The sequence below is a fragment of the Saccostrea echinata genome, unplaced genomic scaffold, assembly GCF_033153115.1.
Source record: "Saccostrea echinata isolate AGI-Se365-2 ecotype Australia unplaced genomic scaffold, CSIRO_AGI_Sech_v1 ptg000029l, whole genome shotgun sequence".
NCBI classification, from domain to species: domain Eukaryota; kingdom Metazoa; phylum Mollusca; class Bivalvia; order Ostreida; family Ostreidae; genus Saccostrea; species Saccostrea echinata.
This window is the reverse complement of record NW_026889778.1, coordinates 20,585,494-20,657,582: the sequence shown is the minus strand read 5'-3', so window position 1 is coordinate 20,657,582 and position 72,089 is coordinate 20,585,494. Positions and strand designations below refer to the sequence as shown.

General features: G+C 32.1%; 5 protein-coding genes and 1 long non-coding RNA gene across 6 annotated transcripts; 4 read left to right on the top strand and 2 right to left on the bottom strand.

Annotated features, from left to right (window-relative positions):
• Positions 1-3,720: 3,720 nt before the first annotated feature.
• LOC133195083 (complement C1q-like protein 2) lies at positions 3,721-5,354 on the bottom strand. The gene is made up of 2 exons (XM_061330960.1): positions 5,201-5,354; positions 3,721-4,112 (listed from the first exon to the last, which is right to left on the bottom strand). The coding sequence occupies exons 1-2, from the start codon at positions 5,352-5,354 to the stop codon at positions 3,721-3,723; spliced, it is 546 nt and encodes a 181-aa protein (XP_061186944.1).
• An 8,791-nt stretch (positions 5,355-14,145) lies between these two features.
• On the top strand, positions 14,146-17,437 carry LOC133194618 (uncharacterized). Its single transcript, XR_009722136.1, has 3 exons — positions 14,146-14,226; positions 17,033-17,062; positions 17,203-17,437. It is a non-coding gene; the product is annotated as an uncharacterized LOC133194618 (long non-coding RNA).
• Positions 17,438-21,570: 4,133 nt separating this feature from the next.
• LOC133195082 (IgGFc-binding protein-like) lies at positions 21,571-23,261 on the top strand. The gene is made up of 3 exons (XM_061330959.1): positions 21,571-21,589; positions 21,677-21,775; positions 21,859-23,261. The coding sequence occupies exons 1-3, from the start codon at positions 21,571-21,573 to the stop codon at positions 23,133-23,135; spliced, it is 1,395 nt and encodes a 464-aa protein (XP_061186943.1). The 3' UTR covers positions 23,136-23,261.
• A 17,352-nt stretch (positions 23,262-40,613) lies between these two features.
• Positions 40,614-41,588, bottom strand: LOC133195081 (adrenocorticotropic hormone receptor-like). Its single transcript, XM_061330958.1, has one exon. It carries the CDS (start codon positions 41,586-41,588, stop codon positions 40,614-40,616), a length of 975 nt encoding a protein of 324 aa, XP_061186942.1.
• A 13,322-nt stretch (positions 41,589-54,910) lies between these two features.
• Positions 54,911-56,458, top strand: LOC133194617 (uncharacterized). The gene is made up of 3 exons (XM_061330543.1): positions 54,911-55,106; positions 55,756-55,846; positions 55,987-56,458. Exons 1-3 carry the CDS (start codon positions 54,911-54,913, stop codon positions 56,456-56,458), a joined length of 759 nt encoding a protein of 252 aa, XP_061186527.1.
• Positions 56,459-59,683: 3,225 nt separating this feature from the next.
• Positions 59,684-60,839, top strand: LOC133194616 (uncharacterized). The gene is made up of 3 exons (XM_061330542.1): positions 59,684-59,867; positions 60,054-60,144; positions 60,357-60,839. Exons 1-3 carry the CDS (start codon positions 59,684-59,686, stop codon positions 60,799-60,801), a joined length of 720 nt encoding a protein of 239 aa, XP_061186526.1. The 3' UTR covers positions 60,802-60,839.
• The last annotated feature ends 11,250 nt before the right edge of the window (positions 60,840-72,089 follow it).

Sequence of the window (72,089 nt, the reverse complement as noted above, 5' to 3'; positions counted from 1 at the left end):
GACATATTGGAATTGGTTTACAGATGAACCTAATGATGCTAATGGAAATCAAGATTGCGCAACTTTGTGCCAGAATGGATTTTGGATGGATCGTACGTGCACATTTGTTGCTTCCTTGTCTGTGAAAGGGATTAAGATGAAATTTTTTTTTTATTTCTTGAACGCGCTGTAAACATTTTGCTTTCCTTAAAACAATTTGTTATATTCTCAGGTAGATTGACGAAAGCTGAACAAAGATAAAAACGAATTGTACACGTATACTTGTATTTCAATAAAACTGCTTTCTGAAATAAGCCTTTATGCGATTTTATTCTTATATTACGAAATGCAACGCAACGTTAAACTCTTACATTCATGCAGTTACGTTAGCTCAGTCGCTTAAGCGCTTGCTCCATGATCGGAAGGTTGTGGGTTCCAACCCCCGGCAAATAATAACCTTAGTCGATACAAAATAGACAGCAATTGTTTATTCGACAAGCGCTGGACACCATGAAGTGAAAGTTTCAGGTCTTTTGGATGAGACCTTAAAATCCCAAAGCCCCGTATTAATAGGCGTTGGCGCGATAAAGAACAGTCACTGCTCAATTGCCCTGATTGCCTAGTCAAGATCTAAATTTGAAGCTCTTCAGGGGTATATGGTGACGTCTCTGAAACATTCTCAAACAGAACATAAAACAAGATACAATCAATTAATAAATCTTGAATTTATTCAGGAGTAGAAGGCCGTAAACAGATATGCTACACATTCATATCTATGCGAAAATTATGGGCACGATTTCACAAAATTTCAAAAATTGAGAAAGAAGGGTCATTCATCTTTCGATAATTTTGTTGACAATATATTGCTAAGCCTTGATAACCTGGACGACAATTATCAGTATTTTTAGACCGCTAGACGAAATTTGTTGATGAACAGACTTAACATTAATATCTACCAATTGATATATTGGTCTAGTTCAGTAATCCGGATTCATTAATCTGTACAAGTTGCTGTTAACACTAGCTTCCTGATTAACGAGGTTCAACTCTACAGGCAATATGGGAAGCTATTTGATATTCTTAAAGTTTGCCTTTGAATTATCAGAAATTGTCAATATGTGTAGTTGATTATTTTTGCCAAAGTATTTTCAAAAATAAACTACTGACGGACTTTCGAACAATAATCGTTCTAAAAATACATATATATAGTTTATTGTGCAAGTAATTATTTACGCCCTTGATATTTGCAGTTAATATTCAGACCATTTTCCAATATTTGGGGCTACAAGGGGGTTTGATCTTCACGTACTGAGAGGTTATTCATCAAAGGCAAACTTGTTTATTTCCAATCAATGTACGGAATCAAAATGCCTTAAATCAGAGCAAACCTCTATATTTTGATAAAATATTTTCACCAGACACTTTATATTACAAAGGAAGAAGAAAAACGATATTGGAAAGTACTCGGAATATTGTACTGTTGATATTTATAAGAAGTGAGTTAGTCATTTGATTCGGTTCGCATGTATCGAAAACCGACCCGAGAATGCCGCCTCCGGTTCGCGATTTTCCACTTTTCATGATGGCACCGGTTTTCCTTGCATGTAAAATATCAAAATCGTGAACAAAACGCCTGGAAAACGTCAGATATTTCGGACTATAGTCTACTGTGACAGATGAGTGGACGAAGGTGCGTGGTGAATGAAATTTTATATATATATATATATATATATATATATATATATATATATATATATATATATATATATATATATATATATATATATATATATATATATATATATATATATATTAATAGCAGCAGTGACATTACTTTTAGTTCAACCCTCGTATCATAAAGGTTACATTTATAAAACTCGCAATATGTATACTTTCAAGACAAATTGATTTATTCATAAATGAAGAGTATTTCAGTTGATATATTGGTAGGGGTAGGTTTTCGAAAATAACATAAACACGTGAAGGTAAAATCCTTCCATAATGAGAAAACTAGTATGCTAGTGACAACAGCTACTTGATTTGTCTTCCCAACTGTTCATTCTATCTTTAAATTGATTGAAACTACTAAATATTTGAGGAAGGTAATGAATTGAATTCAGGAACACTTTTACATAAGAATTATAGACAGTACACAGGTGCATCGGAGAAACTCACAGGTAATCAGTCCACTTTCTACGAACTTGGAAAAATTAAGAAAAGGATGAAGTGAATACCTTATAAAGTGTAGTATCATAAGGTTATTAAATACATTTAAACCTCGTTATCTCGAAATCGATGATACAAAGAAAAAACTTCCAGCTATCTACGGATTCGAGTTAATGAGGGTAAAATATTAAAGAAATAAGTGGTTGGAACATCCAAATCACTTCGACTATTCCATGATATTAGAGTTATTGATATTCGAGATACCTATCTTTAAATGTACCTTTTATCTAAGTCATGAAAATGTTTTATTTTCTTTCTATAGAAAAAACAGAGTAATTTGAATCCTAAATAAAAATATATCATGAGTCAATGCATGGAGAAGCTTTCCTCTAATTTCATCATCCATTAATTAATTCATTGTGTTTATAAATAAATGAACTATAATATAAGGGTATGGTATGGAACAGGGATGGGGTAATTGAAAAAAAGTAATTGTATAAAACTATAATATAAGGGTATAGTATGGATGGAATCCCATTCAGGACCTATCAAAAATATTTTTGAATTCGATAAAACGAATTGTCAAATTTGTTATAACGAATTCAATTCTTTAAAACAATATCTTTGAATTCGTTATAACGAATTCAATCTGTTATACCAGATTTGTTGAATTCTTTATAATGAAATCAAGAATTTGACATAACGAATTTAATTTGTTATAACGAATTCTAAAACTTGTTATAACGAATTTCAAAACTTGTTATAACGAATTAATTTCGTTATAACGAATTTTTCAATTTGTTATAACATATTAAATTCGTTAAAACGAATTCGACAAATCGTTATATCGAATTCAAATATAATTTTCTATAGAACCCGATTGTTGAATTTGATAAAACAAATTCAATTCATTAAAACAAATTTTAGAATTTGTTAAAAAGAATTTAATTTGTTATAACGAATTTTGACTCGATAAACGAATTTAATTCGTTATAACAAATTTTTGAATTCATTATGACGAATTCAACAAATTTGTTATAACAGATTGAATTCGTTATAAAGAATTCAAAGAAATTGTTATAACGAATTAAATTCGTTATAACAAATTCGACAATTCGTTATATCGAATTCAAAAATATTTATTGATAGTTCCTAAATAGGCTTCCGTATTATAGTGTTCAAAAGTGGGCAGAAAATTAATTTGTGTGAAATGCTTTTAACTTTTAAAGGCTTTTCATTGAGTCCGAACTTTTCATTTTTGAAACCCAGTTGGGAATATGGTATTTAAACCCGGGTAATGATTAAAGCTTGCAAAATAACTTTAAAAAATTCTTAATGTTGCGTGAAGTGACTATATATTTGTGCGATTTATTCGATATATTTATATTCATTCCTTGCCTGTTGATTTCTCGCTATAATTGAAATCTATATTAAATTTATTCAATTCAAATAACTGTTGAACAGTCTTATTTTTCCAGTTGGTTTTAAAGAATTTAAACAAAATTGAAACATCTTTACGAAGTCAAAAATTTATTTCAGTGTCAGAGATATTCATGAATAGCTGAGGATATTCATTTACAGTTTATGCCCTGTAAAATATGTATAACCGCCATGTAGATAGACATTTTTCCCGTTATTTTTCGTCGAAACCTTGCTTCCAGTCTTCAATGTAACTATCATATGCCCACATGTACTCATCCAGGTGCTGGCCTGATGTTCAATTATTGCATAAGAATAAATCTTGCCATCGACATCTCCACCTAAATAGACAGTTCCACCCTTCTTCGTCAAAAAACACCAACTAAAGGAATAGACACCGGCCTCTTTAGCAGTGAACACACCATTGTCTGGGTCATAACATCCCCCGATATTTGCTGTCACTGTTTTGTATTGTACTATGGTATTGTGTGCAAGACTGTTAATGCTCTTTGACAGTACAGCATGGAAAGCTGTCGTATGATTTTTATCTGCAAATATACGAAAAAAAGAACTAAAACAGTTATTGCATCAACCAATTCTAAATGACAAATATTTATTAATTGATGATTCAATTACTTTCAATCACTTTTCAATTTAATTTGAATGAGGAAATCTCTTCCTACATTTCAATGAAATGAAAATGAAATAAAATGCTAACCTTAGACGCTATATCAATTATATTTCCTACTTAAACTACTCCGACATACAATAAAGTCATGATTAGTCATTGATATAGAAGCATTCTTATGTAGTGTCTGATTTTATTTATTTATTTATCTTTTTTCTTGAAATCGCTTCATTCAATTTTCAGAGTACTATACTATCAAATCATCATTTTCCCATGAGACTTCTGTCTATGGAATAAACCAGAAATGATTGACAAAACATCCTACGTATTAGCATTTGGCTGAGTTGTTTTTTATCAATTATAAGGGGAAAGACTTAAGTCTTCTTTTCTGATCTTTATAATGGAGTTCCTTGAATCTTTGTCGATGGCTTCATTTTGAATTCACCTGAGCAAACGGCTCGTGCGAGCTTTTTTTCTGATCAAAGGGTGTCCAGTGTCGTTTATTGTGTATCGTCATTTTACACTTCTATAGGCCCATATAGCAAATTTGAACCAACTTCCAACAAAGCATTAATGAATAAAAGGGATTCAACTTTGTTAAAAATAAGAGTCATTCCCTCTTTCAAGAGGAGATGATAATGAATTAGTTAAATCATATAAATATTATATTTTAACTTAGTAAAGAAGGTGACATCTTTTAAAAATCATCTTCTTAAGAGCCATTGGGCAAGAAAAAAATCAAAGAAATTTATGTGAAAGCTTCCTCAAACAGAGTTGAAATTTAGCTTGTCTAAATCAAGACCATGGGGTGGGTTTCAACCACAATAGAAAAAAAAAATTCGCATTGCAATTTGTAGGAAAAATATCTTTTAAAATTTTCTTTTCAAGAACAGAAACATTATAAGTCATTTTCATTAGCACGTATCTTCAGGTAGAGAAGATTCAATTTTGTTCAAATCATGTCCGCTGGAGTTGAGTGGGGCCTCAATGAAGGATCTTTTTTTTTACCTTTCACAGTTTTCTTCTTACAACATGGTTCCCAACCCATTTCACGACAAGTTGCTTTGCAGTTCATGACATTGTTTAGAAATCCTTTTGAAGTAAGCGTGGAGGTGGCAATGCTGGCAAGGCATAGTAAAGTTCCGAGGAAAACAATCTTCATCTTTGATGTTTAAATTACCTTTTCAAAAAAAGAAAGTTTTAGAAATAAAGCTTATATTTTCCTCCGCAAAGCTTAATTGCAGAGAAAGTCAAGAAACTTTAATATGAACTTTGTTATGTTTTTTGAAAAAACTATGTTCATTAGAAATTATCGATAATGATTTCTAGTCAGACCACAACTCTCTCCTGAGTCAATTTGGTCCTGCTGTTCTTCATCAGTAGATTTTGTTTTAAATTGACATTTTTAATTTCATAAAATTTTGATTCCACATAAGCGACCGAAATCTTCCTGAACAGAACTATTATTCAATTAAAGTTGAATCCATACAACACTGGGATGCTTCAATATCAATACGATCAACTTATCCTTGCTGTTCTGGAGGGTTTTTTTTATGCACACATGTATTTTGTAAAATTTTTATCTTTTATTTCCACCAAACCCTGTTCCCAGGGATCATAATTCAAAAAAGCCATTCCACATAATTTAGGTATGTTTTGCTTTTAAATAGATTTAGAGTGATCTTGCCAACCCATTTCCGAGGACCCTGATCTAAACAGAATTTGAATTTATATTACCTGAAGATGCTTGCGTATATATATTACTAATACTGATTTTGTGGTTCAATAGAGGAAGCCTTTTAAGGTTTTTTTTCCTATATGTTTCTATATAAACTGCTTCTATTGAAGTCCCGCATTAACCAAGGGTCCATGATTTGAACAAAGTTGAGTCTACAGTACCCGAGGATGTTTCAGTATGTTCTTGAAAAAAAATATATTTTTGAAGTTTTTCCCTATATATTCATATGTTTTGAATTCTTACTGTGGCCCCACCTTATCCCAGAGGGGACATGATTACAACATTTTTTTAAAATCTATTCTACATAAGGGTGCTTCCATATCAAAATAAATAATCATTGCTTTGCTTAACTAGAAGATTTTTTTTAAAATATGTTTCCTATGGATTAATTCCCTTGTAAACCTTTCATATCCTATTGTGCCCTTTACCCAGGGATGCTTTATGGTGTTTCTTGAGAAGTCAAAAATGTGGAAATTTTACAGAGGGCTCAGACAGGTAGACGGACAGATGTACGCCGGACAAAATGTGATCAGAAAAGCTCACTTGAACTTTCAGCTTACATTGTATGTGAGATAATAAAAATGTAACTGTACTTATATGTACTCCAGATTAAAAGTTTTGTATTTGAATTATTTTTTCATGTCTATACACATATATACGTGTAACCAATATAATTAAAACAATATTTGATATATCTGATATCTGAAACCAGTTATTAAACCCAAAGTGAAGACACGGAAGATATACACACAAATTATTTGCAAAAACACTTGTGCATCAGTCATCCATAAATTGAAGTAAAGAGTTAGTGTGACGATATTTTTTTTTCCGATGCATTCTTGTAAAGTGCAGTATGAAATAACAAAACCTTTTCAGATAAAAATAATATTCAAACTTTTCAAAAATATAAAGTGTAAATGTAAAAAGTATGAATATATCTAAATAATGTTTTGAAAGCATTACTATGTTTTTTAATAAGATTTCTTGATTATTAAAATTAAAATTCTTTGATTAAATTTCTTAATAAGTTCTTATTTTATCCACTCTTTAAAAACTCAGATAATAGTACTAAGAACTAGAATCTAGACAGTCAGTTTGAATATGGATGTAGCGTTTGTCCCATCGTTTGAATTAAAGAAAAATGTTTTAAAAAAATTTTTGGTTAATATACTGAAAAGTAAACGTGCATAAGGTCTCTACCAGACTTACAAATAAAAAAGAGTTCACTCCTTCAGCTGATTTTTATCCTATCCCCACCCCTTTAAAAATATCAACCAGCCTCTTTAACATTGGAAAATCAATAATATTTCGTTTCTAATTTTTTTTTACTGTTATCAAAAAAGTTTGTAACGGTAAAAGTAATTCTCATGAACAGCTGACTTTGACTTTTTTTTTTTACATTATATCTTGATGATTATAATTATTAATATGTAACGTAACCAATAATAACGGGAAAAAATTGATAGAGAGGAATCGATACTGTACAAAATCTCATAGAAAACTGTTTGTATGCAGTTTCCGGCGCGGAAAAAAAAATATATATCCAGTTTATTTCTTGAAAATATTTCTATTTAGAACAGTTCCGAATGCCATAAGTTTGATATTCAATACATGTTCAAAAGTCATAGTACGGTACTTAAGTTTATCAACACTGAAATCATCCGGTATACTGCTAAGCATATTAGTACGATGGCCGACAGCGGCCGCCACTTTCTGATTAAGAATATTGTCATTTTGTACAGTGTTTTTGTCAATTTTCGTAATGCTATATGTACATGTACACTTTTTACACTGACAATTTACACCAGCGAAAAGCATTAAAATTCTTTCGTGAGATATGAAATTAAGATACATAAAACAGGTGGCTTGAAAGAGATAAGGAGCATTTTAATGATTTTCACCCTCAATTAGTCTGAGATATCGTAACCCAGTTAATCCTAGATTAGACGTTAATCGTCATTCTGTTACCTTGGTGTATCATTAAAAAGATATTCTTGGGATTGTAATTAAAAAGGCGAATAAAAGTAATACGTTTGTTGTAATGGATATACATGAATATAATGGATATATCTCGATCCTCAAATTGTATGAGACAACTCGTTTCTACCCATTATGCAGAGGTAGAAAAACAGGATTTAGTAGCTCTACATGTGAGCATCCAATCAAAAGTTTATGGAATGTATCAAAAACAAAACTTTAGATACGGAAATATACCCGTTTTTAAGCAAGAATTAAATGACAACTTTAAATGTGGGAGTCTGTATTGCTTTCTAAAGACATAAAATTAATAACTTAATGCTTGAAACACTTTTAAAGGCCAACGCAACCTCTCAAGACTTCCACCTGATCGGCCATTTTTTTTTTTTCATGTGGCACGGGAATGAAAATATAGGTACATGTAACTAATTTGATCATTTCCTCTTGTGCATTGTTTAAAAAACAAAATTCATTTATCAAAGACACGTCCGATTATGAACAAAATCAAATTTCTGATAGACCTGGAAAATTTCATCCTGGTTACCTATGATGTGACCAGCAGGTACACCAACATGGAATTTAATGAATTAAATGAATTACTACAATCTGTCGAGAAAGCATATCTAGAAGACAATACTAATTTGTAATCACCCCGACCTTGCTGTTCTGCTAGAACCTTAAGCTTATCACCTTCAAATAACCTGTTTTATGTATCTTCATTTCATATCACAAGAAAGAATTTTAATAATTTTCTCCAGTGTAAATTGTCAGTGTAAAAACTGTATATGGACATACAGCATTACCAGTTTAGTTGTAATTTGTCAACGAAAATTGACAAAAAAGCTGTACAAAATGACAATATTCAGAATCAAAAGTGGCGGCCGCTGTCGTCCATCGTATATATGCTACTGCCAATATCGCCCTTGACCAATAGACCCACACCAATATGAAGTCTATAAGGAACTCAACCAGTCTTGGTGTCAATTTGCAATCTGCATCTTATTCCGGGCTGGTCGTCTTGTTCCTCGATCATCACCGCTTTTTTTTTTATTCAAGTATCAATACCAACTAGTACTTTTCAATTCATTGTCGTCAAATTTCCTGTCTTATGGCTTCAAAATTAACACTTTATTTTATTACTTTTCACGCTGAATAAAAAGTACAATCAAGATACATGTATGTATTTGTGTAAATGAAAAGACATTACGAAGCGTCTAATAGTGATACTTAATTACGTAAAATTCCATAACAATTTTTACAGTGGCAGTAATGTTATTGTTGACAACTTAATTACACGAACGATCACGTTACACGAACGATTCCGCACGATTAACGCACGATTAAACCTGTTACTCGAAGGAACCTACGAAAGACCTGATATTGACCTGATGAAAAAACTCATATAAAATTATCAATTTAAACATTATATTTCATATTTTTTGGGAAAAGTATTTATGAGGATAGCTGATTCTATTCTAAAATACAATTTTAGGGGACAATTCTGAGAATGTTTGCTTTATATCAAGGTAAATTTACAAAATTTAATGACCTAATAATTTTGAATGACCTGATATTTTTACTTAAGACCTCTGATATTTTCAAAAGACCTGGTGGTTTTAAATGACCTGGTATATTCTTAGAACATAATTTTTGACAATTAAAATAGATTTCAATGTTTATGAGATGAATATTTGTAACAACATGTGCAAAAAAAAACAAAAAAACAAAAAAAAAATAAAAAAAAACAAAACAAAACAAAACAAACAAACAAACAAAAAAAAAAAAAAAACGACTTTGAAGTGACCTGATAATTTTTCTACTAAAGACCTGATTTTTAACATGACCTGATATTTTGGAATGACCTGATTTATTCTGATAGCATAGTTTAAGATAATTAAAATAGATTTCAATGTTTATGAGAAGAATATTTGCAGCATTTCACGAAAAAGTGACTTTGAAATGACCTGATAATTTTCTACTAAAGGCTTGATTGTTTTGCTTGATATTTTGGAATCACTTAATATATTCTTATGTCTGCAGTTTTAGAGAATTAAAATAGATTTTATATTGAGATATATATATATATATATATATATATATATATATATATATATATATATATATATATATATATATATATATATATATATATATATATATATATATATATATATATATATATATATATATATATATAATATATAAATTATATGATATGATATAATATAATATGAATTATAATATGAATATTTGCAGCAATTCATGAATTACACGAACGATCCTTCACGCACACGATTCTACACGTTACACGATCTTACACGATTGCTAAGGCACAATTCTTTACCCAAAATAAATAAAAATATTTAGGAGTGGATATTTTCAGAACGAAATAAGGCTTAATAGTTACAAATAATATTATAATTGATGCAATTTATCGACTTTAGAACACTGAAAAATTACTTAGTAATGGATATTTTTGAAACCAATTAAGACTTAATAGTTATTTTAGATTACAAATAATTATTTATGAAACTCTCCGACTTCGTTATGATGTAATTTTTGATTGATTGCTACATGTTCTATGAGAATTGAAATAATATAGGTGCATGACCGTGAGTTTTGATTCCGTTGGACTTTATGATATGCAGTTAGGGGAATAAGATTAAAAAAATAATTTCATACAAAAATATTTCCATTGGTGAATCTCTAAAATCAGTAATTAATTTACAATTCATTTATTTGCAGAAATTATAAAAATAAAGTAAGTATCAGAGATAAACACTGATGAAAGTAACCTCGACAATCATGTCGGTAACATTTGCCGACTTAATATTTATTTCAGCATTAAGAATTATTCATTTTTTTGTTAAGATATACATTTCTGATGTATCGATAAAAAAAATCTTGACCAAACTTTGCAGTAAATATAATGAGCATCAATGTTCAGAAAAAAAATAGCTGAATATCTAAAATACATTTATCATTTAAAAATGTTACAATATTTTAAGAAAATCTAATATATTGAACGACTTACTATATTGCTTATTTATTAGCGATAATTAGTTCGTTCAATTATGTTAATCGCGCTTCATTTCTTTAAAACAGACAAGCGAATTGCCTGTTTAGCAAATTACATTCCGATAAAAACCTACAAAACGAAATTTGCACGTTTCTTACCGCACGATCACGAACGATTAAAACCGCAAACGATTGAGCCTGATCAATACACGAACGATTCCTCACGTTACATGAACGATTACGAACGTTTCACGAATTCTATACGACTGGTTTGTCAACAATAACGCTGCAGCTTCAGTAACATATAACTACAGTAGGCAGGTGGAAAAAATACCGTTTTACTGGTTATGAACATCTCAAAGTGTCCTACATGTGCATAGTTGCGTAGCTGAATATTTTGACAGCATTTCATGTACAACAAGATACATATTTATGTATTATAGTAAAAGACAGGTTTTTACGTAACTCAAGAAATAATAACAAGAGATAGAAGCAATGGCAGTTTTGAGAATATATTTGATATTATGGGATCAGTACGTTTGGCCATTAATTTTCCTGCAGGCACGACATAATCAGAAATTGTCAACGTAAATAGGCATTTTTTAGTGTTTGGTTATAAAGGCTGAAAAAAGTTATTATGGTTAAAACTTAATAAAGCTTGTAAAATGATATTGGAAAGAAATTCTTAGTACAAGCATGGATCTTTGAATAAGTTTCTGGATCGTTTACCTTTATTTATTTATTATTTATTATTTGCTAATGCATTTTTGTCAGACTTGTAACCTCAAGGGGAAAAAAAGATAAGAAAGAAAAAAAGAAGGAAAAAAATATTAGGACATTTTACTTATAGTGTGACGTCTTTGCTGTTGATAAACAAGACTATGGCGTTAGGTTCTCTCAATACAAGTATCCCTCTATGCATGAAGTAAAAAGAATTAAAATATACATGTATCCCACTTCCAGTGTTCAAGTGTTCTGGTGCAACATGTACAGTATGTATGAATTCCTGCAGATAGGACATACGTGACAATCCCTAATGAATATCCTGCTTATCAGGAAATTAAACAAATTTCATACCCTCCCCTCCCCAGTCACTATGCAATATTGTGACTTGCTAAAGATTATTTTAAAAAACAGATATCTACTACGGTCACAGTCTCGTCAACATCATTATTTTAACCAGGTCAACCACAATTTACCTTGATCTGATTGCAGTGAGTGGCGGAATATGCCTCAGGAAATCATGTATCTATAAGGTAAATATTTTGTGTAAAAGAATTTACTCTGTGATTATTCAGATAAATGATTTGAAAATTTTGCGACGTAAAGATACTATTTTAAAGTTTTTTTTAGTCGATTTAGTATCGATTAAAGTCGATTTAGTATTTCTTTTTAAATTATTTTTTATTACCAACAGGTGTTGAATAAAAGTAATTTTTAATCTCATATTTCGTATCTCAAATTTTACTGGACATGTATATTTCTTTCACTTGAGGCTTTTTTTTTAATTTTAGAACTAAACGAAGGTTAGAAGTGTTGAGTAAATAAGAATACGAAAAACATAATGAAAATCGGTATCTTAAATTTCAACCATCGTGAGATCCGACTACACCTAGTTTGATATAAAATCCTTCCACTATGAGAACAGCTGGTTAATATGTATCTGATGAGCACTTGAATATCGTGTTTCTTTTGAAATGACCAACTTAACCCTACCTGAACTGAAACTCTGAACTCATAGTGAAGTGCAAATAGGTAGCAACCGCCTTGCACAACGTTTGCCCATTAATTCCATGAATAAATACGATTTTCAAATATTCATGACTGTATAAGAAACGAGTTATGTTTGAAAAACTACACATCGCCTTAATTCAAGATCGATTATTACAATATTTTGGATTTCCAACGTCTCAGCATGAGCATCACTGAAGAGACAATTTGTTGAAATGCGCATCTGAAGCATTAAAATTTGTACCGTATGTGATTTATATTTTGACCTCTGGGTCGAGGCCTCTGCTGGTGGACTGATAGTCCCCGAGTGTTTCTACAGCCCAGTAGCTAAGTACTTCGGTACTAGCTTGAAGATACGGACATACATTTAATTGCCCTAGTAAAATTTAGAAATTTATTTCAAAATTAAGGATTATTTCTCTTGTGCATATCTCTGATTCTTCGACGTATGTGGCTCCAGATTTTGGCACTTATTTCAGCTCTTAGGTCTTTTTTATTTAAATATTTTGGATTTCCACTGCTTCTGTAGAAGCATTACTGAGGAGACATAATTTGTCGAAATGCGCACCTGGTACATCAAAATTGGTACCGTATATGGTTTTCATTACATATTAACAATTCGTAAACGGCCATTTTGCCAATGTAGATAAGACTCATGTGTAAGACTTTTAGTTTCCTATTAGCATTTTTTTTTCTTTTGGACTTTTTTTGCATGTTTCTTATTGTGTTATCAATATATTATAACATAATCATCGCTGATTCACAAAAATATTATAGCTAGGCGAAGGAATCAGTACTATTAATAAATTTAAGAACAAGGTCACATAGGGCCTATTTTGGCCCTGTGAATTTAGGAAAAAAAACAAAACTGCTCAGTTTTAGTTGAAAATACCCTAAATTTTACATGGACCCTTGGTGACTCCATATCTATTAAAAATGACGTAATTTCCTCTCAATTCTTTCTAGTCCATGTATTACCACGTCATGAATTGCATCATTATCCTGGAAACCTGAAAATTAATTCAAACATGGCCAAATTTAATACTGGTATTTTACATAGACCAAAACATCTATATTGTAATCCATATTGTAATCCATTTTGTATTTTTTTTTGGACCGAGGGCTGGGCGTATGTTAATTCTATGCTGAAAGTACTCAATTAAACCAATTTTATTCAAAATTCAAGAACATTGCAATTGAACAAAGCCTGACTTTCAATACCTGGAATCGCAGAGGAAACTTTTCATAATACAACACCAATTTCCAACTTTATATTGATGTTTGAAATTGGTCATTGAGTCCTGATCAGTTAATTGGGGTATGGGCAAGGCCATTTTATACTCTTGCTTGTTATTTGCTAAAAACAGGATACATATTTCAGAAATAAAGCCAAACATGTATTTTATAAAAAAAAAAAAAAAAGGATCAGCAGTAGCCATGCACTTTAGAAGGGTATATGGTTGAAAGAAATGTTATATTTTGTAGCAGATCAACGAACAAAAGAATGAATCTTCGGGATACTGGTGAACGTAACAGAAGAGAAGAAGATCTTTACATCTACGTGGACCATGTAAGAAAATGTTTATATGTAACCTTGTTTCTTCCGATAAAAATATCATTCAAAATATCAGTACAATATAAAAATGTTTATGTTTTTGTTTGTTATAAGAATAATTCATTATTTATTTTAACTACACTCTAAGCAACAGTTTTATTTTAACATGTACTATATGTATGTATTTATTGAGCTATTGTATTTTAACATTATTTTATAAAGTTTATAATTATTTACAATTTTAAACATACATGATTTTTGATTTTGTTGATGCAGAAACCTGTTCAAAACAATTCAATAAATATAGATAAGTATGTGTCGAAAAATTCGAAACCATGCAGTGTTCCTATTGGTGTTTTATTTATTACTTCAGTCATTTCGCGTATTTGATTGCAGAGTTAATACATACAAGGTGGCAATCTACATGTATCTAAAATTTTCTTTCAATCTTTAAAAAAATATTAGCTGTAATTTTTTATTTTCCTGTTAAAAAGTGCAAATATTATATAACTGCCTGTAATATATAACTTAGTGATCAATAAAACTATTAAGAACCCAACCAAAAATACTTTCATTAGTAAGTTTAAGTTAACTATAGATAACTATAATTTACTATAATTCACTAAAGTAAATCAAACTGTCAAAGTTATTACTAGTGATCCTTTTTTAAAGTGGTAATTACATGTAGTATATCAAAGTTTCAAAGTTATAATAATAATATTTCCATTTCTGTTTGTTTTCTCTGTGATATCTCTTTGAAAGTTAGGAGAGTTGATTTCTTGATCATTCTAACGGAATGCAAATTTCGCCAAGCGAAAGGTCAGGAGCTAAGAAGGCCTAATATGCATGTAATTCTCGTGCTGCTGTCTTTGTGTCTGACTCTAAGGAGGCCTAATATGCATCTAATTCTCGTGCGCCTGTCTTTGTGTTTGACGTCAGTGGGCGGGGACTATTGAAATTGACATGTGAGGCCTCGTGTAATTTAAATCTATTAGTCTACATTTTTAAAATCTAAATTTACAATTTTATTTCACAATGAAATGGAAATATAAAGAATCACTGTCTAGTTAGTAGAGTATGCCACGGACATCAACGATAGTTGGAAACATGGGATAATTTATGCATAACGGGCTTCGCCCGTTATGCAAATTATCCCACGTTTCCAACTATCGTTGATGCCCTGGCATACTCTACTAACTAGACAGTGATTCCTTAAGTAAATCATTTTCTTTGATGAACTTCTCATCTTATTCTAAAACTTAAATATTTTCAAGTTTTGCAGAATTCTCTTATTTAACCAATTATTCTTATTTAAAATTTTCTATTGTAAGTACTTTTGAAATCTAAAAATGTTCAATTTCTGCTTATGAAAAGATACTTATGAAAAAAAAATCACCTCAATCTGTGTGGGTGTTTAGCTCACCTGAGCTGAAAGCTCAAGTGAGCTTTTCTGATCACCTGTTGTCCGTCGTCCGTCCGTCTGTCTGTCCGTCTGTAAATTTTTCATATTTTGAATTTCTTCTCAAGAACCACTGGGCCAATTTTGACCAAAGTTAATACAAACCATCCTTGGGTAAAGGAGAGTTTAGATTGTAAAAATGAAGGGAAAAACCCCCTTACAAGGCGAAATATTCAAGAAAAAAACAAAAATAGGATGGGGTCATTAAAAAATCATCTTCTCAAGAACCACTGGGCCAGAAAAGCTGAAACTTACATGGAAGCATCCTTGGGTAGTGTAAATTCTACATTGTTCAAATCGTAACCCCTGGGGTAGGATGGAGGCACAATGGGGAGTCAAAGTTTTACATTGAAATATATAGGAGAAATCTTTAAAAATCTTCTTCTCAAGAACCACTGGGCCTGAAAAGCTGAAACTTACATGGAAGCATCCTGGGGTAGTATAGATTCTAAATTGTTCAAATCATGACCCCCGGAAGTAGGGTGGGGCCACAATATGTATTACAAGAGGAGAATCTGGTGAAGAGCAACAGGGCAAAAGTTACTCAGGTGAGCGTTGTGGCCCATGGGCCTCTTGTTTGTATTATTAAGATGGATCTAGTAAAAGAAAGATCCACTGACTTTTTATATTTGTATGACACATTAGTTAGTCAAAGTCTGCGAATTCCATTAAGTACTTCAAAACAGGCATAAAGAGTCATCAACATATTCACAACGATATAAAGAACAAAAAGTGATGATATAGAAATAAAAGTTTTCAAAGTTAACAGTATAGTTTCACAGTGATTTCTATAGTAAATCAAATTATCAAAGTTATAACTGTAGTTAACTATAATGTACATGTACATTGTTATAATTAAAAAAGAAGATTCTCTATATTTTCTTTAAAGAAAAACAGTCAACATAATTGATATTAGCTCGTCTTGAAAATATTGACTATCATTAAATTTTTACTATTGACCGGCAAAGAGAGTTCTCCCGCAATACTGTTGATGTTAGTTCTGATTAGTAGATTTGATTTATTGTAACGTAATTTAAAATCAATTCCTTAATTAGGTCAACTGTTCTTGAAATATTAACAAACTAATCGAACTACTTGAAATGTATACATCAAGATAAACCTCATCTACGATGCCTTCTCTTATTTTTGTACGCAAAAAGTTTATAGATAAAAGTAAAAATATTTTATAGAAGATATTTATCATTTGTTAATTATGAACATTCTTCTTCACATATATGCTATATGGACCTTTTATTTTCAATTAAGAAGAGTACAGAAGAAATGTTGTTCAAAAACTTATATTTCCATACCCCGACCATTAAATGTATTTATAGATTTCTTTTTATTTATTTTTTCGTTAAGGAATTTAGTGATGGTGGAGGATATCTTGAGGTAAAACCTTTCAAACATTTTTTTTTCAGTAATTAAAAAACGGAACCACATATGCTATAATTCGTTTTCTAAACTTAGTTATTTTAATTCAACAATGTGCGACAATTCTATTAATATTGTACTTATCATTTTCTCTGCAGCCCATTGGAGCAAGACCTATCGAAAAATTAAGCGTCAGCACCAATGTAAATCAGTCAAATACATCGACAAAATCTTGGAAACCTGTGTTGGTTATTCTCCTTATAAGCTTTCTCATCTGTGGACTTGTCACAACGAGCGCATTATTTGCTCTGGAGAAAAGTAAAACATACGTTATTCACACTGGCGTAAAAGTTACTTTTCACATGAAAAATTTCATTCATGTTTCCATTATTATGGTGGTCATGCTGATTTCGAGATTAAATGTATTGAAATATAATATTTTTTTCAATACATTTTATTAAATACATTAATTCTTTATAATTATTGTGATTGTTGGAAATATTTAAAATATTGAAAACTGGCATGTAGTTTTTAAGAATTTCCTCCTTATCCATTTTTCCAAAATGTGACCCTCTACTGCCCAGAACTATAATTCGAAAAAAATATTATTTTTTTTTTAAATCTACACTACCAGTGAATGCTTGCATATTAAAATAGCTAAACATGGCCGTATTGATATTTTTTCTACGAAGTTCTTTTCAAGAAAAAAAAAATCTATCCTCCTTTGCATTCCACGCTACACCCCAGGGATGGGAATGGTTTGTACATATGTAAATCTTCCTTACTCCTCCATGGACCTGATCTCGCCTTGTATGCCTTTGGAGGTCCGTGTTTGCCCTACTCCTAATTTGTTTTCAATAGACTTTTGAGTTTAATAACTGTTGGTTATCTTCATATTTAATCTTCCCACGTTTAACCTTTCATTACGAATCTTACCCCTATATGTCATGATTTGAACAAACGTCAATTGATATTAATTAAGAAAGTGTTTGGATAAGTTTTATTTTGTTCTGTTTTGGGTAAAGTGGCTCTAAAAAATAATATCTTTTTATTTTTGAATTATTTCCTCTTTTTAAAAATCGAATGAGGCTCCTCATTTAAACAAACTGATAAAAACACAGATCTTGTGGCAAATTAAACTTGAATTGGATCGATGGATATCGAATAAAAAAACAGTGAAAATAGGCAGATGTCTTAAGAACATTGATATTGAAAAGACGAAACTTTAAGATCATCTGTCCAATATAGTGTAGATTCAAAATTTTGCAAATCATGGTGTAAAGGGGATCAATTATTTAAATAGAATATTTTGAAAAATATGTTTATTTTTTTTAATAACACAAGACAGTGATAATTTATATATAATAATATACTGCGTCTCAAAAAATCATATTAAAGTGCTAGCATACCTTTGGAGTGTAAGTATATATTTGTTAAAATCAAGGCCCCTAGTGCTGAGATTGGGCTCAATTAAGAAGGTTTTTCAAATTTTCCATAGGAATGTTTTAGAGTAACAAGAAAACACTCAAAATATTAACAAGTATAATTATGCAACCATAACCAGGCCAACAAAGTCAACAATGTTCAAATTCTCCATACCGTAAACAGGGTGGGACTTAAATAAGGGATCAAATTAAGCATAAGGCATATACAAAGGAAACTGTTTTTCACACAGTTGCAACAGGGTCACATCAATCTTATAAATATTCAAAATTCCCATTATTTTAGGATCACATCTATTGAATTCATGACCCTTTGGTGCTTGAGTGGGAACAACATATGAGGCTTATTTTTTTTTTTTTAGCGAATAAGCTATAAACCCTCTATGATACGTATGAGCGAGATATCTAAGCATCTCACAAGCAACTCATTTTACTTTAATTGATCGTGTGACAGTTTTCTATGATCGATTCGCGAATAAAACATTTGCATACACAAGACGCTGTAACTGGTCACGGTAGCCTAGTGGTAAGGGGCTTGCTTCGTGATTGGGAGGCCGGCGTTCGATTCTCGTTCGCCGTGTCGCGTCAAACCTAATACGTAAATATAGCTAGCGACTGTTCCTTCGCCAAGCGCCTGGCACTAGAAGTGAAAGTCACGGGTCTTTCGGATGAGACCTTAAAAACCGAGGCCCCGTGTCACAGTAGCCGTTGGTACGATAAAGAACCCTCACTGCTCAATGGCCCTGAGTGCCAAATATAGGTCTAAATTTGGAAGCTCTTCACTGGGATACGGTGACTTCTTTATGTGAGTGAAAAATTCTCGAATGGGACGTAAAACAAATTACAATCAATCAATCAACTACAAGACGCTTTTCAAAAAATGAAAAGTTCTTTTAACAAAATCTTCTAAAAGAACTTCTGATGTGGTCCTCATCTCTCTTGTCGAGATACCATGTTAATTACCACACCACATTGATATCACAACTTAAATTGATGCAAAGCAAAACAAAAACATTGATTTTAGCGTTCTAATGTATTTTCACAAGAAAGAGTCCAAGGAAAAGAAATCAAAGCAGAAAAGGTATATGATGCATTTTTATTGCAAACTGAACACTTGCCTTATTTTTCTGCGCATTTTAAATACTTTAATTTTCAATGATCTATCAAAATTACATCGTCGCAAACCACTGCCAAAATGTACGATCCTCCCCCATTCTGGCCGAGGTTGAATGAGACGAAAATATTTCGTTGCTCATTAAAATATTAACCAATGCTTAGTAGAATAAAACTTTTGATATGACCTTTCATGATCCAATCGCAGTTTATGTAACATTTATTGTTTGTTGTTAAATTTAATTGCATTAGACTTTATGTGGTCAAGCAGCCAGAAACGGAAAACAGAAAACTATGAGCGGTCTTCGAACAGTGCCTTGAGACGATGTCAAAATAAATACATTCATGGAAATGAAAATAGGGCACACATTTACTGTGACTTGAATATTTTTGTTGCTTTCCGAAACACCAATGAACGAATAAACTTCACTCTTAAGGGAAGTGTACTTCCGAATGAAATTCTTGCGCTTGTTAGAAAAAATTGTTCACCAAGTAGCTGACTGAACGTTTTCATCTCAAGGTAAATGCATCAAAATAATGCTTGTAAGCACTTAACATGTTTTGAAAGATTTACATGAAGCTCTCAGTGCATAGTCAAAGTAGTGCAGGGCGTAATGTGTGCGCAGTTAGTGAAATCTGTCGGATGCCTAATATGGAATCATCTGTGATTGGTCGAAGCCGATCACAATAACAAATCCTTTAGATTTATTATTAAGGGAATTTTTTAAACTTTTATTCAAACCTTCCATGTATGTTATCAATAAGGAAATATTCAATCGAAGCAATGAAAAAATAACGTCTCATTTCTACCGCGGCCGATAATTAGATTCGAAATATTAGCAGCACTGTCAAGTTAATTTGAAGGAGGCGAGCCTGATTTATAAGGAAAATGTTTACTTTGATATATCACGCAAAAATCACAATTTTTCATAATACCAAAATACTAGATTTTTTAAGAAACATTATAGGAGTATTAACTACATCAAAACGTTCCTGTGCATTCATTTTTATCGCAAGTTAAATCCCACAAAGCGAGGTATTAACAAGTAGTTGATCGCAAAACACTTGAGGATGGTAACATTTTTGAGGCTTTTTATCAGCAGTGAGATGCTAATCAAGTATTTCTTCACAGAAAAAAGCTTTTTATTATCAAACAGAATATTATTTACAGATTTCAACCATATGTTTCAATGTATAACCTTTGTTTAATGCCATTCTTTAATTTTATTGCGTGAGTAAGTAGAAGCAATTTATCAATTTACAAGTTAAAATAAGCGTATGCCCTTGCAATATTGAATTTTGTTTTGACCAACATGCAGGTGCAGTGCAAATTGTATGTGTTTATCACTAGACAATCAATTAGGACCAATCTAATATACCTTTCAATGTAAAACCGTCACAATAGCTCAGCCAGTAGAGCGCTCTCTCCGTGATCAGAAGGTCGTGTGTTCGAATCACGGCCGCGACTTACCTAAGTCGATAAAAAAAAAAATAGGTAGCATATGTTCCTTCGCCAAGCGCTCGGCACTTTGAGGTGAAAGTTGCGGGTCTTTCTGATGAGACATTAAATCCGAGGCCCCGTGTCACGGTAGCCGTTGGCACGATAAAAAACCCTTACTGCTCAATAGTCCTGAGTGCCTAGTAAAGGTCTAAATTGGAAGCCCTTCACCGGTACATGGTGACGTCTCTATATGAGTGAAAAAATTCTCGAACGGGACGTAAAACAACATACAATCAAACAATCAACATATTTCAATGTAAAATATGTAGATAACGAGCCCTGATCAATTTCATCATTTTACATAACAAAACATCTATGTTTAATATGATGAATTATCAGATACAAATTTTCCTTGTTTAACGTGTTTTCAGCCAAACCACAGAATGATGAATTACGTAATTAACGAATTGAAACTTCATTAATAATATAATTGGACGAGGTTTACAAATTAACATAGCAACAAAACTTCAATGTTGGCAAAATCACAAAGTAAGCCTAAGAAACTGATGAAACCACAGTATTATTTCTTAGAACTATTCTAAATTGATATCAAATATTTATTGCTTCCTTAAGCAGATAAGATACCACGGCAATTGATAACTAATGATGAATTCATCATCAACCCGTGTAGAAATCGAAACCTAAAAACAACGGCACAGGGAAAGAAGGACTCAGGTAAGGAATGTTTGAACTTGAATATATTTTATATTATTTACATGTATGTTGAACATATTAATTAGAATTAACAAATATTACAGGAAGCACAGGGCGAAGTTTTCTTGTAAGCTTTATCCAAAACCACAAGGATGGAAACGAAACAAACCAAACAATCGTTGTGTCATCAGAAACCGATTTCAATTTAACGGTTTCACTGTCAGAGAATCAAAGATCAAACTTGGTGTCGATATCTAGTCATAAAAGTGGAAATGCCACATTGAAGAAGTTAAACGTACACTATTCTCTTGTTCCTTCTTACTTTACTACCGAATATAAAGCTATTCTTATTAACACCACCGCGGCGTCATCAATATTGTCCTTGTCCGAATATCTGTATTCTTCAGATTCCACGACAGTCTTCCCCGTTGACAAACTTTCAACACACTATATCATATCAACATCGACACCAACAAAGGGTGTTTTAGAGAGTGGAAGTCATTTCACTGTCGCTTCGATGAAAGACAATACGCTTGTAAGCATAGTGTTAACAGCGGATTATGATATAACGATATTGATACAGGGAAGAAATTATGGAAGAGGGGATACATTCAACATTATTTTAAATAGATATCAAACATTTCAAATTGGACATAATGCAGATTTGACAGGGACAACTATTCATTCTTCCAATCCTATTGCAGTCTTTGCAGGAAATAGGTGTAATGATGTTGGGTACCATGGATTCTGCAGCATGCTTATGGAAATGGTTCCACCAACTGAAGAACTAGATAATACTTTTATTGTGCCACCAAACATTCATAGATACCAATCACACGTACGCATTTTATCGGCTGTAAAAACTTATATTACATATACTACGAAACAAATCAAAACATCAACAGTGATTTTAAAAAATAAATTTGTTGAATTTGTCCTCCACTCACCCGAAATAGGTGTTATTCATTCCACTGAGGCTGTATTAGTGAGCAGCATTGCATTGTCTTCAACTAAGGCTAAAGTATATGGCGATCCGTTCATGATCACAGTCCCTGGAATAAATCAGTATGCCAGCAAATACACCAATTTCGTACCTGATGGATATAACTTTAGCTTCGCTACTTTTATAATACGAAACGAATCTTTCAGAAATCTTCAGATTAACGGAACAAACATCAGTGAACATAGTTGCCTTTTTCATTCATCTGTTCTTGTTGGAATTGCCCTATACAGTGTTTGTACAGTAAGTGTTCAAAGCGGTTTAATTAATGTAAAAACCTCAGATGGGTCTCGATTTGGTTTTCTCGTTAATGGTCAACGCAAACATGACGGCCATGGGTACGCGGGAAATACCATGTTAACCACAAGCTGTGGAACGTAAGGATTGAGAAAAAGAAAAATTGTTTCGATAAATATTTAAAAGGATCATCTTTCAAAAGTTTAGTATACATTGTAGTTCACGTTCAGAAAAATAACAATTTTTAAAGAATATGTGTATTTAAATATTACATGCCTCTACCTCAAAGTAATTTGAACATTTTTTTACCTATTTTTATTTAGTGTTTAGAATTTGAAGTAACATTTCCTCTGTTTTTAATTTAGTGTTTAGAGGTAACATTTCCTCTGTTCATCCAAACTATTTCTTACAAAAAATGCAGACCTATATATAAGGTACGTAACTCATTATTTTCTTTAAAACATATCACTTACAGACAATAATGATACTTAAAGTGACAAAAAGTTGTATAGGTAAATAACGATGGTTACAGAAAGGCAAAATTTTTGAATATCACAAAAAGTTTACACTATTATCTTCATATTTTAGAAATTTATTATTCACATCATTTACAACTAAATTAGATCCAAAATATATATACCAATCCCGGAACCCATTTTTTGTTTGTATCATCTGTCCTTAAGATACATAGTTATCACTACACAATTTTGAAAACAGATTATTTGTTATCTCTCAAATCAAGGGTTACATAATGATGTGTGCATACATACTTATTGATGCATTACTACATACATGTATATTTATTTATCCTTGCACCACTATCATTTTATTGTCACCAACCTTTACACAAAAATCAACATCAATGGAATAATCCATCATGTTTATAAATAATGAAAGACAAAGTGATTAAACGTTAAATAATTAAATGTACCCATAGGACTTTTTATATTTTTTTTTTATTACAAAATCGGATTTTAGGACTTTTAAACGGATTGTATTCGCCATTGTAATCAAGTCTGAACTTTCCTATGGATCCCAAACAGAAGTAAGGTGTTTGAATTTTAGGACTACTATAGTCATTCAATTAAGATTTAAAAGCCTTTTGTTTTGCATGCTGTGAAATATACATTGTTAACTTTTCACTATCAATTGAAATAAAATTGCTTTATTTGATTTCCTCAAATATGAAACGGTCTTTATGTTTCCATGTGATTCAAGGATTGCAAATAAAAAAGAAATATCAATTCAAAAATTTATTTCAGGGTCAAACGTAATCCGCAGTTGGAGCAGATACTCATTTACAATTCATAACTTGAAAAATATGAATACGCCCGATGCAGATAAATATTCCTCCCGGAATAATTTCTTGTTGAAACTTTGCTTCCCTTCTTCAGTGTATCTATCATGTTTCCACAAGTAGTCATCCAGGTGCTAGCGTGCTTGTAAATTGTTGCACGAGAATATAATTTTGCATCGACATATCCACAAACAACGGCAGTATATCCCTTCTTTGTCAAAAGCACTGGCTAAAGGAATAGACACCGGCCATTTTAGCAGTGAAAACACTAATGTCTTTGCCATAGCATTTCCAAACTTTCAATTTAAACTATCACATTTACTATAGCCCCATTGGTAAGAGCACTTATATTGCTTGTCAACACTGCGTAGAAAGCAGTCGTTTGTGTTTGATCTGTAAATGTACAAAAAGGAAAGTATAATATTTATTGTATTGCATAATTGTATATAAAGCGCTAAAGCCACGAACCATCAAATTTGGCCCTGTGTTTTTCACAAAAATAAAGTTTCGATTCAACAAGAGTGCTATACATTAAATGTTAGAGGACAACATACTTGTTTTCCATACGTAACTTATTTTGTTAAATAATGCGCCATTAGGCAAGTGCGACGGTTGGAACATGCGACGGTGTGATAAAAACGTTAAAAAATGTCGATTTTTCGACAGATTTTCCCAAAGTTAGATGTGGCCACAGTCAAGAACAACTTTTATACTTACCATAGATATAGATATTGCCGATACAAATTTTTATGCTTATTATCGTTGTTGTTCGTGGGTATGGCCAATATGAAATTTGATTTTATATTTAAATTTTGATGCATTAAATAATCACTAATTTGTGAATCAATCGTTAACATTTAATTCATACAACAATAAAAAATTATAAATTTCACAAAATATGCGAAAAAAGCAATTTATTATTCGTTTAAAACGCTTATTGTGGGAAAAATACCCTCAAGAATAAACATTTTCTAAAATAAATATCTGGCAAAACATGGTTTTTATTGTGAATAGGTCCATTATTACATATGACGTTACTAATAATACGTCAGTTGTGACGTCATAAAGGCTGGAAACTATTTCGAATGTTGCTGAAAAGTTTTTATGCTCTCAAATGCTGTCATTATTTGTATGATTTAAGCCCAACTGGATGATACCATCAAATTATTAATTATCAGAAATTAACGCCAAATTGTTTTCTTTACTGCCCTTAACACCCCTTCCCCACCCCAACCCCACAATGCCTGTTTTTTTAAAGCTGTTATTAGACCTACAATTTTATATTTAAGCATTTTTTAAATTTATATATAATTTCATTTTATTTATTTTTGATATTCGTGTGACAATTTTAATAATGCTGTGCGTCTTAACAGACATGACTCAAATTGTAAACAAATTAAAAGAGAATGTAGCAAAGATATCACGCTAGACCTTTGTAAAACAAGCAAAATAATAAAAACATAGCTTGCTGTGCAAAGTGAATATTAAAAAAGGGGAAAAAACGCATTTGGATAATCATTTACTTTTCCGCTAAACAGAATCTAGGTCGAGGGCGCGGGTTCATCAAGTGCAAGTGTTTTGACGAAACCCGATATCGATACACACATACACATATACTATAACTATATACTTTTGTACCAGCATGTATAAACTATCGATATAATAATTGTATTTTAAAAAATCCTCTGAGATGATTCTTATGCATGAACACAAAAGGGTAAATTTCCATCCTGCTTCAAAAGCATATATATTTTTCAATATGTCTGCATTTAATAAATTCCAAGTGAAGATATTGATGATGCATGTGTACATATAACACAACTGATTTTCTCATCATTTGTGAAACATAATTCAGTTACACCCCAGTGAGTAAAAATGAATACAAAATATCAGAGTATGTCTTATAAATCCAGTATATAAAATATTTATGCATCTTTTACTGTGCCCCAAATACTTTATTGTTACTATCACAATATAAGTATAATTTATGCTTCTGATCGTCAGATAGTTGGGGGTAGTGGTTTTAAATCTATTTAGACAAAATAACGAATAAAATTAAACAAAATAAAGTACACTACATATAAATTACTCTTAAGTTTTTTTTATCTGCCACCATTTCTTCATTGCGACTGTAAGTATGCAGTTTTGTTTTATCTAAGAATTCAGCACCATGAAATCTCATAGAGAGAGAGCGAGAGAGAGAGAGAGAGTCCTTAAAATGTTTTTAAAACTCAAAACAATAAACCAGGAATATATTCTTTGAAACGTATGGGCATAAGTTGTTTATAGCTGGTTATTTTATACCCAACGAAGCAAAATTTTTTTATATAATACATGTAATAATAATATTTTTTAAATCTATTGTCAGCTTATTCTGGTATAGTACACTTGAACCTCCTTCCTCAGTATTAATTAATTATTAGTATTATGATATGCAGAAAGGACTTTTCAGGGGAGGTAGATCCAAGACTTCCAGTGAGGTTAAAAAAAGGGGGGGGGTCACAAACTAATGACAGCAAAACTTGCAATTAATGTAATTATTTAAAGTTTAATCCCATAAGTTGTTTTGAATTTAAATTTCTTTATTGTTTATTAATAGAAATCAATATAGAAATTGAAAATTGCTTTAGACTTTCCTACTCCTCACATTTTTTTCCTCAGTAAGAAGGGGGGGGGGGGGGGAGGGGAGGCTGGTGCGGCACCACCACTCTGTACAAAAAAATATTTAAAAAAGAAAACTGAAAAGAAAATATAGGAACAGCTCTTATTGTTTCTGCGGGTAAGACTTTTTTAAACAATATTTTGTTGTATAAAATCAATCTTGCGCTGATTGTAGGACAATAAGACAAGGATAAATGACCACCCATACATGTCTTTTACTTATGACTGTAACCCACATCATGGCCGTAGGAACGGGGGGGGGGACACGGGGGACCTTACCCCCCCCCCCTAATAATTTTTCCGATATATCGATTACTATAGTAAACATAGATACTATATGCTTGTGCCCCCTCAATAAAAACGTCTGATGACCTTTTTTTTTCTTTTTTGCTTGTCAGGAAATTTTTGGTAGTGCCTCCTCAACTGTCAACTGAAAATGTATGGCTGAGCCCCCCAAACTGATTTTGCTTCCTACGGGCCTGCACATATAAACAATATTAATGCAGCTCTACTCTTTTTATAAACCATAAAAACCATTATGTGCAATGAAATCGAAAGTGGGAATTTTACACTATAGTTACATATGCTAAAAACGAATATATCGATAAATATATAATAATGAACAGGGCTGATTTATTTTCTGCTTTAGCCTTAAATTAGTGATTTTTAACAAATTTATCTTTTTTAAGAATATTTTTATGCCCCCGTATCAAAGATTCGGGGGTATATAGTTTTTGCCCTGTCTATCCGTCTGGCTGTCTAGCTGTCTGTCTGTCTGTTTGTCTGTTTGTCCGCAAAAACTTTAACATTGCACATAACTTTTGATTAGTTGAAGCTATAGCTTTCATATTCCACATGTATATTCCTTGTGACAAGACCTTTCTTTGGGTACCATCACATTTGACCTTTTGACCTTGACCAAAGTTTTACAAAATTTTTAACTTTAACCTTGGCCATAACTTTTGAACGGTTGGTGCTAGGGCTTTCGTACTTCACATGTGTAATCCTTGTGACAAGTCCTTCCTTTGGATACCAACAACTTTGACCCTTTGACCTTGAACTTGGAGTTTGACCTACTTTTGAAAAACATTAACAATGGCTATAACTTTTGAACGGTTAATGCTAGTGTTTTCAAACTTCACATGTGTAATTCTTGTGACAAGACCTTCCTTTGGATACCTGCAACTTTGACCCTTTGACCTTGACCTTGGAGTTTGACCTACTTCTGAAAATCTTCAACCTTTCCATATCTTTTCAATGGTTGCAGCTAGGGCTTTCATATTTCACAGGTATATTCCTTGGTACAAGTACACTTTTGGTATGGTACCATCATATTTGATTTGCATTTGAGGAAGTTTAACCTTCGCTATAAGTTGCCATAGGCGGGCCTCAGTGTTTCAAAAAAACACATCTTGTTTTTGAAATATATTCCATATTACTTCAAAGAAACTCACATTTAGGGCGACAATGTTTTGATGAGTTCTGTTTACTTAATAAACCATTCTGATAAGCTGCCCTTTTCAATTAATCTATAATTTTCTATGCTTCTTTTTTGGAAACGACGTTCAAATTATTGTTACAAATGAATAAATGGATTAGGAACAAGTCCTTCCAACTTTTTACTTCCTCCCTTTTTCCAAATCATTTAGAACTTTTATATGTTAAAATACTCGCAAGTTCAGGATCTAAGAATTTCGCATTTAAAGTCTATTTCCATTTAAACAATTTTTTTTGCAATTACTTCTATCCAGTTATTGAATTACATTGTAGTCCTTCAGTTTAGAAACATTCGTTTTAAGATCATTTCATTTTTTTTCCGACTGCCCCCTTCCCCACTTTGAAAAACAATCTTCATGCCTGGACGCGCATTCCAAAGATCAGCTAATATTTGCAGGCGTGTAGGAAAAAGTCCGGAAAACTAAGTTGGACAGGCTATCGTCATTTGAAGCAAGTCGTATGTTTTTTTAATGATGTTCAATACTCAATACTTACATGTAATTAGGAGCGATGCATCGCACAAAAATGTGTTCAAGGGATAGAAATTCATTGTTCCTTCTTAAAAATTATATAAGCATAGGGACCAGGTAGAGTGAAAACTTTCCGGTACAGTAACGGAGATTATTTTTACTGTACATGTATGTATAAAATTCAATCAATTAAACACGCAGTTGCCATCAAGACTGCGATGTGAAATCAATTTCCAACTGTTCTCAATTGTCTTAAATTAATTATGAAGTTTATTAGTATGTAAGATAATAAATGTCTATCCCAATTAATACTAGTTTTAATTCAAAGTCACATATGTAAAATCGCTCAAGGTAATTTTTCCGCCCTACGACGTTACGTTTCAAAAAATGACGCTCTACTAGCATTTTTCTTTTAAAACACCGTCATACCTCAAGCTCTCTTTTTCAAAAAATATAATCGATATTGAAAAAGGAAAAACGGCAAAGAAAAGCTAAAAGTCTACACTATCAATTGACAAAACCCTGTTACTTTTTTAGACAGGGCCATTTTTGATGGTTCGTGGCTCTTGCTCTTTATCGATCGATTGTTAATAAGTAACAAAATTAGCAGAAATTAATAAAGCTAAGATTAAATCTTACATTAACGTTATTTCATTAAATATTTATAAAGTGAACTTAACAAAAGTAAGTAATTTAGATATTTATAAATTATTTTTTAATTTCACATCTAATTCTTTCCAAATGCATCACAGGGGCATATTAAGATATATTTTTTTCTACTTTAATCCGTATTGAAACAACTTTATTAAAGACCTTTTAGTACAGATGAATGATTTGTGTAAGGGCTGGATCAAAATGAACGATGAAGTTGCCTGAATATTTTTATTTAATTACTTTTTTCCCAGAAGATAAGTTATGTGCATTTAGGCATATCTACATTGTACTTCATGCCACAAATTGGAAATACATCGGATCAAATATAAATATTCGTATAATCCTTATAACCCCCCTCACCCGTTCATCATACGTAAATAATAGAATTTATGAACAATAGCACTTTTCTGTTTACATCAGTATAGTAACTGCATGATTAGAATTTCTTCTTCAAAAACTCTGCTATTTAATGCTAAAAAGGATTCAAGTATTTTTTTCCGTTGGCATCTATCTGTATATAGTTAGCATTTTCTGTTTTTTTTCTGGGGGGTTTTGTTTTGTGTGTGTGTGTGTTTGAGTGTGAGGGTGTGTGTGTATGTGTGTGTGTGTGTGTTTATTTATTTGTTCTTTTTTTATTTTGTTTGTTTATTTGTTTGTCTTTTGTTTTGTTTTTCCTTGTATTATTTTAACAAACTCATCAAGGACTGAGCTCCGAATGTTACATACTAACAAATATATACTTATACTTTTCTTCTGTGATATCCATTCTTTACATTCTCAGTGGATGTTAACGTGTTTCTTGAATGTGATAACACTTAGAATAAATCAGACATCATGTATGATCTGACTCATTGATGATTGAGCTGAGGATGCTGAGTATTAACAAATCGGTTGAGGGTTCCGACAATAGAGGGGCGAGGAGGCATAGGTCTTCTTTTATGATACCCATTTTTTTTACAACCTAATGGAATGATTATGTGCTTTTAGAAAGTGCTAACATTGCAAAAATCATATTGGATTATTTACCATTCACAGGATTCTTAGTACATTTTGGTTCCCAACGGATTTCACGACAAGTTGCTTTGCAGTACATTACATTATTCAAAAATTCTTTAGAATTGAGCGTAGAGGTACATGTAGCAATGATGGCAAGGCATGCTAAAATTCCAAGGAATGCAGCCTTCATTTTTGAGATAAATTTTACCTTTTGAGAAAGATTGATATGCTTAGGTTACAAATAAATCTCCATAGCGTAATTCTCAAGTAAATGTTCTAATATATTTAAATTGTGAGAAATAAAAAAAAATTAAATATCAGTATCGGAAAACAAAGATTCAAGAGTACTTACATAAACTTTTAAAAATCTCCGGAGAAAAAGTATTTTGTGATTTTTTTTATTTCTATACATATATTGGAAATCAGCAATATCATTAAAAGTATATTTGATATATCTGATATCTGAAACAATGTAAGTAAATATAGTGTGAATGCACGCAATGTAAAAAAAAAAAAAACAAATCATTTTGTAACACAACATTTACATAAAGCATCTTTAAATTAAAGGAAAACATTTAAACATGCTGAATTTCTTTTTGATAAAATGACGATTATAGGTACACAGGAAATGTTGTTGAACGAAAGGATAGAGAAAAAGAAACATGGGATCGAGAAATATTTGCAAGGTCCATCTTTCAAAGGCTAAATATGCATTGTAGTTAAAAAAATCTCATTCAGAAAATCCATACAAATTTTAAGAATATGTTAAAATATTATATGCCTCATCCTATAATTTCGTTTCTTTTTCCGTACATTTTATTGATACTTGGACATGACGCATAGAAATAAAATACTATATTAAGAGTACGGACAAATCGTTTTCGACTGTGTATACAAATAGGCGCAAGTCCCTTTCACTCAGCTGTTTTATGTAACTTTGTTTTGTTATGTTTTCCAGATTCAACATAAACAATATTTCTGATTGTTTGTTTATTTGTTTTGTGTGTGTGTGTGTGTGTTTTGTTTTTTGTTTTTGTTTTGTTTTTTTTTTTTGTTTTGTTTTGTTTTGTTTTTTTTTTTGTTCTTACGTCAAAATGGTATGAAAGGCATCGAGGATAATTTTGCTAAAGTACTAGCAGAAAAAACAAAATTACAGCAAAGAATTTTTTATGAGAAATAAATACTTTACTAAGAAGGAAGTGGATTAGTCACATGATCTAAAGCGCGATTGGCTTCTCTGAAGATTTGACCACGTAACAACACACTTTATTTCCAAGTAAAATCTCTTTTTTTTTTTATTTCTAGCTTTAGATTTGGGGCTAAAGATCATTTTAGATATCACACTTACTGCGGTCAGTCAACATCCAAATATAAAACGGAGGTAAATTTCTACATGGGTTTATTATTTCGAGTTCAATGTGATATATATATCAAGTCGATTTATATAAATAGTCACCTTGCCTGAGATAAAAGGGTCCATATTCCCATTTAAAGGCACGGAACTTAGAAAAAAAGAGATTCAGGGATCTTTTTCAATTGAAAATGAATTTGAGAGCGGTGCCTATTTGAAAGTTTGAGTTTAATTATTTTTTTAAGTATGACTTGGTATCATAAACAATTTATTGCATGAATGTTCTGGATATATGAAAATGAATATTCACCCCGTGTCTGCCGTTGTCTTTGTTAATATTTTGATACATACAACATAGAAATTCAGCCTTAACTGATTTATTTAAAGAGATTGACTTTTTTGCATTTGCTTTGCTTTTGTAAAATAAGTTAAAATTTAACCAAAAAAGGTAAAAATTTAAAGCATATGGTTCTTCTATGTATTCATACTGTATTTTCAAAGATTATGGCACCATTATTTACAAAGAAATGGCTGCAATCATTTAAGTTAGATTAGAAAGTCTTCAGTGTTAAATGTTGTGAAATATACATTGCTTGTTCTCACTATAATTGAAATATATAATGGCTTTATTTCATTTACTCAATTATGCAACACTTTTCATGTTTCCCGTATGTTTGAAGAAGTGCAAACAAAAAAGAAATATCCACATAAATTCAAGAATTTATTTCAGTTTCAGATGTATTCCTCAGTAGGAGCAGATATTCATTTACAATTTATAACCTGAGAAATATGAATATTCCGCATGAAGATAAATACTGCTTCCGGAATAATTTTTTGTTGAAACCTTGCTTCCTCTCTTCAGTGTAACTATCATATGTCCACATGTTGTCATCCAGGTGCTAGCCTGTTTGTTAATTACTGTATTGGAATACAGGTTTTCATCAACATATCCACCAACATACGCAGTGTGATCTTTCTTCGTTAAGTAACATCAGCTAAAGGAATAAACACCAGCTTTTTTGGCAGAAAACACACCAGTGTTTGGGTCATAGCCTTTCCCAACATTTGCCTTCACGTTGTCATATCTTATTATGACATCGTCAGCGAGACCGTTTATATGTTTTGAAAGCACAGCGTAGAAAGCGCTGTTGTCTGACTCTTATCTGTAAATATATAAACAGGAAAGTAAAACAAAAATACAGCATGTGCCGAATTTGATGTGATAAATGTTGATTAATTGATCGATATAAAGTTTTATGAAGAACTCGTGAATGATATAGAGATAAAGTAAAAAATGTTACAATATTTGTAGAAATATAAACAGTCAGTATTTTTTCAGATGACAATTACCACCATGATTTTGGACATTTCCCTGTCCAAAATATTCTCTAGTAAACTTAAGTTTACTTTGGTTTACAATTGTATCAAGGTTAGCTATAGTAAATTAACTGGGAGACATAATCTCCACATGTGAATGATAATGGTATATTGCTACATAAGTGGACGATAGAAAAGTTGAAGTCACCAAGTTTATCATAAAGTATATTTTGGTTTTTGAAATATATATTCTATTTAATGATACAAATGTGTTGCTGTAGTCATACATGCCTGACTTTTTAAGACAAGAAATCTACGGGGGAAAATATAATGAAGATTAACTAAAATTTATAATGCTAAAGACTGACAAATACAATATCTACCACAACATTTGAATTTTTCTAGTAACATCTTGTTTTTTACAAAACATTATTTTATTCATTTAAGTATTTTTCTTTCTACATACCCTATTAACATCTAATGTATATTGTCAACAAAAAATAATTCTAAACATTTACCTGTTCGGATACGTAAATTAAAGCAATCATTAATATATTTGTAATTTTTATGGTATTTGATTTGTTTTGTCTGAATTAAAATTCATTATTATTCAACATGGCAACTAAGGCATGTGCTCCAAAGATTGCTAATGTGTATTTTGCACTTTCTTTGACTTGCTTTTCTTGAATTGCCCGATGCAAGGAATTTAACTCTTATCATAATGAATATTTTAAAACAAGTATTCCTACATTCATGTTATGTTTTTTAATCACCATTACGGTAAAATTCAAAATACATCTAAACTGAAATCGGTGAGATTCGAAACTTCTATATGAACGATGAAATGCCGAAAGTCCACAATGCTACAAATAGACAGAATAGGATAAGTCGCTGTTTCCTAATTCGTTTTGACTTGAATATTTTAGTTGCTTTCCGAAACACCCAAATATGGCATGAACGAATAAACTTCACCCTTAAGGGAAGTTAACTTCCGAATGAATTCTTACTCATGTAAAGAAAAATGTAATTTTATTCACCCCTTAAATGTACAAACGTTTGCATCTTAAGGTAAATGCATCAAAATGCTCGTTCGTACATAACATGTTATGAATGATTTACATGGAATTGGCAGTGCATAGTAAACAGTAGTGCAGGGTGTAATGTTTGCGCAGATAGTTAAATGCCTCATATTGAATCAATGGGTGAAAAGAGCCCAGATTATTCCGTTTTGATTTTTAAACTACTCTTTTTTTAGCATCTATTCCGTTTTTGTAGACACGGTGTGCCTAACAATAATGCATTTGAACTTTGATACACCCTCCCTAACCTAATGGGCCCTAAAGTTACCTCATCTGGTCACAATTTTTTTTTAATTAAACGATTGATCAGGGTTCTTATAACAATGAACAGAACATTTATTTTGTTGCTTCCTGAAAGGAACGTGAATATCATTTTGCATTTAGAATAAAATGGTCCTTAACAGATACAGTAAAAGTTTTGTTAACAGATGGGGTGGGAGCTAAATGTTTCATAACTGTATAAGGAGGCTAAAACTGCACATACTTAAATTGCATATTTTAACTGAACTCTTATTTTTGGTCGCATGTACTGTGGATTATTCTGTGTCACTAGAACTTATAATACCTGTATTTTAATACACTGTAAGATATGAGGTACATATGTAGATGTTTGCAGTCAAACCACTGTAAAAATTGTTTGCTCTACATATTACTAACTTGATATTCACAGGCAAGTCTTTAAGTACATGTGTCTGAATGGTATTTGACATATTATTTGATGTTTGATAAAATTTATTTTAGAATTTTTTTGATGTGATTCCAAACCAAACTCAGTAATCATACATTTTATTCTGATCTTTCATATCAAATGTGCGTAGTGTGGTAGTTGTGCAAATGGGATGTTTTATATCTGAGCTCCATCCGTCGGCCAATAACACTTGAAATACTTGTTTAATTAACTTAAAATGATCCTTCAAATTTATTTAAAAATCATTAGTTGAATGAAACAAAGATAATAAACACTTTAGGAAAACGTTTTTTTCTGGTGGAACGGGGGGGGGGGGGGGTAAAAGAAACAAAGATTAAACAAAGTTAGACAAAGTGACCAAGAGTCAGAGCATAATTATGCACGTACAATCCATGTATTCTTTTGCACACAAAAAAATCGGAAGAAAAAAATTGTATTGTTTAATAATACTAACTCGAGCAATGAACGGCTGTAACGTTGTACGTAAATTTTGGAAAATCCTTTGCAGTAATATAAAATGAATTGTGTAAGATGAAAAGTGACAAAGGGCTTGCTAAAAATTCAATTTCTAATTGGATTGATTAAGTGAAAGATGGGAAATTCCTAAAAATGGATGCTCATTCTGGCTACCCAGTGAACGTGAGCTGAAAAAGAGACATGTCTTTAGTTGAACAATTGATAGCAAAAGATCGTAGAGTCACCGTTAGAGAAATAGTTACATATCTTAACAATAAATAGCTCTTAATTAGCGAAGTTCTCATTTAATAGATCAGATATGTTAAAGGCAAAGCTCCCATACTTGACAGAGGAGCTGGGTTGTGATGAATACCTTGCTCATGCTTGATATAGAAATTCTAATCTACCAATCCTTTGAGCGAGATTTTACAATTTGCAACATACGGACTATTTTTGCTATAAAAATAACCTGCATGGTAAGAAATATTAAAAACTAGAACATCTTTGGGCTGCTGTTTACAGTATGCTACAGAGCATATCACTGGACCGCCTGGACCATGTATGCCAGCAAATTCTGTAACACCTTCCACTTTTTTCCTGTAATTGTGAACTTTGTGAATTACTCACAGCAGCGTCTTTTTTGCCCACTATGTAAACATTCGTCCAACAGGTAGGTGTGTCCGTTAGCGTGCATCCGAGTAATGAGAAAAAGCTTACTTTAAAATTTTACTTCGCTGAAATTGTGTCTCTTTTTATGTCATTTTTTATGGTCAGTATGCTAGACATTCGAGATTCTGACGTCATTTTGGGAGTTATTACGTAATAAAAATTACAAAGTGACGTCACAATATGTGTATCTTTTGTGATCTGTCCAATGATATCAAACTCAGTAATTTCCTTTAAACGGTTAAAATTTTATCGAAAAGTTCTCAGAACTTTTCAAATGTCCCTCGTATTTACATTGTATCTTATGTGAAGGGTATAGCAAAACAGTTATAGACTGGGATTTGGGCAAAATGTGATTTGTTGGACCTGAAGGTGAAAATGTTGACTGCGGCCTCGGGCAACATTTTCACCTTCGGGTCCAACAAATCATATGTTGCCCTCATACCCAGTCAATAACTGTATAATATTTCATTTTCTACCCATTTTATATGCGATTTTCATATAAAACTAATTATTTCTTATATTCAGGTGTAATGTCTAAATGTAAAAATCACATCATTTGTAGAAAATTTTTCAAGTTGTAAGTATCTAAACCCTAAAAAAAAGTTTTAGACTAAAGTTTGTAGTAAATCATAGCTTTACGGAACAGTTTCGAAGTATCATAGTGTATTAAAGTAATGTATCAAAGTATTATATCATATAGTTTAATATTAAACCATCGTTACCAGTAACTGTTAAGTATAGCTAACTGTACAATATTTTCGTTATAATTTCGAGGAAAGTAGGCGATGACATACACATTTTCTTGTATGATTTCCATTGTTAACAATTTGATGGATGATTCCATGTGTCTGATATACTTATAATGATAATTAAAAAAAAAAATCTTCCTATACCTTCCAAACCGCCCTTCATACACTTTGGTTCCCAGCCAATTTCATGACAGGTTGCCTTGATTTTCTTCACATTGTTCAAAAATTCTTTTGAATTTAGATTAGCTGTAGCAATACTCGCAACACATGATAAAATTCCAAGAATAACAACCTTCATCTTTTGGGGGAAAAAAGTTTTGCTTCACCTATCTTTTTCCATGTTTATATGCGAGTGAGTATATATCGGGAAAAACAATGCCATTAAAACGTTATTTGATACACCTGATACATAAAACCATATAAGTAAAGTTAATGTAGAATTAGTACACGCTAGGTATATATAAAACTTACTTCCAACACTACATGCACATAAAGCAGCTTTTAAAATTCCAACATTCAGTGTTAACAATTTCCATGTCCTAACTTGTGATATTCAATTAGTCGTAGCATGCGTTATTCAATTAAGTATAAAACTTTGAAACTTTGATTGACTTTAGTAAAAACTTTGGAACTTTGATTTACTGTAGTGAAAACTTTGGAACTTAGAATAACTATAGTAAAAACTTTGAAACTTTGATTTACTATAGTAAAACCCGTGGAATTATGTTCCTGATTCCAATTCTTGACATTTTATCATATTTCATGGTTAAAATTCATAAAAGCTTCAGAGATTTTTTCTTATGAAACCGGCTCCTCCTTTAAAAAAATGTACAAGAAATGAATTTTAATGTAAGGTTGTCTCTCGTGCCGATAGACGAGCAACATTTATTCAAATGAATTTAATTTAATGCAGATGTAGTGTAAGTTATTTTGATGGAGAAAGGAAAATAATATACTATAAAATAGAATTTGCGTCATTATAACCAAAATACCTTCTCCATCAACTTTAGTAAACATGTATTTTTTAATTTATAAATGTAAATATTGCATTTGATTTAACTAATTTGTAAATTTAAATTAACATGCACAACAACACCTGGCCCCTAAGCAACCCCTAACAAAAAAACGGCAAAATAAGCAAAAAAATATTAAAATACTTTAATAAGTTGATAAACTATTGTGAAAACCTAGAAACTTGATTAACTAAAGTAAAAACTTTGGAACGTTGATTTACAATAGTAAAAACGTTGGAACTTTGATTTACTATAGTGAAAAATTGGAACTTTGATTTACTGTAGTAAAAACTTTGTAACTTTGATTAACTATAGCGAAAACTTTGGAACTTTGATTTACTAAAGTGAAAACTTTGGAACTTTGATTAACTATAGTTATAACTTTGGAACTTTGATTTACTATAGTGAAAACTTTGGAACTTTGATTTACTATAGTTAACTATAGTAAACTATAGTTTACAATAGTAATTTTTTGTAAGGGTTCCTGGATATGTGCGAAAAAAGATTTGCATTCAGTAAGTTACCTGTAGCTGTCTAATAAGATTCAACTTAATGAATAGCTGCAGGTAAAATTGAAATGAAAACAATACAAATAAGAAAACAATACTTTACTGTATTAAAGAAACAGAATTGAACGTTAACGATGTAGGAAATGAGTAATGTTTATAGATATTAACAATTTAACAAAATATCCCTATTGAATTTGGACAAATACTTTATCTAAGCTGAATTGAATGTATTATATAAATTGTTTCAAGAGAATCTGTGGCACGAATTATAAATGTAATCTAATTTTCATTTGGGGGACCATCACGTTAAACTTCAATCAAGAACTTTTAGAAAAACATGAAGACAAAGAGGAATCAAATTCATATGTTCCTTGCTCTTTCCTTGGATCGATTGACATCCGATTTTCTGCCTTGAACCATTCCGCTTACAAATTTGCAATGGTCCTTTGGACTAACTGATATTTAACATCATGGCCGTTGGAAACTGGAATTGGGGGATGCTGGTTACAGCCTTGCCGATATATAGTAAACTACAGAAAAGAAAGTTGTTTTTTATGAACGCACCCCCTCAATAATTCTGTCTGATTCCTTTTTCTTCGGGGTGTCAAGAAATTTTCGCTTGGTACTTTAAGTGCAACCCTCCCAAAACTGAAAATGTTTGGTTGTGTCTCCTAAACTGAATTTGCTTCTTTGAGGTCTTAAGATTATAAAAAGTTTTAGGATATTGATTTCTTTGAAAACATTATGCATTTTAAAATATGTTATCAAGCTTAAGATACAAAACAAGCATGTCTGCTGAATGAAGATGTAAATTGACAATAAAACAAGGTAAATTGTTGTACTGATTGGATTTTACTCTTATTTCAAGACACCATGTGGATAATTAACACCTTTCAAGAAGAGGAGTTGATATTTTACACATGCCCCCTCACATTATCACTTACCATATGATTTCACAAATGCCAATTAATATCATTAAAGCCAAAAAGCAAGAATGATTGAGGTCCACTGTTAATTAACGCATACTCTCTTTTAATTTGTGATCTTGTAGAAATACAACGTTAAATATTTTTAAGTTGTTTGCCTCAATATGAAAATAAAGACATTTGAATTGGGGTTCAATATCAGGTATTATAGATCTTTCTCTGGCAAACCTTAACGTATAACAAGTTCATCGAGTTTATCAAGATATGTGTTCCTTAAGCTTGCAGACATATTCAGTTGTTTTAACGTGTATCTTCTGTGCTGACCACTTTAGTAGAAAACTTGTACGTTTAAGAGTTAAGAGATATAACATATGATCAAATATTTTTTGTAGTAGTAAATCCTTAAAACTAACGAACATTTTTGCTTTAGTAACAAAGAAACCCCTTTTTCTTGACATCCAAAAAAAAAACCCAAAACAAAACAAAAAAAAAAAAAACACTGGTCATTATGATTCTGAAGACTGTTTATATCTATTCAGAAATTCATTTTAGTTTATAAGATATGTTGTAGACTTAAATAGTTAAAACAGTTAAATTCTTGCAGGCTGATAGATCTAAAGCAATCATTTTAGGTATGCACATTATGTTTTGATTTTTTTTTCCCCAGTGCAATGAACTTCTCGCCAGCAAAGCGCCAAAATCAAAGAGGTCGTGAAAAATAAAAGACAAAAAAAACGTTAAGTAAACGTTTATATCTAATCCATTTCACACTACAAAATATTTTATTATAATTTATGTATGTGGGAGGGGTAGAAGAACAGGAACTCCCTAAGATAATACATACTATATGAGAAAAGCAGAAGGAAATTCTCTTGTGACGGAGAAAGTACAATAAAAGATATTCATGATAGAGTCTAAAACAGTATTTGAAGTCAAACTATTTCCAAATGGAAGTAAAGTTCATTCAAATCTGTAATAATCATTAATAAAACATATTATTCTTTATAGATTTTTTTTTGGATGACTCCTACGTGTACAATATTCATTCGTTTCGAGCAAAGTCATATAAAAAGTGAATTAAATAAGAACTGAAACTAGCTTTAACATTAATAAGATCTCATTTCTTATCTGTTTTTACATAAATTTGGAGGATTTGAGTGAATATTTCAGTCATCTTTAGTCGTTTCCTCCTCAGATGAGTGATCCGAGTAATAATCCTACCTATAATCTCGCCAGAAATCGGACGGTAGAGTCTCTTTGCTCGCAATGGAAGCGCATCTAGCTGTATTTCTATTTCTTTAGATCTATGGTGTAAGAGGCGTTTTCCTGATTATACTTGTTCTCTATTTCTAACCTTTGTTTTTTGTTCCAAAAGCACAAGATTCGTTTCAAATGGTACCGCGGTTCACTGAATCTCCAGACATAAAAAATGGGATTACAGGCACTGTTGAAAAGCATGATCATCACTACAATGGAAAAGGTTTTTCTGAATGTTTCTGAATCAGGATCGAATGGAAAAGAACACGTAATCATGAAAGGAAAGAATGCTATCAGGAACACACCAATGATTAAGGATGTTTTTCCGGAAATCCTTGCTTGCTCTCGCGCAAATGTAGTAGACTGGGCGCGGTCACTGGTGTCAGAAATTCGACCCAATCTTTTCCGAACTTGATACATAAAATAGATAAACATGATGAGGTTAAAAGTCAAGATAATTAACAGTATACTCCTGCAAGTCAATGTCACTGCATTTCTCTTCACATCGGTCATCACAATGCAAGAAAGTCCGTATTTGTCTTTCAAATCGAAAAATGTGCCAAAAGTTACCAACAGACCCATTACCCATAAAGCAACAGAAATGTTTATGATCAGTTTCTTCGTTATGAAAGAGTAATATCGCATTGCTAAAGCAAAAACACAGCAACGATCCACATTCATAGTGGTGATGATAAACAGAGATACCGTGATGAAGAGGAAACCCGGATACTTCTTGATATCACAGTGATACTTCTCGTTAAGAAGGGTATTTGGAATGCATATGGAAATACCCATCAGAAAATCAGATATTGCCAAATTGAGAGACATTATCCGGATTTGAAAGCATAAGCGTGTACAGGCGTACAGCAAGCAAATGGAAATGACGTTCTCCATCACAATAACCATCCCAAACGGCATAACCATGTAATGGGGTACAGAAATGTATGGAGATGTATTATTTTCCTTAAGTAAATCTGATAGATTTCCAAAAATGTCGAAGTGAATCATATTCTCTAACGATTTTTAGGTTTCAATGATTTGTAGTAAAGTTACAGTTCAGATTATGGCTGAAAAATAGTAAGGATTCCTCAGCTCCAGCTATTTATGGAGGCGGCCGTATGAAAAATCAATAGGTCATCCATTGATGTTTAAGCAGTATATATACATATTTATTACATTTTTAACAGTGAAATACTGTAATTTATTTATTGAATAAAAGTGATATTCTGACTTAGTGTGGAAGGATATCAAAATGGCATTCTCACAGTGTGAGAATATTAGAAATGCGGCAAAACGCGAAATTTTCCTTTCCATCACGATGAGTTTGTTTTTTTAAATCCCTGGCCTGTTATAAGATAGGGAGAGTAAATGAACCATCCTGACAGAGACTAAAAGTGCCAAAGTTTCTCCAAATATGATGTTAAAAATCAATCTTTATGTACAAAGTTTTTCAATCTCGCAATCGCTTAGCTATGACGTCTCAACCGCTTAACTCTTACATCAAAGTCTATGACACCGCATAACGAAAAGACAGAGTCAAATGGAAAATCAAAGAAAACAGAAAATAATGTTTTGAAGATGAATATAGAATTTATTTCACTCGTGAGACAGGATTTTTATAGTGCTTCGAACTCGTGAAAATATCAAAATATCATAGACGATCGTTATATATATATATATATATAGAGAGAGAGAGAGAGAGAGAGAGATAATTATGCGACTAATGCACAAGATATAATTCAACAATGGAATAAGATAAATCTTGAAAAGGAAGCTTACAAGAAAAGGAAACAATTGAAAAGGATATGGTTTAACCAACGGAAACAGGCGTATTGGAATGCTATCAAGAATAAAAACTTGCAGACACCTACGAAAACTGGAAAAATGAAGAAGAAATTATGTTTCCCAGGTTAATTTAGGATCAAAAATATCGACTCGGAATCCAGTGAAGAAACACAAATTAGAATTAATTTCGCACTGCAACGATTTGAGACGGAAATTCCATTCCTTCGACTGAGAGTTTCTTAATTCAAAAATCAGCTCGAAAATTGTGATAAAAACATGACCGAAGAAATACGAAAATGCAGTAATGGCAAAATGGAGGAAAAAACTTCTAGAATTATGGCTGAAGGATGTGTTAAGAGAAGAGGAAATCACAAAAATTCTTGGAATTAAAAAAAAAAATGTGGCTAGATCAATACAAAGAAAACTACGGCAACGAAATAACCAAAACCCCCAATAATTCAAAACCGAAAAACAGATCAAACATAAAAATTTCAGTAGAAAACCCAGAGGAGACAAGCTCCCGAAAAAACATACATGTACACTGTACAACAGGCTCCGGGGCCATAAAACTTGGATGAGCTTACTTTTGATCTCAGTCTCACTTTTACCAAAGGAATTAATAGTGGAAAAGTGAGACTGAGATCAAAAGTGAGCTTGTCTAAGTTTTATGGCCCCGAGGCCAGAACATACAACAGATTTACCAACTCAAGATCTAGATCAAAGACACCTCAACATCAGACATCATATGCAGATGCCGTAAAAAAATAGTAATCAGTTTCCTCCGTTTCCTCCAAATGTTGAACACAGAATATCAAACAACCCACGAGGATTTGCCTAAAAAAATCAAACCAATTATGCCCCGATCAGAGGAAGACTCAACAATATGAGAATCAATCTTATTGGCGGAAAACGACAAAATGGCGGCCCTCAAAATCAGCCATCATAGGATCATGAGATTAGAGGAAGACGAAACACAGCTCAAAATTCGATTAACAGAAAATATTTTTAGGACCACACTAACCTCAAAGGACACGGCAAAAACTGACTTTTCGTTTCAAAAAACAGAAAATAAATCAACAGGGTCCAAAATCATTAATCTCTCAAAGAGATTTAAATGACACTGAAAAAGAGATATTAACAATGGGAACAAAGTGGAATTAATTGCTGATACGGACGAGTTTTGTCGCAAATTACGTTTAAGAGAATATTTTCAAAATTCTTCTTATGAAGATGAATCACTTGCTAAAAAAAAGGATTTCGACCACAAATCAACAGAGACAAACATTTAGAAGAATTTATAACATGCCTTAAGTCCTCCTCCGCTCACTCTAACAAAGTAGAAACAAGGACAAAAAAATAATATATCTAAATCCCAACAAATGCTATAAAGAATTTACGATATGATTCGACTATAATTTTAAAAAAAAAGCTGAGAAAGGAGGCACTCTTGTTATTATGGACAAACTCCATTACAAGGAAATGGTGTTAAACGAGCTTCAAAACTGTCGGTTTTATAGAAAATTAACCACTAACGAGGATCGTCACACAATACTCAAAGTTGAGAAATTAACATAAAAGTATGCCGACAACTTAACAAAAAATGAAATTGATTTCTTTACACATTTTGCGTTGAAATCTAAAATAATTTCTACGGATTACCAAAAGTCTACAAATCTAAGGAAATCCAAGAAGCAATGAAAAATGGTGATAACGCATATTTTAAAATAACTTGACCAGCTGACCTTAATATACGTCCAATCATCGGTGAACCTGCATCAAGCACTCAAAGACTGAGTAATTTATTGGATATATTATTGAAACCTCTATGTAAACTATTACCTAGCTTCGTAAGAGATAATATGGATTTCCTTAATTATATTCCTCAAAATGTAGACCCAAGCGCCATACCTGTCAGTTTTGATGTTACAAGTATTTACACAAATACCCCACATGCTTTAGGACTGGAAGCAGTAAGTTACTGAATAGACAAACATCCGAATATTATAAATGAACGATTCTCAAAGGAATTCATTTTAGAAGGACTTATGTTAGTTCCAGAAAATAACACTTTCCACTTCAACAATGAGTTTTATCTACAAATAAAAGGAACAGCTATGGGGACAAAAACTCCTTCATATGCAACCTTAGTGTTGGGATACTTAGAAGATCAATTACATGGGAAAATACCGGAACCCTTTGATGACGACTTTGGTAACTATATTAGAAATAATTGGAAACGTTACTAGACGACTTCTTCATATTTTGGACCAAGAGTGAAGAAGACTTAAATAAATCCCATTCACTTCTTCATAACCTCCATGGTTCTATACAATTTACAATAGAAAAAAAGTAGGGATGGCAATCGAATACAGAATTGCCAATCGGTTAACGGCAAGACGTTCCGACCGATTAGTCGGTTAATCGTATCAAAAATTCTCGACATAGCTACACTCAAATAAGTAAGACTATAGAGATGTTCATGTAGTAATATTATGCTTATATCTATATATGACCAGAATACTACATATATTGTATTTTAATTTTAATGGGCAAAAGAAAAAAATGGGGAAAAAAAGAAAAAATGAAGAAACCCATGAAACATCCGGAGGTTGCAGATGCATTAAAAAAAATTTGAGAAAAGATGTCACGGATTGTCATTGCATTGTCACCATAATCAAAATTAAAGTCTGAGTTATCGCTTATCTTACGAAGTTTGTTTTAGAATATAATTTGATAGGTAACTGCAAAGGATAGAAGAGGTAAGGTACAGATTATAATCAGTTCACATAATTCAACGATCATTTAATTAAAATCATTAAAGAAACACACGACATGTGTTTAAACAGCAATTAACGACTCGAAAAGTGACCAATTCTCCCCACGCGATGTCAATCTGGAGAACCTTTATTATCTCCGAATCAGCTTAAATAGATAGGTGAAAATGCTAACATTTCAGAAAATTTTATTTGTTTTTTTTTATTTTTTAAATTGAATTTTCAGGAAATTGTATTCAAATTTACACAACTGTCATATACATGTATTAATTTTTTTCCGACTAACCGATTACAGATTTTCTAACCGATTACCATCGTTCCGACCGAGTAACCGGTTAACCGATTACAAATTGCCATCCCTAAAAAAAAGTCATATGGAACTTCCATTTTTAGATCTTCTAGTTATAAAGAATAGATCCTGTATAACTAAAGACTTATACTGTAAACTGACGAACACGAATCTGTATTTGGATTTTAGATCGTACCACCCATCCCACATAAAACGTAATATCCCATTAAATTTAGCACGAAGAATTTGTACAATTATTACAGATAGAAACCTTCGTTCTAGACTTTTGGAGGAATTAAAAATATATCTACGACGACCAAAGTATCTAATTGATTTAATCAACGCCGGAATAGAAAAGGCGTCCAAAATTCTAATAGAGAACCTGAGAAATCCACGCCGTGTAGATGACACCACCGATGACTGCATGGAAAATAGCCTTTATTGTGACCCATAACCCACGAAACAGATATATCCAATTTTATACCCAATTTTAGAACAGTCGGAAAATATTAAATGTTTAATACAATCAAATGATATTATCAATAGTCGACGACTTGCACTCAATTTTAAAAAAAATGTTAACCAAGGCCCGTTTTACCACACTGGAGGACCACAGTATTCTAGCTCAGTCTTTCAGACTTTCTCCGGGAATTATGGATTTCGACATCAAGCCAGTAGCCCTCACTATCCACAAGGACATGGTGAAGTTGGACGCGCCTTACAAACAGTAAAACGTTTATAAGAAATGCAACTGACTCTTACATTACTGGCATATAGAGCAATACCATTAAAGGATAGAAGCAGCCCAGCTGAACTTCTGATACGGAGAAAACTTCGGACAATCTTGCCGGAAAATCCAAGAAATTACTACCCTAAATGGCCTGACTTGGAAAAAGCAGGTCGAGTGGAAGAACAATATCGTCAAAATCAAAAACTTAACTTCAACAAAGCAAAGAGAGCAACATCGTTATCTTAGTTGAATGCTGGAAAAACGGTATGGATGAAAAGAGTAGGAGGAGGAACGACTGGGACAGTTGTAGCCATGGCACAACAGAGTGACCGTTCTTATATAATTGAAACAGCCAACGGATCAATTCGTAGGAATCGACGACACTTGGAACCAGCCAGTATGTTGAAGAATGAAGTATTCACAAGTGACACATTGGATTAAGATAACAACATTCGTAATGCTATAAATCCTCTGCGTGATAATGTGTGTGTAGTGAAAAAGTGTTACGCAAGACAAAACCAAGCTGAGACAAATACTGTGAATGAGAAACATGTGCGCGTCGATCAAAAAGGTTCGCGCATCACCAGATCGGGTAGAGTTTCCAAGCCGGTTGAAAGACTGGACTTATGAAGACTTTTTTTGTTTGTTTGTTGTTTATATATATATATATATATATATATATATATATATATATATATATATATATATATATATATATATATATATATATATATATATATATATATATATATATATATATAATTGCTTTATTGTTGATAAATGCATGCTTTAGATAAAATCATTTTCATTCTAGTCAGTTATTTCTATAGTTTTGTTTGTTGTTAAAATGCGACTGTTTGTTTTCATACGAATTTCGATATTATTCTCTGTTTTATATTGTAATTAATATCTTGAGAAAAGGGAGATGTAGGATAATCTGTAATATTATAATATACATCTGAGGGTTTAGGAAACATTCTATTTACGATCTTATGTAAGGTTGTTGTGACGTATCGGGGATAAAACAACATGGCTCGTACTTATTTGTAGTCCTCGTTATTATGACAAACCCAGAACATAACAGTAGTCTAAAGTGAAAAATAATCAATCCCGCTTTCTAAAATTTTCCCTTCTCTTTTTTATAGTACATTTTTCATATATATAATTATATGTACATAAAAAATATCAAAGAGTTATATGCTCAAATAAACAAACAAGAAACATATTGACGCAAGCGTCAAAAATCGGCCGCAAACCATTTATGAAGCAACAAACCGAAATGCGTGATCTGTTATTAATATATTTGATATTAATCTTTTAATTTATCCCGGTGAAATAAAACAGTGCTTGCGACATGATTTGAGCTAACATGATTCTACACTATCTGAAGATGCTTCCATTTCAATATGAGCGATCATGACCAGTGTAGATTCAAGTTTATTCAAATCATCAAATCATTTTACATAGGAATACATAGAAAAAATCCTCTCAAGAACACCTAACCATAATTAGTCATATTTGTATGGAAGCATCTTCGGGTAGTGATTCAAGTTTGTTCAAATCATGACCAACGGGGTAGAGTGGGGCCACAATGGGTGATCAAAGTTTTACACAGGAATTTATAGGAACAATCTTTAAGCATTTTCTTCTCAAGAATAGCAAAACCATGGTCGGTCATATTTTATTGGAAGCATCCTCAGGAAGTGCAGAAGCAAGTTTGAACAAATCATAACCCTTGGGGGTAGGGTGGGGCCACAATGGGTAATCAAAGTTTTACATAGGAATATATAGGGAAAATCTTTGAAATCTTCTTCTCAAGAAGAGTAAAACCATTATCGCTCATACTGAAATGGAAGCATCGTCAGGTTGTGTAGAATCATGTTTGATCATGTCCCTGGGGGTAGGGTGGGGCCACAATGGGCAATCAAAGTTTACATACGAATACACAGGGAAAATCTTGAAAAATCTTCTTCTCAAGAACAGTAAAGCCAAGATTTGTCATATTTATATGGAATCGTTTGAACAACTCATGACCCCCCGGGGTTAGGGTGGGGCCACAATCGGCAATCAAAGTTTTACATAGGAATAAATTGGAAAAAAAACCTTCAAAATCTTCTCAAGAAGAGTTTAGCAATGATTGGTTATATTTATCATGTTTATATGAGAGCATGCTCAGATAGTGTAGATTCAAATCTGTTCAAATCATGACCCTCGGGGTAGGGTGGGGCCACAATGGGCGATCAAAGGTTTACATAGGATTAATAGGAAAAATCTTCTTCTCAAGAACAGCAAAGCCATGATTGGTCATATTTATATGGAAGCATCCTCATGTAATGTAGGTTCAAATTTGTTCAAATCATGACCCCTAGGAGTAGAGAGGGGCCACAACAGGGGATCATAGTTATACAAAGGAATATAAAGGATATACCAGTTAGTATTTTCTTCACAATAACAGCAAGGCCATGAGGAGTCATATTGATTCAGACGCATCTTCAGGTACATATAGTATAGATTCAAGAGTGTTTAAATCATATCCCCAGGGTCAGGGCAAAGACACAATAGAATATCAATCGCATAAGAAAAATTCTTGAAAAATCTACCTTAGCCATGATTAGTCAAAGAAATATGGAAGTATGGAAGCATCCACAGGTAGTGTAGTGTAAAATTTTTGCCTTAATTAACGTCTGAATACGAAGTAACTTTTTAATTATTGAACAGTGCTAAGGTTGCCTGTAGATATGAATTGAAACAAAAATAATCCGTGCCTTTGAAGGCAAGAGTTTATTTCAATGCCAGACGTTTTCGTCATTTTTACAGTCTATGACCTGAAAAATACGTATTTAAAGCATGCAAATAAATATTTCTTCCCGTATAATTTTTCGTTGAAACTTTGCTTCCTTTCTTCAATGTAACTATCATATGCCCACATGTTCTCATCCAGGTGCTGGCCTGGTTGTCAGTTACCATATTAGAATAATTTTTGTCATCTACATATCCACCAACATAGAAAGTTCCGCCCTTCTTTGTCAAACAGCACCAACTAAAGGACTAAACACCGGCCTCTTTAGCTGTGAATACTCCAGTGTTTGGGTCGTAACCTCTCCCGACATAGGCTTTCACTTTCTGGAATTTTATAATGGCATTATTGGGCAGACCAGTTAAATGCTTTGTCAGAATAGCATGGAATGCATTCAATTGTTTCAGATCTAAAATGAATAAAAAGCAGTCATTGTTAGAATATTTGTAATTGATGGCTGATTAGGTGGAAAGATGAATCAATTACATGTATATAGGATATTCAATGTGAAAAGCCAGAAAGGAGAAAAGAAAATCAAAGAAAGTGCAATGAACAGAATATTCAATGTTTAGTTGTTGAATATGGAATTTATTTCACTCGTAAGGCAGGATTTTTCTATATTTTCACTCATGTTTCACACTCGTGAAGATATAGAAAAAATCCCTGCTCCAATTGTGCTATAATTTCAATATCCAACTGCAATACGTAACATAATTTATTTGTCGTATTCTGTGACATCATATCCGAGAGGCAGGGAGGCGTCATAGCAAAGCAATTGTGAAAGTAAAAAATGTAACTGAAATTTCCAAACAATATGAGAAACTTTGGCAGTTTAAGTCCGTGTCAGAATGATTCATTAACTCTCGCTATCTACAGGGAGAATTTTCTTACACTCTTAGCGAAGGAAGGAAATTGAGAGTTTTGTCGCGATTTCTATTTTTTCAAAATAAAGTTTTCACTGCTGATATTTTCACATTGAAAATACTTGCAAAATTATCACTTTCGTTTAAGGGATAAACTACAGTATTTCACTGTTGAAATTGAAATTTAAACGGTTTTTTTTTTCTTCTTCTTCAAAACCTCTTAAACAAGCAATGCTTATTAATACTTTATATGCAATGTCCGAAATGATAGAATTTTTCTTAGCCTAAGGGCTGTATTAAGATAAGCGATCATGATATATTCATATGCCTTAAGTACAATCCGGTTTTGGTGAGATTTTATTTTGAAATAATTATTATTTACAAGATTTCTCAAAATAACGAAAGGTTTATAGCACTGTTAATGTTTATATTGAATTCCAAGAACAATTGACCAAAGAGAGAGTACAAGAGCTCAGAGAGCCCCCTTTTACTCCAAAGTTTCAATAAACTGGAGGTTATCAACGGTTCTTTATAGATACAATCCCTAGTTCTCAATAACACCCCCCCCCCCCCGAATATAATCGACACCAAAAGCAATCAGACACCATAATACTTTGACTAATTTCCTTATTTCCTTATCTGACCATAAATTTTAGGTTTTGTCTCAAATGACAATTAATGACATACATGTACCACATAATTTGTTAATTAAAATATCCTTTTTAATTGTTTACTACACTTTCGAGAAGATGCTCCTCTAATCTTTAGACTAAATAATTTTCTAGAAAGGTCTTACAGCGACTTTGTTTAAACGCTCTTGATATCATAAAGCGTTCAATGAAAGTGTCGTCTCAGTAAAAGAGTAGGCTGATGTCAACTTAAACATATATAACGGAGAAAGAATATTGCGTACTAGCACATTTAGCCAGTACTTTCCGTCGGCGAGGGTCGTCAAAAATTTGGTATTGATAGTTAAAGAAAGTTTTCTAGCTTTTAATTGTTCCTTGAGTGATTTCAAATATATATTTTAAGTATTATTGTGAAAAGTAAAAGAAAGAAGTAAAGAAGAAAAAAGGGGAAAAACTCAACTATGTCACAAGATATTTTACCTTGCAGTGGTCCTTTTTGCTCTTTGGCTCCCAACCCATTTCACCACAGGTTGCCCGGCAGTTCTTTACATTGTTTAAACATTCTTTTGTGTTGAGCGTCACAGTCGTACTCGTAATGGTGGCAAGGCATATCAGAATTCCATGAAAAACAGCCTTCATCTTCTATGTTTAATCTTTTTAAAAAAATAATTAATAAATATAAACAACAAATCAATTTTCTTATTTCAAAAACAAATGAATAGTTTTTTTTACAGTGTACCTTGCATTCTTTCACAGCATTAATGAAAAAATGCAAACCAATAATATAATAGTACTTACATGGACATGTAATTCGGGAAAAAAATTGTTTAAGTACAATTTTTCTCCTTGTATTTAAATTAGAATCAGCATTGTCATTAAATTGTTATTTGATATACCTTTTATACATGTATAGTATATATGCACGCAAGGAACACGTATCCAATATTTTCCGAACTTTATTAAGTATATCTACATAAATGTAAAAAAAAAAAAAAAAAAAAAAAAAAAAAAAAAAAAGACAAAAAAGAAAAGAAAAAGTCTTTCTCATTGGATTTATGGTTACAGTAATAACGATAAACTGATAAACATCTTTGACATTATATTCAGTTTTTACAATAATGATTTTTTTTTTTTCATTTTTTTTAAATGAATATACTTTCCATTACAATTTTTTAATTATTTGTTCAAGCTTGAAGCTTGAAAATTCTTTGAAAGAAATTTATGAAATAACATAATTAAAAGCATTCAAGGAATTCCATTCAACGAATTACGAACGTTGATTCAAATGTAATGTCACAACTGAAATGAAATCTTTAATAATTGAATGTTATCACCAAATTTTACATTACCAAAACCCCTATATATATTAAGTTTTGCTTTAAAATTTCATTCAGTTATATGAAATACTTTTAAAAAAATATATGGCAAAAATGTTACTGGCGCAGTTATGATGTTACTTTTTGGGCACTCAATTTTAGTTCATCCGCAATTTTTTTTTTAAACTCTCATACACTTCTTTGTAATAATATATTTACTGCCATTTTGCTATAAAACCTCCTGTTTTGAATCATAGTACATGTATAAAGATTATTTGAACTTTGTCCGAATGTTATTTCTAAATTCTTTCCTTTTGCGGAGATGTATCGTCAGATTCATAGTAAGTAACATTAAAGGTTGACTGTCAAAGTTAGTGACATTCAAGGTTGACTGATTGTCCACTCACTTTCTTCCTCAGTTGAAATGTTGAAAAGTTTGATAACCTGACTTACATGTAACGTAACATTTTCAACTAAAAAGGAAAATAATTAACATTATAAAAATATAAACCTTGCACAAAATACCAATGTAAAAGGAAGTCAAAAAATGCCATTGGACAGATCGTGCTTGGAGGATGAGTCCTTCACGTCATTTCCTTTTAAATCCAACGCTAAGCTAGATCTCTATGATCTATCCAGAGTTATCGTTCCCGCTACTCTCCACTTATGTGTTGCAGCGAAGCGTAATACGCTCTCTGGTGAGAGATTGGGCTCATACATTCACCTCTGGTTCGCGCATAATGCAGTGATACCGACAAGAAATATAGTGCGTTTGTCATAAATCATTATACATGTAATTAAATACCTGTCCTTTAAGGTAGATATTTACTAAGTAGATCTAGAACTATTGGTTTATTTTTATATATTCCTTGAATTTCTTTTAATGGCAAAAATTCTGACGTGGGCCCATTGCAGAGGTATCTGAGAGAGGAACGAACGACAAATCTGTAAGGGAGATTGGTACGCAAAGCGAAATGAATATGAATAGTGCAAATGAAATATGGAAAGTTAAATTATTTTTTTTTATGATATTCTTTCAAAATTGACGCTGCACAAAGTGGGAGCGTACGTGAAATAAAACATATATATAAGCGATACAATAGATTTATGGATGAACTAAAAATGAGTGCCGAAGATAAATTCATGTCAAAAAGGCGTCGGTACATTCTTGCCGTGCGAGACCTAACGTTGTGTTTATTTTAATATTTCAAAAAAGTAATGCATATATCTGAATGAAATTTTAAGACAAACATTAAAATAGATAGAGGTATTAGTATATGAAATTTTGTTGATAACTTTCGATTTTTATAGCAGTTACTATTGGATCAACCTTCGTGTTGTTGCAATATAACACAGGGAATGAAGTATAACACGCTTTATTCAGAGCATTGTGCGATGCTTTAAAAATCAAATTATTATTTGTTTCATCGCATTTTGCTTTTTTTTTTTTTTTTTTTTTTTTGTCAAGCAATCAAACAAAAAGAAAAAAAATGAATTTAAAAAAAAAAGTCAACATTAAGTAAATGAAGTACGCAATCTACAAGACTCTTGCATTTTTTTTTTCCATTGAGTAAATGCAACACCGTAAAGGAAATGCCAGTATTAATACATGACCATTTAATGCATGGCAATATATATTGTATTCACAGAGTATATCGACTCTTTAAAAGGCAGTGGCAATTTAAATAGAATGTTTCAATCACAAATTACACCTACATAATGCCATATCTAATCAGCAAACCTGACGAATGTTCTGCGTAAACAGACCAAACCCATGGGTTTGATTTCTCACCGTGTAACAACCATTATTTTTTTTGTTATTTCTATGAAAGTATGCGCTTAATTATTTTCTATTAATCCCTAACTCCAGAATGTCCAAATCATGTACCGGTCAGCCGTCCATCCCTAACGGTTATCCGACAGGTAGCCCTAGTGGTACCCCAAAGACTATAACTTTTGTCTGCAATCCCGGACATACTCTCTCAGGAAATCCCACGTACACCTGTGATACCACTTCCGGGAGCTGGAGTGGGAATGCTGAATGTATTCCATGGTACATCAAAGATGGTACGCTTTTTTTTTTATTTATTCAATTAACAATGTTGTTTGGTTATTTGCGGTCTCTTTTTCGTAATGTAATACAGCATTCATTTGCAATATTCAATATATAATGTGGTACAGCAATAATTGTTCAATCTCTTTAATAAACTAAGTGCTTAGAAATAACGTGTGATTTAGGCGCAAAATACACCTAATTTTTGATCTGGGCAAAAGTCACAATTATCGTACATGTGTGTAACAGACACATAGAATGTAAGTAAATGGATATTTTTCAATTTTAAAAATCATTTTATCTTCTGGAATAAATGTATGCTTTCTTCGAAATATGAATTGCAAAAAAAATGGATATATAGTACATGTATAGTCAATAGTTAAATATGAAATGTAAAAACTAAGAAAGTTATAATTTTGCTTAACTTATTTTCAATTTAATGAAGCCTTCCTAGCTCTACTAGGTAACATTTGTAGGGATATCATTTAACGGGTTTTCTATATTTATGCAGTACCATACAAGATCAGTTTTCGAGATGTATTTTAATACTGATAATATCCCTTTTAAATATTTCTTTGTGTGTATGTGTCTGTGTTTTTGTTGTTTTTTTTTTTTTACCCTTTGTGTTGCGTAAAAAGGTCTTTACAAAAATAAAAACTGTGGTAAATCATAAATAAATTTGATAGCAAATGTTGAAAAAAAGATGGAAAATTAATTTTGAAACTATGTACAATGCCTGTTCAATTAATTGTTTGTAGTTGTACAGGTGGATTCTTATTCTTAAACCTGTATCAAACTCTCACTGATTATTCTCGTTGATGTCTAACCTGAATGTCAAATAAACAGTTGATAGAATTGACAATCCAGAAAGCATTCTGATAATATTTTAATCAGGAAAAACAAATTTCTTTTCAATGGTTCTTTGGACTTTAATCTTTGCTAGGTCATTCAATTCAAATTATAACATTCATTAACTAGTCATGACCTTAAGGTAGAGTTCTGAATCATTAGTAAAAATTATCTCCCTGTTTTCGTTTTCCAAATGTATTTAAGTGCAATACATGATCCCATCGACATTAAACATACTCTCCTAGATGAGTTGTGATATACCCCCATCTTTGCCTAATGGCTACCCAGTGACTAGTATTGACTCTAGTGGCCCAGAACCTTCTGTGCGTTTTACATGTAATCCGGGATACACTTTGTCAGGAGGTCCAAATTTTTACTGCAATAAGACTTCTCATATTTGGTATGGAAACACGGTTTGTGGTCAGGAGAAACTTCCAGAGGGTGAGTTCAAAATGAAAAAAAGTACAATTCAATGTTATTTTAATTTCAGTTAATATCATGGTTTTTGTTTAGAATCAAAGATACTGATTTCAATTAGAAACTGAAATTAAAATATCTGAAAACCAAGTATCTTATTGAGATTTCTTTGGCTATATTATTCAAACCTGATGAGACGCCATAAGATGGACTTCAATTTTAATAAATCTAAACCGAAAAGATACGACACTAATTATTTCAGAAACAAAATATACAACTACATTAAAACTAAATCACAACCAATGAAAGCCCGAAAATAACCTTGTAGGCGCTACAATGATTTTTATTTTAAATAAAATGAAAAACTCCCGGTCCTAAGGTAAGTTGATGCTTTATTGCTCTAATGAGAGATTACTCAATACCTACGTTGTGAGGTTGAAATGACCGGATTGTGATTTGTTATCAAATTAGCATTGATAAATACAACAATTTAATCAACGGTAAAGGTTCACAGGTAGGCTAACAAATGTGACAGCCTCCTGGAACATATCAAATAAGAATCCATAAATTCATGTCTCTGGGAAATATAGAGCATAATGAAAGTAGGTAACATTCTATTTTTTTCTGACTTTGAGTGACAATTTTATTTTTTAACATGGAATTACATTTACAGTTTGGTTTTGGCTTCTGATAGCACTGGGATCTTTGGTGGCAATTGGAGCAATAACGGCGCTTTGTGTTTACTGTTGTAAACGATGCTGTTGGTAAGTAAATGCAATTTTGGTACTTGTACTTAACATCATCTAACAAAAACAACACGTAAAAGATTATAAGGGATAATAATTATTGTAGTAATACATTGTACACTTTTTCATTTTCGTAATAATTTTCGTATCTTTCCTAGGCGCAACCGAGTTCGGAAAATAGGACCGACCCATGACGAGGAATATCCCCCAGGAGTCTGCGGTGGATGTTGCGATTATGGCGGAAGTTGTGATGTTTGTGGTTGCGTAGACTATAACGGATGTTGCTCGCTTTACGGTTGCTGTGGCTACCGTGGCGTCTGCGGATGTGGCTTTTTCACATGCTGTCGATGTTGCAGAGAACCAGATGATACGCATGTGCAAGGCAACAGAGGCCTGCATGAACGAGGCAGACGACGAAAGGGTAAATGGTGGACAGGGATTCTCTCTAAAAGAACAAATATGAAAGCGAGGCGAAAGAGAAGAGACCTCTGGCGGCGATGGCGTTCAAGTAGACCCGATAATCCAATGGATGATGAAGTCTACAATAAAGTTAGGAAAAATGCCAAGGCGATCGCTATCTGGCTTCCACATTCAAACCCAGTGAGATCCATCAATACAAGCACAAAATAATTAAAACAGTGCATTAAAATGTATTCTAGCATTATTTGAATTATGTTAAACTGACTCCCAGAGTCTTCTTTATGAACGAAAAAGACTCTTTGACGTCGATCTATGTGGGAAGAGTTTATATTTTTCTGCATTTATACAAAATTAATACGTATAATAACGTGATTCATGTTTACCTCTTTTATGATTATACTTTGGCACGATGCTTTCTTTTATTTATAATAAGTTATGTACATGTATATTCAATTCAGGAGAAAACAATATTAAATTTTCAACGGACTTACATTATCTATATTTATGAATACTCTGCAGAAACATAGTATTCTGTTCTTACTAAAGGAGACATATTGTTAATTGTCATATTATAATTTTATTACATAGAATTTTTTTATGGGATATGAAAAGAGTATTGAAGAATATTTTACCCAGTTGAAAAGAAAATCTTTTTTGTATAGATCAAATATGCAATAAATGTTTTATTTCATCTTGTATGCAAGTGAAATATTTCTGTGCAGTAAAATCCAATTATAAGGAACTCAAAAAGGAAAGTTGTTTATGCGTTTCTTGATCCCTCGTTATTAGAACATAAAATTCTTAAATAAAAGTACTAAAAATTAATGCCTCTGGGCCCGAGTATCAATACGCAGCTTTAGACTTATTTAAGTCAGAATTTGTACATTTGTAAGTTTTATAATAGAAAACACAAAATTTGTAATGTTATTTAAAATTTTCCTTAAATATAGCCTTAGAAATAAAACATTTTTTAAAGCTTACAAATATGCACCAAGAATAAATTTGACAAATATTCCATGTCAAAATGTTATTTTATTCTTTGAAATAATATATGTGATGATAAATGTCGAATACAGTTTAAGAAATGCTTTAATACTAAAAGTTTCAAAAAAATGAGTATCTCATGAAAAGACTTGTAGTTTTAAGGTACAGTATCCAATTAGGTATTTGAACTCTAGTAAAGTTGTTAAATGGTATCAATTAATAAATACATTTACCATTTTAATGCAAATATATTTTGCAAATAGTTTGTAAAGGAAAAGGTGAAGATAAGAAACAGTTTTCAATCTCAAAAAATCCATAACCAATACAAATCTGTGAAGAAGGCATCAAACACGGACCTCTGGAAATCCAGAGGTGGGATCAGATGCCTAGGAGGAGTAAGCATCCCTACTGACCAGTCACACCTGCCGTGAGCCCATTGTATTGATCAGTTACAAGGAACATTCCGTAGTCAAACTCAGGATAAAAACAAAGGCCTATCAATTGGTATGAAACACGTCAGCCAAAATACGACCCAATGATGTTTTATTTGCTAATAAGGTCATTATAATGACCATAGAATTTACGAAATGCTGACTTTAAACGAGGTAGTTGAAATCCCTGTAGCACAAACTTATCTGTCAGTAGCCTGTCTTGGTTTAAAAATTGATCGTACTCGCAGCAAGCTTGTGAGTATAGAATAAGTTGTGAGATGTAAACACCATATGCAGGTGATAGTGGGATATTATACATTTATTGACTCTGTTCTCGGGCAACATGCGTTTTGTCGGACCCAAGAACCAAACAGTTTGGTTCGACGGGGTCGACAAAACGCATTTTGCCCGAGAACACAGTCAACAAATGTTTTGTTATACCTTTTATTTGTTGATTTTATCATTATTTTTTTGACATACATGTATGTCAAACACTAACGAATGCAAATGAGATTTAGCTGACCCCGCCCATTATGTGACGTAAGCGGTCCAACATCTCATCGACAGGTCCAGTATCTCACTCCGCGGTCAAACATCGATTTTTTTATGCCCGCTCAGTAAAACATTGGAAATGTTAGACTTTTATTAGTATTGATTTATATAGCAACACATTTTTAAAGGTATAACAATACTATAAAAATAAAGAAAGTTGACGATGAAAAAGTTGAAAATCATCCCATTTTGCCATACAATTTAGTTGTTAATTGGTCCTTATCGTCTATAGTCAATAAAACATTCAGATATGAAACAGATGTGGCAGACTCTGTGGTGTCTTTTATTTCAAATTCACTGGGATATATCGAGTCGATATCTGAATGGAAGTAACTATTGTTGATTGATAATGAGTCGTCGATATATCTAAATGTCGAGTTGAAGGCCATAGCAAGTGTTTTCTTCTTCTCCTGTAGAGGTTTTTTGAATAAATAGACTGCTTCATAGGAATATACAAACAGGTCAGCTAATAAAGAAATACAATTAGTGCCCATCAGAACCTGGCTCCGGGGCCATAAAACTTAGATGAGCTCACTTTTGATCTGTCTCACTTTTACAAAAGGAATAGAAAGTGGAATAGCGAGAGTGAGATCAAAAGTGAGGTCATCTAAGTTTTATAGTCCCAGAGCCAAGTCTCTGAAGACTACACAAATGTTATCAATGAGGAACTCCAGCATCCGTTTAATATTAATTTCAGAGTACCTGTGTTCCCAGCTCTTTCACAATATTTTTCAAAGTAATGAAGCTTAAAATTTTTAAACTCAAAAGGAACCATCAACTTTTTCGTTAATTTGTTTTAAAAAAGTGCATTCATGCAGATCCAGGACACAATAAAAGATAGAACATATGAGGAATAACTTACTTCGAATTGATAATAATTTTCTGTTTTTTCCTTACATAATGCATTGAACAGAACAGAAATCTGCCAATTTATATACAATATGGCTACTATGCAAATTAGCAAAATGTGCACCAATTTTCCACATGAGGTAATAAGATATGAAAAAATTCTACACGTGTTTAGACAATTTACAGGTAATTTAATCAAATTTTTCTGATACAATTCAGAATGTATAAAGCTCTAAATTTCTAAAAGGGTTTGGACGACGATATGTGCTGCCAGAGACCTTCTGTATAAAAAAAAAAAAATGATACTAAAATTGGGGAAAAAATATGAGCACAACATAAAGTTTACATGTACACAGTCGATTCAATTTGCATTTCAAATTCTAGTATACATTAAATGGTTTGTCAGAAAAGTGGTAGGTTTGCCAAGTTCTTTCTCCACAATCAATGATTCAGACTATTCAATCGCTATCAAAACGTAAACAGGTAAAAGAGGTCAATTTCGACTGTGCGATATGTTCATTATCAACACTCGTGTTTTGTTTGAGACATCGTCGAGTAATTCTCATCGTTTTCCAGTGCTAATATCTCAATTCCTATCTGATTCAAAACATTCAAAGCAATGACTTGTCCTCCCCCTACGTCCATTCCTCATGGCCATATTTCGAGTTATGTGCCTGGAGCGTCAGCAGTGTATGAGTGTGATGGGGCCTACTCGATGGTTGGAAGTTCTGTATCAACGTGCGATACTAAAACTAGTGATTGGATTAGCCCTGGAAAGTGTGTGTTGTCATTCATTGACAATGGTATGTATTGGGGGGGGGGGGGATTTTTCTTCTTCCCAAGAAAATATAAACTTCTGTTCTTACTTCTGAAAGAAAAAAGAGTTTAAAGTGCTTTTAAAATATATAAAACCCAAAGTAATCATTTTCAAATGTATATCTTTGCTTATGTAACTTGGGAAACATTTATGAAAAGTTTTATTTTTATAGTCTGGTTTTGGCTTTTGATCGGCCTTGGAGCTTTGTTGACCATTGCAGGAATAACTTTGCTCTGTGTTTATTGCTATCGCCGTTGTTTCAGGTAAGATTTGATCACCTTTTTAATATCATTAAGTCCATTTTTGTATTTTTGTTTACAGTGGTCAGGTATACATATACAACTCCCATTTCTCGCAATATCAGTAACAAGGAAAGGCATCAATCATGCAAAACCAAGCAATTATAATACTGGTCTTGAAATGAATTTTACAATTTTTTAATGCAAAATATACGACATATAGAGCAAAATTTCAGAATGAGGTCAAGAAGAACTAGGCCTAATGAGGAGGAAAATCAGAAGTCAAACAGAACACCTAGAAGTTCCCGTGAAGATCCCGGATGTTTTGAAAACGGCGGCAAATGTGACCTGTGTTGCGTAGATTACTACGGATGTTGTTCATTGCTAGGTTGTTGCGGATATCATGGTTGCTGCGCTTGTTTCTGTAGTTGTTGTCGGTGTTGCCGAGAACCAGAAGAAGGTCCAGGAATTTCGAGTCTCCCCGTTTCCTTTTTCCGCAAATGGAGGAGAAAAACAAAAGGTGCAAAGATAAAGACCACCAGACCTGTACTTGTTTTACAGTATGAAAAGGACAAAAAGAGATCTGCTGCTAAAGCGTCAAAATCGGCTAAAGTTCCAGTGATTCCATTATGGCTGCCTCACAAAAATCACGTCCGGGATATCAACACAAGCACGAGATGACCATTGATTTATATTACAATAAATCAACATTGATTGGTTAAACGGATATTTCAAATGCATCCTTCAACAGAAGGGGAAAAAACATTCTCTTTTCATCTGCTTTAAAAGTGTGGTTTATCTCATTGTAATGGAAGCTCTCATTAAGACATAGGGAAAACAGTCTGTGGATATTTTTTCCTGATCCTTTCCTATAATATCTTGCCACGATGTTGTAACTTATTTGTTTTCAATTGCCTTTGCTTCGCTATTGTTATGCTTTGCAAAGGTTATCCGTCTAGTATAAAGCATACATATCTACATATATACGTTAAAATGTATGTAATATATATACTGTAAACTTGGTTATAGATTGAAAGTTTCCCTCTTTTCGAAATTTGGTGAGTGGAAACTAGGACTGTCAATCAGTAATATAGCTATTAATATGAGAATGACAACATTTAGATTTGAATACGTTTCACAACCAAGCATTGACAATGTTTTAATAATTATATGTTTCATAAATATGCGAATTAAAAGAATTTCTTGTGTACATGAGTTCCAATGGAATCAATGATTTGCTCTTCATTAAATTTGAATTCTATACCATATGAGTGTGATATTTTTTTTCATACATGTAGCAGGGGTACTGAATTACATCGTTAACTGTCTAAAAAAAATATCTAATCAGTAAGAAAAATGTAAATCAGACCTTGCAAATTTTTGTCTTACTCTCATGTTTCATCGTTATGTGCCTTGTTATAAAAAAAATGTTAACTTTTGTTCAACAAAAAAACTCTGCGCAATTCAAAAATGCAAATCTAAATAGTAGGAAAGGAATACCTGGTACATTCAAAGCACCATTGTTATGATATCAGTAGAAATATTTTTATCAGGGACTTTGTATTGATAAATTACAAGAGGAGAAGAAAGAAGAGAAAAGAGTTGCCAAAATTACGTAAGAATTTTGTTATTCATTACCAAGGGTTTTGTTTAAATTACCTTCTTTTTTGGGGATAATGAATAGACCTCTATAATTTGTCGTTTTAATGCATATAATGTTACGTTTCGTTTAATACCAAATTGGCGATTGCAATGTGGTACCATGAACTGTTCTAGATGTCTACTGAAGACTTTTAGATAATAGGTAAATGTTTTTTTCCCCCCACAAAAACGTCTCTATATATAGTACCTTATTTTTTTTCTAACACTGTCTTTAAAGACAAAATGATACTAATCGATTTGTGTGCAATAACAATTTTACTAATACTAGTACTTCATATATCCAACAATCTTTTTCAGCATGGCTATAACCACTGTGTTGGTCACTTTCGGAATAGTGTTGATTACAGCAATGTGTATTTTAACGTTTCTATGGATTTATTATCGATGCTTTAGGTGAGATAATGTTACATATAACCAAGAGGCGCATTTAGAAAAAGGAATACATACATGTACAGTTAAAAACCCTAAATTGCAATTCTTAGAAAACTTATCACCCCAAAAGGGATTTCGGAAATGGTAGAAAATACAGTTTTCAATTAATCTCATCCGATCACTCATACAAAAACCATTTTATCCATGTCTTTTGTCGGAAATATAAAATGTGTTCAGACCTGTCCGCATGCTAATATCCACTGTCTGACCGTCTGATGATGAATTACATTTAAAGGAGTAATCATTTTGAACTTTTATTGGAACATCCACATTCAGTTTTATTTTCTCATATTTTAAGTAAAAATCTAACACATGCACTTAATTTATGTTCGTTTATTTATTTCTCGTCTGAAATATTGGATTTGATATTTTCCCTGAAAAATGGGAATCCCTTTTCGGAAAACGTTCATCCACTTCGCAAGTAGCAACTCTACTGAATAGCTAAAAATAAGATTTTTTTTCAAAACGTACCTTTAAAACATAAATATTTTAATAAAAATCATATTTAGATAACATGGACACAGATTATATTATATGTTTTAATTTTCAGGATCTCAAACAGAGTCCGATCGCTTCAATATGATGACGAGGAAAGTACTAACCAGACGCCGAGGACTGCCAGGTCCCTCTACCATCCTGAAGGATGTGATGACATGTGTGATTGTTGTTTATTTCAGGGGTGTTGCGCATGTGCATGTTGTTGTGAATGTTGCACGGGAAGAGAAGAGGAACAATTTCCGGTTACCCTCTTTTTTGTTCATTTATCGTAAAAGTTTGATGATTTTTGTACTTACTTAAAAAAATATAAACGTACAATATAAATACTTTTAAAATTTCTGAAGTGAGGAATTAAGCACTCTAGATCTGTATTCAGCTCGGAACGAGTTTTTCCTGACTTACAATGTGCTAAAATTTGCAAACAAACAAAATATGTTCATATTTTCCAATACTGTTGTTAAATTTACTATACCAGCCTTCCTAAAGTTTGATCTGCATTGGGAAAAAAGAATATTGCCACAAATATACATCTTTTATTTCCGTTCCGTATACAATATTTAAGATATAACTGAAAAAAGAACTGAAGAACATCATATTGATTTGAAAGATAAAGCTGTACAATATACAGTTATGCAATTATTTCTTTCAATTTTATTTCGAGTTTTGGTTACCTGACCAAGAGAGGGAGAGAGAGTGGGGGTGGGGGGAGTGTATTATAAAATATGTTGCTGAATCATGCATTTCTCCTTTTTTCGTCATACCTTATAAAACCCACTGGATCATTACTTTGTCACCCTAAACATATATTCTATATTTTTTTTTTTATTTTAACAATTGGTTTTTCCATAGTAAATTTAAAAATCTGTGAAGTATTCCATTGGTTAAGTGAAATTAAGAAGATCGAACACGCATTTGTGCTTTCGCATTTCGAGGAGCTTCCTCCACGGATTGTTAAATTTTCAGATGTGGAGAACCCTAATAACGGTATAATGTTGACTTCTTTTTTTGCTAATTTTCCATCACAGATATATATGCTATATTTAGATATTTAGTACTGTTAAAAGAGTGAGCAATAATTTGATACAAATGGATTTTTAAACACTGAAGGAGTTCTTTTTTTTTTTAGCTGTCAATGATTTGATTTATATTTGATTTTGTTTTTTTGTTGTTGTTTTTTTGTTTGTTTGTTTGTTTGTTTGTTTTTTTGTTTGTTTGTTTGTTAGTTTGTTTGTTTTTTTTTGTTTTTTTGCTTTGTTTGTTTGTTTTCTTTTTAAAATCTTTTTTGTAGGGATGAGTGTTTGTATATAATTTATTCATATTTGTTCGCTAACGTAATTATCTTATGAACGAATCTTTCGGTAAAAACTATAGCAAATCCTCAAATTGAGAATGTAAAAAAAAAATTCAATAATTACATGTACCACATTCACATTTCCTTTTTTGCAGAGTCTTTCACATTTCCTTTTTTGCAGAGTCTACTCTGTCTATGTAATGTATCGTATTCGTGAATTCTCGAATATGTTTTGGACAATCTTCATGAAACTTCACATAATTAAATCATGAGCATAAGCTGTAGTTTGGCTTTCCGCAACTTAAATGTTCAAAATGACCACACAAAATATGCAAATTTGACAATTTCATTTTTTAATGGTTGTTTAAATTTTCTTTCATGTGAATCAGTGCAATGGGACAAGACGTGCTATCACAGGATGAAAAGCCAGGTTTCCCAAATTTGGAAACCCGATGGAAACATATGGGAATCGTGACATCAGTAGTTTCCATATAGTTTCCATTTTATGGAAACCACATAGTGGTTTCCACGTAATTTCCCGATATGGAAACAATCAACCTGTGGTTTCCCGTAAGTTTCCCAATATGGGAAACCGAGGAAACACGCAGTAGTGGTTTCCACGTAGATTCCCGATATGGAAGCAATCAACCTGTAGTTTTCCGTATGTTTCCCAGATATGGAAAACACGTATGCTGTGGTTTACACCTATTTTCCCGATAACAGACATTTTGGAAATGTGTATCAAAAGAATAATAAAAAAAAAACTGTTTGTGTAATTCTTTGTAATAAAATTGAACATTCTGTGACCACCGTAAACCCAAATTAAATAATTTTTTAACATTTTAGTCTCGGTAAAACTCATAAAGACACGTGAATTGGAATTAGTAGAGAAGATTTAATACAACTTTTAATTTTAGAAAAATCAGTGTAAACTGTTCAGATAAAATTCAATTATTGCGCTAACCCTTGTAATCGCGGGCACCTGTTCTCACGTGCCACAGGTGGAGACACGTGTCGCGAAGACACCTGCGACTGTGTATTTTTTGTATATTCTATGTGATTTGAGAGGGTTTTCTACCTAAGGGGAACAATGGGCTGTGGTCAAGCATGTACATACACATAATCTCCGCAAACTCAGTTTAAATTTAGGTGATAATTGCTGGCCATTGATTTAATTTTAAAAAAATTAAAATTATCAATAAGATCGCAAAATATTGATAAAATAAGCTACATTAATTTTAAGATGTTCAATGAGAGAAGAAAAAAAAAAGAATTGTATTTCAATTTTTCATTACTGATTAAAAAACAAAATTTCCTAACCGTTTAAAAATTATATATACTTTTCAATCGGTCTAGAATAAATCTAAATTCTCGTTATGTGTTAAATCATAATTCTTTTTCAAATAAATTTGTAAGTGCATTGATAAAATGAAATAAAATTTCTTAATCGGTAATTAACGAATCGTCCTTGTTTGACATCAATGTAAACTTCAAATATTGAAAACATAGAAAGAATTATTAATTATCAACTTTGTTGCCTGCTTAATTCGCAAATTGTTTATGAGAAAGGATGCAGATGGATCTATTATACAACATAACAACTAAATTACTAATGTTTTGTGTGAAATTCTTATATAGTCCTCTACAAAGACATTGATAAGATAATACAGCAGAATAATATTCATATACAAAATTAATGAGTGTTAAGTAAATAACTTAATTTTTATTTATATCTGTACACAGACTGTCTTCATTTTTCGCAGGAAATTACAATAATGTTTGTCTTAAATGCATACATGCACGTATATTTAATTTAGCCATTTTGTACACCAAGACCAATGCTGGCTCTAAATAAAGAAAAGTATATGATATTTATATAACATGATTTTCTTTTCCTTAAGAACAACGTCTTCTGAAGAACTGCATGCTAAGGCAATTCATTGAAGAAAAACCCCCCAATAATTTATTAATTGTTTTACAAGTAGATGTTTAGCGAAAACTTAATACTTTTAAATCGTGTATTGTGTTAAACAGAAGGTTACCCCTTTCAAATTTAAGCCCCCTCTCCTCCTTCAAAAAATGGAGAGAAAATAGTTTCTTTCGATATTTAGGTATAATGTAGTGATATGGTAATTGTCAATACTACTACATGTACAAACATTTCTTTCTATACATGTATGCCGTCCATTTCTTGATTTTTATATCCCTACATGTACCATTACTTATTTAAAAAAAAAAAGCACTTAAAACTGTCTACTCAAACCACAGGCCTATATTAAAGTAATTTCAGTTTGGGGCACAAACTTTACCAGAAAGTTCTTAACTAGCAAACCTTACCAGAAATTACCAGAAAAAATTATATATGAAAAATACAGGGCGGTACTGGCTGAACGGCTAAAGCCATGTATATATATATATATATATATATATATATACAGCCCTGCACATCAACGAGTATACACCGGGAATTATTTTCCAACAAATCAGATGATTAAATATTGACAAATTGTTACCAGTCACAACTAAAATTCTGAACGCAATGGACATGATTGTAGGTTACCTACAATAATTCTGGGCTTATTTAATTTTGTGTTTCAGGTCAGTAGCAACAGTTTCAAAAGTGGGGGGGGGGCTTCCAAAACCATCTGACAAGCCAAAAAAAAAAAAAATAAGAAGAGCATAACCATTTACTTTCACCCTCTGCACCCCCCCCCCCCTGCATTCTACGGACCGGTGTTTTCCAAATTAAAATACTGTTTTCCCTACCTTTGCTTAGATATTGGTTTCTTTTTTTCACCTTGTGTTAACTATACTCTCCTATTTTTATAAATCAATTTTCAAATTTAATGTGAAAAATTCTTATACATTATAACGGTGTGAGAATTATTTTTAACTAAAAGAAAAGATGTTTGAAGTAAAATATATAGAAAAAAAGTCCAGCAATTTCGTCCACTGATTATATTGATATCAGGCTAAAAATCGAAACCAGAAAAGGAGGGGGTTCAATAAAGTAGCTAAGGCCGAACAAGAGAAAAAAATCAAATCTTTATAATTATTCTTGAACCGTCCTTGCTGGTAATTAAATTATTTTGTCTTGATTTTCACAAGTGTATACTAGTCTAACATACCCTGATTCCTTCTACTAACTAGCAATTTTTGACACCGAACTTTTCCATCATCACTAAAAATAAAATACTGTTCTGTATACATTTTATGTAGTTCATTTGCATGCCAAATGCCCATCGAAATTTATGGCAGACTTCAAAGGACAACATTCTTGTCACAAAATAATAAACAGCTGATAAAGAGTCATCATACGTTTATTTTGAGGGGCGCAACAGGAAATAAGCTTTGTTTTCTACACTGCAAAAAATATGTTTAGGGACGTATGGCATGTCCACTATGCCCCCCTCTCCCTATTTTTTACGGTCCTCAACTAATATTAATTTTCTGACGCTTCAGATTTTAAAACATGTATACATGTATAAAGGTTTAACATCTTTCGTTGTGACATTATACATTAATCAGAATAATGAATAATTTAATGAGAAAGTAGTGGGGGGGGGGGGATAACCGGACATTTTCTGTTTGGATGGGCACTACGTACCAAACCCCCCCCCCCCAAGTCAAATAATTTGAGGGGTCACATCAGAAACATAAAATGCCTCTGGTCACCCTCAGAAAAACGCTTTGTTTTCTATAGAAAACTAATTATCAGCAAATTTATTGAGGAGCACCCCCCTTTCTATGAACAGGGAAGAACTTCACTAAGGATATGAACTCATAATCACCGTTACAGGGAAATTATATTATGTATAAAAACTTATATTATCCTCTAACAAAATTAATGTAAACAGGTTCCGTTTCCCATAATGCATCGCTCTGCAGAGGCTTTAATTTCATTGGTCAATTTTCACGAGGCGCCATTTTTGGAGTCGAGCAAGACGGAGAAGAACTCGGGTGTAAGGTGCAAATGTGAAAAGATAACGATGTTTTCGCCACCCAGTGTCTTTAAAACCGTGAAAAATGCAATGATCAACAACCAAGGATTAGTGTACGTATATTTTTATATACTTCTTTTTACAGTAAATAATACTTATAATGGGCAGAACAAATCTTTCCCCTCGAAGACCACATTCGTTTTGACGCCATTTTGAAAAGTTTGATATCAAAGTTTTAAATATTTTAGCTTACACATTGCAAAAACGGAAAGAGAAACTTGAATTATACAATATTTAGTGTTTTACGTTCAATCATAGATGTACCTGTAGATAGTAACGTTAGACTTTGTATAGCTAGGCCCTATGGCACCACATTTGTCTTTTTCCGTGCTGTATGTTGTATGATGGCGTTTCGCCTTTGTAGATTTTTTTTTATGAAAATGAATGCTTACTATAATAGTTCTCTCTCTCTATAAATAAATGAAAAGTGTATGAAATTTTTTTTCGTTGTTAAATCGGATAATAATGTTTGTACCGAATATGGTTTCATTGTTAATACAGACAAACTTATATCCGGTTTGAATACATGTGTTCTCGGATCGTCAACTTGTTGTACTTTTGGACTTCTGGAACTTTTTATGATGTAATGACAAGGTAAAAATGAATTATTTCTGCTACTAAATTACGATTAGGTCATCAATATTTAAACAAAAAGTGTCCGCAATCTCAACTTTAATATCAGATTATTCACGAAGGACATCATCATCGATGGAAATTTAAAAGAGAGAGAATTCTGACTATTGTAAACCTCCTTTATTTGGCAGATAAAATTAGAAATTATGAAGAATGGTCAGAACAATTTAAATAGATTGTCTGTAACTAGAGTACATATACATCATACAAAGTCATAGCACAACCCTTATTCATATGCATAATGTAATATGTATAGGGAAAATGTATTGGTTGTAATGTACTGTCCATAATAATATAACAACTGTTTAACAAACAAGTGATAGATTGTAAATTGAAATAGTTTAGTGTTCAAAAATCAAAATTTCTCATGTGTGACCTGCTGAGATTTACTGAAAATGTTAAAAATAATAAGCCTTCAAGATGTACAAATATTGATCATTTTTCATAGTATTTCAAGCAGGGTTTGACACTAAGGCACGTCCGACCAACCCAGTCTAGTAAATGAGTGGTGCGGTCATGTAAAATATAGGTGAACTAGACCGATTAGTCGTATGGATAAAATAAGTGTAAAACCCTTTTTAGTCTTCCAAATAAATATTGAATAAACTTATAAAGAAATTTTCTTATTTTTGTGATTGTAAACAGCCATCGCTCTGCATGTTTACAAAGAAAAAATCCCCGTACGACACAATCATTATTTTTTGCCACTGCATGGCATCTGAAATGTGCATTCCCCCATTTACTAAAAAAAAATAGTAAGCTTATAATTTCTCAAAAGTATTATATTTCACCGGCAATCACACCCATATTTCGTTTGTACCTTTCTCACATTTATAAGATTGGCCATGAAAATACAGATATGGCTGTAATAGACAAGTCGTGTTAGAAACTAGCGTCGTTTAGTATCAATATGGTATACATAAAGTTACTAAAAAATATATTCTGTATTTATTTTATTAATATTTTATTAAAGTATGTTGAAAGTTTATAATATTCAACGCAGGCAGGTTAAGGCTTCCCGTAGAATATCACAGTGCACTCTGTGCCTTCACATCTCTGAACTACCAGAATATGACGTCATAATGGAAAATGACGTCAAGTCACTGCAAACTTGAGATGTTATGACGGGGAGAGTGTCATGAAATTTACACTTTATTTCAAACTGCATGTAAAATGCTAGATAGCTATTGCAAAATTCACGGGTCGTTTAAGGTTTTTAAAGTCGTATATGTCCGAATATTTTAAAAATACACCGCTTACCTACCCTTGATTGAAATTCAGCATGTTCAAAATGCTTATGAAAAATATACTTTTGAAATGTACTCTGTTTTATACCCGTAGTTGGAGGTAAAATTTATTTTGTGTGTATAAAAGAGTCTGGCGCAGGTGATTAATGAGGATTAATCTGAGAATTTTTGTGGAAATCTGTAAGAAGAGGTTGTTCTCTAACTGAATCTTGCTTGGGAAAAATGTGTGTTGGCTTTGTTTTAATACAGATTACGATATTATGTGGTAAATACCCTGAAATTTATAGGTAATTTGAATTTCTCAGGAAATATTTTGTATCTAAGTAATACTATGACTTTTCCCAAGCACATTTCGGATACACAAGGATACGATGAGTTTATTTATGTAACATAACGTTAATAATTATTGTGTTAATCAGCTGCGCCGAAGCGATTTATATGAAACACTTCAAAAAATTATAAATGACCGTCACGTGATCAGCAAAGTCATGTGATATTATTGCAAATATGTTAAAATATAGCCGAGTAAACCCTCTATATAAGTTGGAAGTACTTAAGTTCAATACTTAAAAATTAAAACCAAAACTGACCTCGCAATGACATATTATGTTTTGAGCGCATTTTAAACCTTCGGGAAGCCTTAACATAGCTGCAAAATATATTGATGAACCCGACACAATTGGCTAGTCTGTCAAAATCTTGACAGCGCAAGAGACGATTTCAAAAGTACATCATTAAAATTAGCGATTATAAGAATTAATTAGCAGGTTTGGTCAGGGCTAGTGATTTTACGGTCAGGGCTAGTAAAAATCATGGGAAGTAGCCTGACTGGTCTAGTACTCGTAAAAGTTAATGTCAAACCCTGTCAAGTAATGCAAATGAATCATCTGAGTAACAATCATATTCATCAGTTATTGATGGTGATCGCAACATCATTGAAGTCTAATGGTAAAAATAATTGAATCCTCATTTGTTTGAAATTTTTGTTTGATATTTGTTGTATGATAATGATAAATTTTTGTTTGTTTATTTTTTTCCTCCCTTGTAGTTGTTGAAGTTTTGGCCATTATTAAAAATACTTTTGTTTGATCAGATGTACTCCGACCCAAATTTTGTAAAATGGGTAGGTAGGTAGATTTTTTTTTTGGTAGTATCTAACAAATTGATTTTTTGTCATACAAAAACACAGAATTAGAAATTTATTGATTTTTCATTACACACTGGACAGCTAGACAGATTTAATATTTATTGCTCTCAATAAAACAAGTGTCTTGGAGAAATTATAAACCTCAACTTTATAATGAAACAAACTTTATTTCCCTGAGACCAAAAAAAAAAAGAAAAAAAAAGAAATAAATCAAAATACTCAAAAAAATGATTGGGTAGGGGTGATTTTGATGGATCTTTTGGAGTACATCAAACAAATCATTCTTAGCTCACCTGAGCCAATGGCTCAAGTGAGCTTTTCTGATCAAAATTTTGTCTGTGGCCGTCATTGTCGTAAACTTTTCACATTTGAATCTTCTTCTCAAGAACCACTGGGCCAATTTTACATAACAATACTGATACACAGGAAAGATCTTTAAAATTCTTCTCAAGACCAATATTGTCAAAATTGGTCATAATGATATAAAAGCATCCTGAAGTAATGTAGATTCAATTTATTCAAATAATGACACACCCCTCCCCAGGAGAATAAAGGGGCCATAACAGGGGATCATAGTTATACAATAAAACTCGTTTAGTACGAACACTGATATTGCGAATTCACGGATATAGCGAAGTTTTCTTGGATCCCCAGCTAAATAAATTTTACTAATTCCTTATACAGATATATAATGAATTACGGATATAGGTCCCAGTGACTTCGTTATAACCGAGTTTTACTGTACAAAGGATATATCAATAAAAATTTTCTTCTTAAGAACAGCAATGCTAATATTTGTCATATTAATTCAAAAGCATCCTTAGAAAGTGTAGAATTTTCATACCCCCCCCCCCCCCCCCTTCCGAACCACTTTTATATTTAAACTTTTTAATACTGAACTGATTTATGCTTTTTTCCTACCCAAAGTGCATATGTGAGCAATGTGGCCCCTGGGACTTTTGTTTATTGTTGGTCTTATAAGTGAAATCAGAATGCAATAGTAACTGTACATATTAATATATTCTTTCAGAGAGAAGAAAACTGGCATTAAAGAAAAA

Coding starts and splice junctions, on each gene's coding strand:
- LOC133195083 (XM_061330960.1), bottom strand. CDS start 5,354: ATGAAGATTGTTTTCCTCGGAACTTTACTATGCCTTGCCAGCATTGCC. Junction 4,113..5,200: donor TAAGAAGAAAACTGTGAAAG/GTAAAAAAAAAG, acceptor GTATATTTGCAG/ATAAAAATCATACGACAGCT.
- LOC133195082 (XM_061330959.1), top strand. Junction 21,776..21,858: donor ACAGGGAAAGAAGGACTCAG/GTAAGGAATGTT, acceptor CAAATATTACAG/GAAGCACAGGGCGAAGTTTT.
- LOC133195081 (XM_061330958.1), bottom strand. CDS start 41,588: ATGATTCACTTCGACATTTTTGGAAATCTATCAGATTTACTTAAGGAA.
- LOC133194617 (XM_061330543.1), top strand. CDS start 54,911: ATGAGTTGTGATATACCCCCATCTTTGCCTAATGGCTACCCAGTGACT. Junction 55,107..55,755: donor TCAGGAGAAACTTCCAGAGG/GTGAGTTCAAAA, acceptor TTACATTTACAG/TTTGGTTTTGGCTTCTGATA. Junction 55,847..55,986: donor TGTTGTAAACGATGCTGTTG/GTAAGTAAATGC, acceptor TATCTTTCCTAG/GCGCAACCGAGTTCGGAAAA.
- LOC133194616 (XM_061330542.1), top strand. CDS start 59,684: ATGACTTGTCCTCCCCCTACGTCCATTCCTCATGGCCATATTTCGAGT. Junction 59,868..60,053: donor GTTGTCATTCATTGACAATG/GTATGTATTGGG, acceptor TTATTTTTATAG/TCTGGTTTTGGCTTTTGATC. Junction 60,145..60,356: donor TGCTATCGCCGTTGTTTCAG/GTAAGATTTGAT, acceptor GCAAAATTTCAG/AATGAGGTCAAGAAGAACTA.